Source organism: Miscanthus floridulus, chromosome 3, assembly GCF_019320115.1.
Source record: "Miscanthus floridulus cultivar M001 chromosome 3, ASM1932011v1, whole genome shotgun sequence".
Classification (NCBI taxonomy): Eukaryota; Viridiplantae; Streptophyta; class Magnoliopsida; order Poales; family Poaceae; genus Miscanthus; species Miscanthus floridulus.
Window position 1 is genome coordinate 102623748 of NC_089582.1, and position 71911 is coordinate 102695658.

General features: G+C 45.5%; 3 protein-coding genes across 5 annotated transcripts; all 3 read right to left on the minus strand.

Annotated features, from left to right (window-relative positions):
• Positions 1–11804: 11804 nt before the first annotated feature.
• Positions 11805–18798, minus strand: LOC136541976 (AT-rich interactive domain-containing protein 4-like). 2 transcript variants are annotated; one of them, XM_066534184.1, is made up of 17 exons: positions 18574–18798; positions 17821–18481; positions 17478–17733; positions 17200–17391; positions 16625–16678; positions 15946–16034; positions 15612–15864; positions 15470–15526; positions 14564–14595; positions 14064–14199; positions 13814–13984; positions 13079–13675; positions 12838–12975; positions 12645–12743; positions 12416–12516; positions 12241–12331; positions 11805–12159 (listed from the first exon to the last, which is right to left on the minus strand). In XM_066534184.1, the coding sequence occupies exons 3-17, from the start codon at positions 17643–17645 to the stop codon at positions 12031–12033; spliced, it is 2307 nt and encodes a 768-aa protein (XP_066390281.1). In that variant the 5' UTR covers positions 17646–17733; positions 17821–18481; positions 18574–18798; the 3' UTR covers positions 11805–12030. The 2 variants fall into 2 exon arrangements, with proteins under 2 accessions (XP_066390281.1, XP_066390282.1); XM_066534185.1 differs by having other exon boundaries at positions 17821–18484.
• Positions 18799–21599: 2801 nt separating this feature from the next.
• LOC136546290 (E3 ubiquitin-protein ligase AIP2-like) lies at positions 21600–25931 on the minus strand. 2 transcript variants are annotated; one of them, XM_066538263.1, is made up of 5 exons: positions 24779–25547; positions 23503–23716; positions 22883–23124; positions 22239–22448; positions 21600–22132 (listed from the first exon to the last, which is right to left on the minus strand). In XM_066538263.1, the coding sequence occupies exons 1-5, from the start codon at positions 24809–24811 to the stop codon at positions 21983–21985; spliced, it is 849 nt and encodes a 282-aa protein (XP_066394360.1). In that variant the 5' UTR covers positions 24812–25547; the 3' UTR covers positions 21600–21982. The 2 variants fall into 2 exon arrangements, with proteins under 2 accessions (XP_066394360.1, XP_066394359.1); XM_066538262.1 differs by lacking the exon at positions 24779–25547 and adding an exon at positions 25556–25931 and having other exon boundaries at positions 21603–22132.
• Positions 25932–42595: 16664 nt separating this feature from the next.
• Positions 42596–43734, minus strand: LOC136544135 (uncharacterized). The gene is made up of 2 exons (XM_066536396.1): positions 43675–43734; positions 42596–43072 (listed from the first exon to the last, which is right to left on the minus strand). Exons 1-2 carry the CDS (start codon positions 43732–43734, stop codon positions 42596–42598), a joined length of 537 nt encoding a protein of 178 aa, XP_066392493.1.
• Positions 43735–71911: the final 28177 nt, after the last annotated feature.

The window sequence follows — 71911 nt, forward strand, 5'->3', positions numbered from 1 at the left end:
ACCTGTTATAACAGTTATGCTCACGGATACGAGCGGTCTGGATCCTTCAAGATTAGTGGTCACTGTGGATGGTGGATGGCTGGGAATTGAGATAAACTTGACTATACTTTAATATCACTTGGGAATTGGGATTGTTCACTAAGGTAGTGATATAGGATGCTAAAACTTGACCAACTAAAATTGAGAACCGCAGTCAAACAGTGTCAAGCCTTTTGAGCCTCATAGATCCCTTTGATATACTTGCTAAGCATGGTGAGCTTACACTTGCTTTACATCCAATGAAAATCCTAGATGGGTACCAGATTGCCAATCTAAAGGAGTTAGGCTTGTGGTCAACTAGTCAGTCATCCCTGTAGATTTGGAGTCTCCGCCTGAAGATCGGAGTTGTCTTTCTGTTGTCTATACTCTGAGGTTATATTCCTTGTACTAATACGTTATGTAATAAGTATTGTCTTTTGATATTACCCTTATTTGTGGCTATATGTGAGATTTGACTTCCTGGGCTCGCATATAGTGTGTATCTAGTTTTGTCTTTAAAACTAGGTGTTACATAACATGATGAACCTTCTTGTACAACTGAGGACGCAGGTCGAGACCCTACAGCTATGTGTGCAAATCACCCATAACGCGAGCTTCCCCATGGATAATCTGTTCGCCGTAGAGGAGCCGTTCCGAGCTCTGCCGGCCTGCCTTTGGGCCATGGTGACTGAGGCCATTCATCAAGGGGCTACCATGGCGCTAGCTGCTGCCCAGCTTCAGATTGGCACAGTGGTTAACATCCGGGTGGCAGAGCAGGTTTTCTGTCGAAATCGAAGGACGATGACATTGTCGATCTGGTCGAGAGTTTCGAGCCGATCGCCAATGTCGTCAGTAAAGGTGGACATGGACGAGATACTACATGCCTGCCTCGACCCTTGATCTATGGAATGTACCAGTAGTACTAGTAGTCATGACTAGGTTTGATCTGTGGGATGCCCTTGCAAATATGTGAACTCTTATTTGCATGCATGTCTATGTGAACTTTTGCTGCACTTTGTATTAGGTGGGTTAAACTCTATTGAGCATGGTGTAGCTTAAGTCATTTGGTCATTTTGTAGCTGGTTTCTTTTCGCTGTAGATTTCTTTCTAGTTGTCTTTGATCTTAAACTTAATTTGCTAAACATTCATGAGTGCCTTTGATCATTATTAAAGCCAACCCGTGTCTTTGATAAAATTTGTTGAACTTGAAAGAACCATGTAGTGAGGAGTTCATCTGAACAAGTCTCGCCTCGATCTAATGCAGAATGGAAGAACCAAAGTTGTTGACTTTTACTGCGAACGCAAGAAAGTCCAGCCGCTGCGTATTTGATCTCGTAGGATAGAAAAGTGTCGTAGCAATCAGTCTACCCCTTGACTATCATGACTGCTTAGATTAGAGTGAAATAAGTACAGAAAAGACCTATCACAACCGCACCAGGCATTCAAGTCTCAAGCGTGACATGGTGGTCAAAAGCTCTTTTTCTCGATTCACTTCTTATGTCCAGCTTTCCTGCCGCATTCGCTTTATTATCATATTTTACTGCGCTTGCAAAAAAGTACGAATGCGGCACATTTGATCTCATTAGACACTATACAGTACAAAGCTATGAGTAAAAATATTGCATACAGAGTGCATTCAGTCACAACATTTGTATCAGTAGTAGTAGTCACGAGTGGCTTTCCCCTTTCGTCGATTGACACTAACCGAAATCATGCTTACAGATGGCAACTAGTTACCATACCACGGATGTGTACTCTACAACAAAGGATCACAACTTTTCCTCTGACCATGTCCCTCTAGTATATTCGATGAAATGATGTTTACCTGTTTCTTGTAAACCGTTTGCTCGCCAGATAGTTCGAGCAGCGAAAATTTGAACCGCTCGGAGATGTAACTAGTTTCAATTTTATTTGTTTTCTTTAGGGATTCAACAAATGTATTCATACGAAATAGGTTTCCCTGTATAACGTGAGATGTGTCCGGCCCGATCAGATTTATGATGCTCAAACTTTCTTACGTGTGTTGTAAAATTTGAATAGCTATGTGGCTCCTCCGTTAGGCATTACATCAACGCAAGACTTGATCAGATGAATTCTGTTATGCATGTTTACCACACTACAGATCAAAAAGAGTACCAAAAAGAAACCTCCGTTATGCATGTGTTCGGCCTATTAGGAATTTTTCTCCATGCCTTTCCCTTCATATCCATAGCAAGTATACGACAGTAAACCTCGCAGAACCCAATATAGTGCAAACAACCATTAAGAAACACAGTAGTTGATTTTGAAAATGTCCACTCAGCCTCTTTGCCCCATTAAATTCATTAAAGATCCATGTTGTAGTTTTAGATGAGTAGATGTCCACACCCATGCACTGACCATCCTCCTCCACATATTCAAACACATGGAAGTGCGAGGAGGCTATCGGATTGAACCTCAATCGAGCCTCACCAACAAAATGGATTCTAGGCGGTAGTACCTTCAACTTCTGGGTTGTTGAATTGCAGACGACATAGCGGTGTCCAGCTAGGATGAGGCCATTATAGTAATCTAAGATAGCTACATAGTAAGACATCATCCATGAGGCTAGCTAGTGTGTTCCTCTTGTTGTGGGCCTCCTCCATTTTGTTAGTGTGCCTGTAGTAGGATGAGAGCTTGCTTAGTAATGAGATCACAGAGGAGGAAAATAATCCAACAAAGATCCATTAGTGAAGTCCACAACTCAAACCAAAGTGCAACTTTAACAACCATTAACAATTTTTATGGTATGACCTCATCTAAATTTAGAGTAGCACCACATAGATATATATAACTCAAACTAGAGTAGCAGTTAATGGAGTTGTAACCATTACAATTCTAGATAAATCAACTCTAACCATCACACTTACAATCAGTACACGAGCTCAGAGCTTCTTCCATAGGAGACAGACAAAGATTAAGAGGGCTATAATTACAATAGTTTTGAAGGACAAAGAGGGTGGAGCAGCTGTTGGGTTTTGAAGATAGAAGTCATCATTATGAGCTAAGGCTAGATTTGAGTTGGTTCTTGACTTGAAGGCAGCAATTACTTCTTCATAGGAGTTGTACTTTTTATAACAAGCACCATGAAACCTATGAACTTGTTTATGGCAGTTAGGCCAGTTGTAGTAAACTCTTGGCTCATGGCCATTGAACACAACATAGCAGGGATGACTCATCTCAAATCTACACAACCCAAATAGGCTGCCTCAGTTTTCACAAGTAGAATGTCAGTGAACAAGTGGTAGTGATCATCATTGGCATCAGTAGCAACATGTGCAGGTTAGACATTAGTGGCCTCAGTTATGTGAATGATGGACACAAAGCATTGATTTGCTTTCGATGCCTTCATCTTGTTTGGAACCAAATGGATAACTTGGTTGTCAACAAGGAGAAGATATAGAAAGCAAACATATGAGCTGAATCCTAATACATCCAACAGCCATGTAGACATCATTGGCACAGAAATGTGGCCTCAGATATGTTACAAATTCAAAATACCATAAGGACTCACTGATGGCAATGGAGCATATGAAACAGAAATGTAGAATCAAGCAAGCACTAGATAGAAAAAAATAGTTTAAGGCAGAAGCGAAGGGCCTGTTTGTTTGCCTAGACAGATCTGCAAGTGACATGCACCTGCAGAAAACCAACCAGTGCCACCTCCTAGTTCTTTTCATCATCATTGGCCTAACCAAATCTGAAATGCTACAATGTTTCTTGTATTCCTCAAGTTCAAGCAAGGACCAAAATAGTAAAGCAAATAGGAAAATGCAAGAAAGGAGACATGCGGATCAGATCTGTCGCCTCTGCCATGGCACACGATGGACATGGACGCCAATGTCGCCGTGCTTCACCGGGAAGACCCACCGCCTAGCCTCCAAAAGGATGCCAGAGCCACCATAGCACACTGGAGATCCTCCGTTGTCGTCGTCGCTGCCGCTGCTGTAAGTCTAATGGGCACTGATTTGTTTCCACTTGTAGGGGATATACCCAATATATAAGTCAACCTGTCCACACAGAGAATATATACTACTCTAAAGACATGTCAACACAACCAGGCGTCTAGCGCAATGGTGAAGATGGTCTATTCCTTGCTCTAGGTCCTAGGTTCGACTCCCAAGTCTCATGTTTTTTTAGTTTGAATTTATTAAACTCTGGCGGTAACAAGTGACACGTAAGCCATCAGGTCCCATAGGTCGGATGGAGATGGAGAAAGGTCCCACAGGTACACGTGACATGTAAGTCGTCGAGTCCCACAGGTCGGATGGAGAAAGGGTCCACAAGTGACACGCAAGCCATCGGGTCCCACAAGTCAGATAGAGATAGAGAAGGGTCCTATAGGAACATGTGACACGCAAACCATCGGATCCCACAGGTCGGATGGAGATGGAGAAAGGTGTCGTCGGGTCCCACAAGTCAGATGGAGAAGGGTCCATAAGCACAAGTGACACGCAAGCCATCAGGTCCCATAGGTCGGATAGAGGTGGAGAAAGGCCCCACAGGTACATGCGACACGTAAGCCGTCAGGTCCTACAGGTTGGATGGAGAAGGACCCCACAGGCACACGTCGCATGGAGAAAGAATCAAGCAGAGACTTTTATGATGAATTGTAAGTGTCATGGATGAGTAACTGCAGGTCCCATAGGTACACATCGGATGGAGAAAGTACCATATGGAGATCTATGATGAAGTGTCATCGTTACAGATCGAATATTGTTCATCATAGATTAGTAATTAGTTGAATGACGAAGCCCTGTTCATCACAGTTCTAAATAAGATCGTCACAAATGAGCAGGAATAGTCGCGCTACTGATTTGTGATGAAACCCTATGCTGTTCTGTAACATTTTTATGTGACGACACTTGATTTTGTCATAGATAAGGGGGTTCGAGGATTGTCACTGATGATCTATGATGAAACCAAAATTTTCGTCATAAAAAGCAATTTTTTATGACGGTTTCGAATTCGTCATTAAGATTTTCGTCATAGAAGTAGATATTTCTAGTAGCGGTCGTCGCTCACGCGTCACTATGCTAGTTGGTTTTTGGGTGACCCGATTCGGGTCGTTTGTTAACAAACACTAAGGGCGTCACATTTTTCTTCGAGACCCGTGAAGTAACAGATCTCGAATTTTCATGGGCCTCATTAGTGGAAAAAACGAGGTCATTGTCTTGAAGCCCTGAGGCCAATACAACAGCATCCCGGGTCGGGAACTACTATGGGCGAGTAATGAACGTGTGAGCAGCTGTGGGCAGTTGTGCATATTACTCTTCAAGCTGGTAACGAGTAGAATGAGTGAACGTCCGTGTCCTAATAAATAGGGGTGGTAGGACAAAGCCTGACCAGCGGGGCACGTCATAAAACTCTTTTTTGGATTCTAGGAGCTCGTACTTTGGTTACAGCCATGGGCCAACCAGTTTTCCGGTTTCCCACAATGGGGCACACATCCACTGAAATAAGATACTTCAAGCTTGTTCGAGCATTGGGAGATTTACGTGACACCTAGTGTCAGAGGTTTTAGGATCAGACTGGTGACCCTCCTGAATACCCCCTGACTCTAGTAGGGGCAGGGTCGATAGTGAACGAGTCACTACCGCTTACACCTACTGGAGGGGTGAGTTGGGCCGAGTACTCGACCTGAGTTTTGGGTCACTCACCTGCACTGGCTCGGATGACAGTACATCGGGTTTTGGCCTAGTGGGCCCCATAGTTCCCACGGTTGTGCGGATGGATTCCTTCTCGGCGAAGCTGAGGCACTAGTTTTGGTGGCTTGTTTCCCCACGCATTTTTCTTGGAAGGTGTCCCTTCAAAGATCATGGAGACATGGCCTAGACTTAACTAGCACCAATGTTCGAAGAGATTGTGGGAATTCCATTAGCCATGTGTGTCCCCTGCCTATAAAAGCAGAGGAACTAGAGGAGAGTTAGTATATCTATATTGTAGCTTTTGCATACTCACCTTGCTTGTCGCGGAACGAGTATTCAAGCGGCCATTGCTGATGATATAAGCGAAGGCAGTGTGTCAATGTAGATGATGGTGGCGTGACAGACTCTTGGTAGCCCCCAAGGGAGAACCCGAGGGTCATTGCCGACGGAGTGCCTGGAGGCAGCATGTCGTCATAGCTGGTGGCAGCACGATGACGTAGCTAGAGGCGGCATAACTGACTCAAGGTAGCCCCCGAGGGAGTACCTAAGGGTCGTTGTCGAGTCGACTTGTCCTATGCATCTTAAAACATGAAGACAAGATCATTGAGTATTTATTCGGTAGTTGAATAAGATAAGCATGTAGTAATATAGGTGTTAATTTTCCTTTATGAGCCATATCCACTGTGTTATGCACTTTGTCAACTAGACCATAGCCCCCGTACTAACCATCGAGACACGGCCCGTGTAGCATTGGGTTTGCAGCATAGGTCGTCGATGTCAACAAAGCACATTACATAGAGGATGTGTCATAAAAGTACTTAAAGCGGTTTTAAGGGTTGTTGCCTTCTCTCTTTGATGTTGTTTTTCCTTTATGAATTGCTCAATGTGTTATGCACTTTGTTAACTAGACTGTAGCCCCTGTACGTAGGTTGTCAGTCACGTGATGGCGTGACCCATACAGAGTTGGGTTGTGGTGTAAATCATTGTCATGACAAAGCTTTATACATAGAACTTATCATACAGGTACTTAAATCACAGAGAAAAAAGCAAACATGCCCTAGAGTGTGATTGTTATGTGTAGTAGCCCCGACTTTCTGCTAAGTTTGAGGTAACTTAGTAGAAAGTAAGAGCAAAAATAACATAATAAAAATAATTATGGAAGCAGCTTAGCTGATCCAACAGGACGTTGGTGCCGTTATTGTTGATGCCGAGTGCTGTCGCGAGCATCACGACGATAGATGGCAGGAGGTCGAGAGCCACAACAAGAGGTCGAGGGTGGCCAACTAGAGGGATCCTGTTGATCGATGATGGGCACGAGTGGTAGTTGTCGATGACATGTTCGAAGACGGCGTGGCCGGCCTAAAGTAGCCCGCTGAGGGTGCGCCTGAATTGTCATTGCCGGTGACGTCGATGAGGCCCGTGCTGCCAAGAACGATGCCATCGGTGCAGAGTGACGCATGAAGGCGACGAGGGCAGCTGGTTCCTGCTGTGGACAATCATGGAAAAACACATAGATATCTAGGGATATATATAGGATATTGTAAAAAATATCACTTAGGCTGCATTTGGATGTACATATTCAGCCTTAGACATTGGGGCCTTGTTTAGATCACCTCCAAATTCTAAGTTTTTTCACTCTCTCTCCATCACATCAATTTTTAGCTGCTTGCATAGAGCATTAAATGTAGATAAAAAAATAACTAATTGCACAGTTTAGTTCGAAATCACGAGATGGATCTTTTGAGCTTAGTTGGTCCATGATTGGACAATATTTACCAAATAAGACGAAAGTGCTACTATTCATCAGGTTGAAATTATTTGCAATCTAAACATGGCCTGGAATTGGCATCGGGAGCTATAAATGTGGCTGTTTGGATGGCTTGGAATTGGGAATTGAAAATCAACTTCAATGCCAAAGGGTATTGGCCACACTTGCACCCACTCTCCGCCAATACAGAGTTGTGACCCTTCGTATTGGGGGGAATTGCCCTCCGCCCGAGAAAAAGAAAGGCGTGCTCCTCTCCTTCGCAGCCAGTGCTTATTCCTCGCAGCCGGGGTGACTCCACATGCTCGGGCGAGCTGTGGCTTGAGCTCACGCGCGAGGCGGACGGCCCCGAGCCCAACGGCGTGAGCTTGCTCGAGGCGAGCGGCGGTGCTAGGTCGTGCGAGGCAGATGGCTGCGAGCCTTAGCGACACAAGCTCGCACGAGGAGAGCGGCGGCGCTAGGTCGCATGAAGCAGATGGCCACGAGCCCGGCGACGTGAGCTCTTGCGAGGCTATCGGGCGGCGCGAGCGCGCGCGAGGCGGGCACCGGCGTGAGGTCGCGCGATGCAAGCAGCGGCGCGAGCTCACGTGAGGCTGGCGGGCGGCGTGAGCGCGCGCGAGGCGGACCCCTCCCTGTCTTCTTTGCGGCCGGTGCAGCCTTTCTTCCTCGTGGTCAATTCCTATTTCAATTTCCTCTGCATCCAAACATGATTTGGTATGTGCGATGTGACTGGATTCCAGCTAGCAATTTCATCTCCATCTAAACATATCATTTGGTATTTGTGAGGGGTCTGACCCCAGGTACCCACAGCGGACCACATGGGCCGCACCGCAAGGGACGGTCCAGCCCACAAGATGATAGCTTGTGGCTCACGGCACAGCTCGGCGCACGCCTTAAGGCACCTCGGCGATATCCTGAAGATCGCGTAGAGTCTGTTAGGATATGCCGAATGTATGATTCCATCTATATCTTATTTGTTACCCGATTAGTTGTAGACTTTCGGCATGTAACCCTACCCTCAGGCTATATAAGGTGGGTAGGGGATCCTCTCAAAACACATGCAATCATGTACGACAGCCAATACAAACCGACGGGACACAGAATTAGGGTATTACGTCAAGCTGACGGTCTGAACCTATCTAAATCTTGTGTCTTGTCACCATCTCGCTCCTGATCTCGCTCACCTCTACGACAAATCTACCATCATGGGTATACCCCTCGGTGGACTACCGAGCACATTTAGTCGATAGTATTGTAGCCTATTTCCAAAACCAGACTGATTTGGCATTGGCTCCCAGTTCAATTTCAGTCGTCCGATATCTACGTCCAAACATACCCTTAGCTTATTCCCATGCACGCTGACGTGTTGGCCTTGTTTCTCCCACATGTGCATGTGTGTCCTGTCCAGGTTCGGCTTCGCAACGGACTTTGGCACATGGATGTTGGATGTCTGTGCGGGTACTCCTCGATGCTGCGATCTGGGATCCGGTACACAACGCCGGGACGCAGCGTCGAGAAGCTACCTAGGGACGCCGATGAGTCGGTGACGTGAGCATACGACGTGGGACGCCGCAGATCGACGGCAAGTGGAGCGAGGGTTGTCGAGGAGGGACACCGAGGTCCACTTTGTCGAGGAAGGACGGAGGACGACGAGCGGACGACGCCAGCCGCGGTGTGTCGACGACAAGGGTCGCGGGGCGATGTCGGTGGTCGCAATGAGTTTTCTGCCCATAATAGTCATGCAGACACAAAAATATCCGAAGATGTATATCCGATAAAATATTTAATCGGGGCAAAAAGTATGGGGCATGCTGTCGCGTGCTGCCACGAGTTGTGTCAGGACACCGGGTCACGTAGCCGGCGGTTGATGGTCACCGTCGCGGGAAGCCGAATTGCCACGGACAACATTAGCGAAGAGAGTCGTGGTAGGCTGCCAACGAGGACCGGGCGGTCTGTCGACGAACTGGCACGAGACGACGACGAGTCGATGACGTAAGATGATGACGAGGGCCGCCACAGGATAGCGACGGTTTAATGACGTGCTGACGACGCAGGATGGCGGCGAGGGCCTCCGCGGGATGATGTCGAATCGACGGCGCGGGGGCGATGGCGAGAGTCGCATAAGCGTGGTATCCTAGCATGTGCGTCGATTAATCTCTTCCCGAGCACTTTATCAAATCTTGATGGTTGTGCTGGAGTAGATAGCTTTTTGGTACACCACGTTGGTCTGCACGGCCTTGTAGATTGGATCGCCCGCCCCTCTGGCCGGTTGGTCAACCTTGGAACTAGGCGGCGCATGAATTCCGAGCTGTCGATGAAGGCCGATGAGTCGACGACGCGAGCCACGACGTGCTGACCGTGAGCTGCCGCTGCCATATAATCGTGGAGACAGATAGAAACATCCGAGAATATACAGATATATAAAGATATTTAATCGAACAAAAAACCACGGCTTAGCTGTTTTGGTGTCCGAGCGTGGTGTCATCCTTGTTCTTGTATGAACGGAAATCTCCCATCATCGCTAAGGTCAAGTCACGGGAAAGTAGATTGGCAGCAAGGGAATATTTTTTCCCATGCGCACGATTACGTAGTATATGCATATATCCGTATAATCCAAAGATGATTATTTTAATCGACATGAACATGTGGATCGTAGGCTTTATCTGCTCGCTTGTTTGACGGTGGGGTAGGAAACCATCGACTGCGGTGCGTCATCTGATGCCCAGCGCCGCCCGCAATGTCCGATCAAAGGTCGCATGGATGGACCCCGTCACGTGACCGTGGCTGCACCGCTGAAGGCCAGTGGAGGCACCACTTGACGCCATGCCGCCGATCCCCCGGACGTCGGAGCCCCACGATATGGACAACATCGCCGCAGGACGCCAGAATCACCGCGAACGACGGTTGATGAAGAAAAATCTCATCTGAAAGATATTAGATCTGTACGCAAAAGGTCCTACCTAATGTGTCAACTGTCGGATTATTTTGCTCTGACAATATTCAGCAACATGATCGCGTAGGCAAAATCAGATGCTAGCACACGAAACATAAGGATTTATACTAGTTTAGGGTGCGGTGCGTGCTAAACCCTACGAGGTCCCTACCCTCCTTTATGTAGGCAGAAGAGGTAGAGTTACAGAGAGAACGATCGGACTAACAGATTGTGTTCATAGTTTACATGATATACGCAACAGATTGATCCTAACTATCGTCCAGATACACCCGCTCTGGTTTGCCTTTCTCTACGTTGGTCGATCGCGTCAGTCCTTGCGGGCCTCCTCCTTGACGACTGCCGATAGTCTGGTGATGGTCACATATACGAACGGTGCAGGTACCCTGCCCCATATATCAAACCTTGGATTTCACCCTGAAATCGTCTCCGCCAACGATGAAATCAAAGAACCAAACTCCTTCCATCGGCAGCAACGCAGACGAAAAAAACTAACCAAACCCTACCTAGATTACAAGAGTAGAAGGAAATATGTAGACCGGCCACCTCACTCCTGGACCTCCATGCCCGCCGGAGCAACGCAGGCGCCGGCGAAGATGCGGATGGAAGGAGATTGGCACCGGGAACAGGCGTAGCAACAATTTCTATCGATTATCAGAAAGTCAACGAAAGTGAGCCCACTCAAAAAATGGGATGCGGAATATGTGTTAGGCCCAGGTCTCTACCCTGATTTTTGTGGCTAGAAAAAATTATAGTGGTGTGATATCAAAGATAGATAGATATATATATATATATATATATATATATATATATATATATATATATGAATGTTCCTCAAAAATTATATATGAATATTATATATTAAAATATATATAGGACAAATAAAATAGGGGCTTAGATATAGGGACCCTTATTTTTGGATGAAAAGACCTTAATTGGAGTTGAGTGCTAAAAGTAAAGTTTCAGAAAATAGAAATCCCTACTCAAAAAATAGGAGAGGGACTCTACTTTAGGGGTCATTTGGTTCAAAAAATAGGAGAGGGGGTGCTGCTCCAACGCCACAGAACCCAGGGCAGAAGCACCCTTCAGCAGCTCCAGCCTCCTCCACGTCATCCAGAAGCGCTTCTCTCCCTTGCGGTCTCGGCAGAGCCGGAGGAGCACCCGAAGGGTCCATCCCAATTTGGTCTTAAGGTCCATGAGTTCCGAGGGTCCATTGCAATTTGGTCCAATTTTAAGGTCCATGAGTTCCGAGGATCAATTGCAATTTGGTCCAATTTTAAGGTCCATGAGTCACAGGAAAAAGAAAAGAATCATTGCGCCAGCAGCTTCAGGGCCTCACACTTGCATGCTGTTCTGTCAAGTGTTTCGGGGAACCAGACAATGGAAGCTAAAAACACATCGGAGATTAATATAAACAATAAGCTTACACCCGCATCTAACGTACTGTAGGAACTTGTCTGTGTTATCAGTTGTTACATGCTATATAAACCTCATAACCACTAAATTAACGAGATGATACATTCGAATACTACATACCCTGAAGGCCTTGCCCATCTTTCCATCAGCCTATTCTCTACTCTAATGACTCTTCTTCCCACAAACATGGGACCAAAGGGAAAGAAACAAGAAAATTAAACATTTCGTGGTACAGATGCTGTATTTGCAAAACCGTTAGCTGCTTTTGGTGGTGGTGGCTTCTTGTAGTTTGCTAAGCTACAGTGGGGGCAGATGTATTCCAAACCGTCTGTCTTAGCGTAATCCTGTAAGTAAAGCACCTCATGAGATCAAGCCATTGATTTCGGGCAAGGGTGAGATCAACAAACCATCATCTTCTTGTTTACCTTGAAAGTGCCTAGTCCTTGCCGTCTGTCGCAACCAAAGTGAGCCCATTCACCACATAAACCACAGTTCACCCAATCTCCAGGTGCGCTACTGGAATTACATAAAAGGTACTGTTAGATTTTAACATGATATTAATATTGAAGCAGAAAGATTTGAAGGAAGATGCCCTCAGACCTGTGACAAAGTAAGCAGCATTCGCCATCCACATCATCATGCGCTAACTCATATTCCAACAAGTATGTTTCGTAATGCCTTTTTAGTGTATTCCCTACACCCTAAATATATACAGAGAAGTGCATAGAATTAAAACATGGCATTTCATTAGGCATTCCTGTTCTTCAGCGAAAAGCTAAAAGGCAAGATCAGAAATCAAGTATCAGAGAACTGAACAATAAATGCATACAGTCATTCTGTTTGTTGCAGTATGGTTACGCATCTTTGAGAAGACTTGACCCTTCCAGTTTATGCCATTACCCACATAAAATCCACCTCTAGACACCACCTAAAAAATAAATAAAATATTTATCAGGGAACAGGCTGATAATACATGTCATTGGACCTCCAGTTCACATAAGTAAACTAGTGCAAAGAATTACCTCCTTGTACAAGTTATAAAGATCAAGGCGCTTGGCGTTAAGGATTGCATCAGGAAAATCAGCTAGTCCTTCGTGAGGTACAAGTCGATTGTGGCCCCTCTGGATTAAAAACCTCATGACATCCTTCAAGAAGTCCTCCTACAAAAAAATGTAAGGAACAGATCACTTTCTAGACTGAGTATTATGTATGGAAAACAGAACCATATCATCATCATGACTGATGAAGGTTAAAGACGTGTACCTCAGAGCATACTTGGATAGGCAACCTATCACACCCATGTTTCTTCATTGGCACAGGATTCAATTGAATGACTGAAGGAGTATGAGATGGCCCTGATGTTGATTTTCTGTGCGTGGTTGGGGCAGAAGAAACTGAATTGTGCTTAACAGTTGGCGCAACTGGCAAGCTTGGCTTCACAATACTAGTTTCATGAAGGGAAGTTTCAGGTAAACCCATAAAAGGATGCATTTGTTGTTTTCGAGAGTGAGGAATGGGCCTCATAGTTGCAGGCTTTAATTTAGCCTTGACGGCTGACAATGAGGAAGGCCCTTCCATCATATGCTTCTTGTCTTCCAAAACTCCATTTGCACCCAACAGATTTTGTTTTGATTCTGAACCCACCTTTGTTCTGTCCTTGGTAAGGGAGGCTGACCATCTTGGCAGATGAAAATATGGACCATTTTCATTAGCCAAATCTTTGCACTGACTTGTGCAAAAGAAAAGAAGACGGTCTGCATCTCGCCTCTCAAACGAAGCAACAGGAGTACCATTTATACAACCAATACCAAGTGCAACCAAGCTCCTGTATTGTATATCTGGCGCTAGATGCTTCAGGACCTATATAAATGAACAATACTGGTTCAATATGTAAAACTAGAATTGTATAAGTGAAAAAAAAAATTATACAAGATCGTATCAAAACAGCATAAAATTCCAGTAGGTGCATATTATAAGCAAACAATGTCAGAAACAAACCTGTGCTGCCCACTTAGGAAGTGACATCCAAACTTCAAAGGTAGAAGCCCCACAAGCCGTGGACATGGAAGTTAGAGGCTCGCTTGATGGTAACTTGTCCTCACTATTTGAGAGAGCATGGACTAACTGGCTCTTCTCAATAATTTCATTCTTGATGTGGCTCTCTAGAAGCTGCACAGACAGGTGAGCACCATGTGACTTTGCACGGCAGGACCAAAAAAAACCTATCCAAGTTCAAAGGAATATATACCTGATCATCAAAACAAGTCTGTGCGCTACCAGAAACGAGGAGTGCCACATGAGAAATGCTGCAAGTAGTGATATCACAGCGCATAGTAACCATCCCACGTGGTAGAGATGCAGCTTCGAGAGGTGGTGGAGAAGCACTGTCAGACAGGAGGAACAACAAATCAGTTTTCTGTTTACAAAGACAATGATAATCTATGGCAAAGCCACATTGGCAGTAAACAACAATCTCTGTACATAAGAAGGCTCCCTTAATAAATAAATGAAGGCTCACTTGTTCATTTTCTTTCCCTAAATTATCTCCGACAAGTATCGTTGACATTTTGTTTTCATGAATCGAGAAGAATGATACACTACAGAACTAAGCATGGTCAACCAACATAATCATGCATGACAGCATGTCAAAAGAATTTGGTTGGTAATTCATGGACTCATCACATGGTATAAAAGGTAAAACCATAGAAGGATGTAGAACTAAAGAAATTAGAAAGCAATCCAAGATACCTGATTCGATTCTGCAGTTTGCTCCCACGAATCTGTCAAAAAAAACATGAACTCTTTTATATAGGAAAATCGAAAGTCATAAGTTTCGTAATAACTTAAACAATCAAGCAGTAAATATTTGCACCGTTGCTTTATGTGTCAGCATCCTTTAAACAATACAAAGCGATAGCCAGCTCACAGGTTTAATCACACCCCATGGTAGAGAGCAGTGTTTGAGTGCACGTGGGCTGGGTTGGGGGGTTTGGATGTCTGGACCATCCATTTCTGTTGGTTAGATCAACCTAAGACTAAGACTAACGGGAACTAAAGTTCCAGTTGTTCAGTACACAACTTCCTACCTAATGTCAATACTTTTTGTGATGCAGAATAAAGTACTACTAGTGTCTACACTATAGCAGCATGATTTTTCACTTTCATGTACCATACGAGCATGAAGACTTCCATTAAAACAAATCATAACGATTGCAAGCAACAGCCTGGATGTCGAGGGCAACAGCCCCCGTGGGCGCCATAAAATCATCGCCCCATGATAATAAGGTATCTAGAAATGTGATCTGATTAATAGAAATAGACCAAGTGATGAAACAACGGATACTGCAAATGATGTCCTATGATTATAATTAAGGATATCAACATCGCTGCTTACCTAGTATTTCTCTATATGTAAGTGTGCCTTGGTGTTGCGCATCTAATTCGATTTTGTTCTATGATCCTTACAGAAAACATCCATGAATTAAGAGCATAAATGTAACAGTGCCATATGTCTGAATTACTATTACATACACTAAGAAACAAAATGTTTTTTATCATTTCTAGTGAGACAATAACTTTCAAAACCATGTGTTTATTATATAAAAAGTAGTTCACACAAAAAGGTATTGCATAGCTAGAATCTTTCGTTCATACTTCAATATTCAGAAGTGCATTCAGACCGTCTTCTAAAGAGCCCAATAAACAAGGATCCTGTGGGAGTAAAAAAGGGAAGCATTAGTTTGCATCGGAATAATATAACTAATCTTTAGACATAAATATTAATGCTTTTATTTACCAAGTTGCATGGCACTCCACATAGAAGTAATTTCATGTTGATTTCTTCATCGTATATTTTTATAGCCGGGGTCACTTCAGAAGAACCTTCTTCATCAACCATTTCAGTCTCAGGTGGGCTTATATTTATTTTTGGAGCATCCCCAAGGAGACGAGGACCAAGCTTAACACTTTGCACGTGATTGTTTCTTACACAATATAGACGGAAGGATGCATGAGCAAGCTGAAAAGCATCCCAAGTATGGCTCACCGAACTGAATCCAACCAGAAGCACATTTTATTATAAATAACACTTCCATTTAAATCGAACTGAAAGAGGGAGGGTGAATGAATACCTTTGAACTACTGACATCAACGCATGGCGAAAATGAGATGCGGCATAAGACAAGAATGAATTTCTCCAGTATATTACATATGGGATCCCCTGAAATAAATAAATATTAGCATTACCCAAATTTCCAATTCCAGAATAATAAAATTGGTTGCCTAACACTTTAAGAAATATAAATTAAGAACATATAACAATTTGTTTTGATATAGAGGAAACAAAGTTGAACAGATTTGTAGAAATACGCTAACACTTGGGGCCCTGTTTGGATCTCATTTTCATAGTGATTCTAGATAGTGATGTAGAATCTGGATTCTAAATTAAAAAAAATGAGGGGTGTTTGGATTCCGGATTATTGTTTTTTCATAGTGAGAATCTCCAAATAGCAGGGTTTGAGTAGATAGATCGATTCTAGGAATCTCATTCTAGAATCCGAGTGTTTGGATCTAATTCTCTTTTTTTTTAGGAGATCCAAACAGGGCCTAACAGCAGCATGACATTGTTGCCGAACTAAGAACAGACCAAAATGAACAATCCAAGGAAAATATGGCTACTTTGCTATGCAGCCATCTCCAAGAAAACATGATCTATGAGTAGTGGACAAATAGTAATACTCTAGCTGTTGACGGATAGTAATACTCTAGTTGTTTGAAGAGATGAGATTACTGTACAGGGAAACTATCTACCTTTGAGTGAACCGCTTGGGCAAGTTTTTCACCAATAGGAACTTCCAGATATACCTGTATACAGAGTATGGTTATCAGCAACTGTAAAAATGTTAGAAAGTTGAACCCATGTTGCAGTACAGCCAAGATTTGGAACATCACAAAAGTTACACAAAATAATTGTTCCATATGCATTCCTGTGAAGTAAATGAAGCAAAACTCTTTTGTAGGAACATTGCTTTCCGTATATATTTCCATGATCTGAATGAAACATTTTATGTATAGGATAGGATACTTGGGCCAGTCAGGTACTTTTTTTGTATTGAACTATTCAAACTGGATTCAGCTCTAGTACTTGACCTATTCAAATGTGTGTAGCATAAGACGAGACAATCCTTATTCAAGTTGTATAGCAATTGTTGTATAATACAACGACGAAACAAACACTGACACGGTGACTTCAGGTTCATACAATAGAATTTACCAAAACATCATAGGTTGTCGTACAAGTTATCCCAATGTTCATATCATGATGCAGCTAGAAACAGGTGCTGATATCACATCCTGGTATTCGCACACACTAGAGTAGAGCTTACTATTGTTGGGAATGGTGGGCTGATAAGAGTGCTAAACGCCTGCGGATCAGAGACATCGGCGTCCCCCCACACAAGTGAGCCAATCTCCTTCTCATCCTCAAGCTGCTGACCCTGGATGTATAAGAAGTTTGGCTGCACCACCCGCTGCGCCTCTAGGAACTGCTCTGGTGTAGGATTGAACAGGGTGTGGACCTGCATTCAGAAGCCCCCTCATTCAGCTGACAAACAAAGGAGGAAACTGCAATGAACGCAATCAAGCGAGGACACCAGCAACTGACCTCCAATCTCCCAGCCGAGCTGAGCTCCGGGAACGGGTACGACGGCCGCGGCCGCTTCGCCTCCAGCCCAGACCTTGCTGCTGGTGCGCGCTTCTCAGCATACTTGCCACACAGCACCGCGAGAAGCACACAGTTGTTCCGCGAGAAGCTTTGGATTTGATGAGACATGACTAGCCGGCCGGAGCCTCCCCGACGGAGGGGAAGCAGTAGAAAAGCCTCCCCTCCAAATCAACCCCGCTTCTTCATGGACCAAACCCTGCGACACAAAAACTGGATCAGGAATTCCCCCAAAATCCAACCAAATCCGCAGCGAAACCCCACGAATCTGAGCGGGCGGCCTTACCAAGACGCGATTTTGGGGCGTAATCGGCGGCGGCACGGCCTGAATCGACGGGAAGGAGGCGGATTCGGTGCAGGGAGAAGGGGGAAACGAAGGGTAAAGTGCGCGAGAACACCCGGAGCCCTAGAAGACGATTCGCGGAAATAGCTACTGCAACAACGTGAAAGCAAATCCCAGTGCGGAGCCAATAAAAAAGAGGAGCCGTGCTTGTGGTGGTGGCGAATCGGCCCACGCCCCCATCCCAATCCAGACAAACACACACAGCGCAATCCACGGAGAGAGAGAGCCGAAAAAAATCTCCTCTCCAAGAACCGGAACAAGAGCTAATGCGGGATTAACCGGCGGCGACAACCACGGGGATCAGGCGAGCGGGGCTCATTACCCAGCGGCAACCAACCAACTGACAACAACCCCGCATCACAGAGGCAGAAACTTTGGAACAGTCCGGCTCGACCAGGGAGGCGTCAAGATTGGATTTTTGACGGGCGTGGGGATTCCTCCTCGGATTTTCGCCCTGCCTGCTCACGCGCTCGCAATCACACGCATCGCCCAGCTTGATGAGTCGTAGATTAGAGGAGTTGATGTGTGCCTGGTCTCTGCTGGTGCTGGTGCGTTGTTTTCCCTGCGCCTTTTCGTTTCCTCCTTTTCCTCCTCCGCTTCATTACTGCTGCACAAGCCAGGGGGGCGGCCGGAGGAAAAACGCGGATTAAAAGATTAGGAATTTCGAGAGCAGGATTGGTGAGGGGGCGAAATAACCTCTTTCTGGGAGAATTGTGTTTGGTTGGTGCAGATCGATTCGGTGTGGCCTGTGGTGTGGCGTCTGGCGTAGGGTTGTGATCGAGGGATCCGGCTTGGCGCTCGAGCGGTCGAGCCTGCAGGGTGGGTGTGCATCGGAACTCGGATGCATGCAATGGGTAGGGTGGGGGCGCCTGTGTTCGTGGGATCGTGGGAGCAAATGGCCCGTTTGATCCGTTTCGGCGTGTTCCTAATCGCAGCGGTGGAGGCGACGAGGCGTGGAGCGAGAGCGACCGCCCACGCCCACGCCCAGCTTGAGTCAGCGACGCAGCAGAGCTAACACCTAACGCGCCGTCAGCGTCACAGGATGGCCATTGGTTTCTCTGGCTGGTGGGTCCTGATCTTGGTAAAATAAGCTATAGACGCCGTCCCATGTGCGAGTTGGTCGTGGCCCCGTGGGGCTGTATGGCGGCTGGTGTATATATATAAGTATCAAATAAACCCTGATCTAGAATATAAACATAGATAAACTGCGACATTCAAAATACTAGCACCCAGATCAACGAACATCATCGACCATTCCCATGGACTCAACAAAAAAATTAAGTACGTATGGCGGAGTACAAGAACAAGCAACGAATACTAGTAAATTAAACTTGTATTGCGTAACAGATCCCATCATAATCACCACTAGAAAAGGCAAGAAACAACTGGATATGAACAAAAACAACAATTTGCCCTTTGAGGAGGAGCAACTAGAGAGAGAGATTCATCACGTATCCTCAGTTTCAAACCGCAACGTCTCACCTACAAGCACCTAGGGAGGGTCGATGAGCTTCTCTGATGGGAACCCCAACAACAGCGAGTGAACGAGTGGTGAATGAGAGGTAACCCTAGCGAGTGGATGCAGAAGCGGGGTTTTGTTCGATGTACTGCGCAGGCCAATGAGGACCCCCACGCGCGGCCGAGCCAAGCGAGGCTCCGCGAAAATGAGCGCCCCCACTGTTTCGAGGAAACCTAGCTAACCCCCCTCCCCTCACCCCTCCTCGCTTGGGGTTATGGAAGCCTGGCTAGAAGGGTCTTACACAGACACAAGTTGTATTATGGAAGCTTGGTCAGGGAACCAAAAATACCCATAATCGTAAAAAAAAACATAACTATAGATTATTTATCCAAATTCTTTATTGTAGTATCTGGTTAATGGCAAATTATAAAGTGGTCACTTATATTAAGAGTTAAGCTTTATATTATTTTTTAGGACTTTTACTTTAACTTTTTCTAAAATTATATTTTAACATTATTATTAACTACCTAGATTTTTTTTCTTTCAAATAACTTTTTCGGTCGTGCTAAACCGTTTAACTCTTTCAAATAACGGTTTAGCGTATGTAGTGTTACTTTTAACTCTTATACGGTATCATGTTCCTTATATGTTTATTAGAATCGTGTAGCATATGCAGTGTTTGTAGGTGAAAGTTGGTACTTGAGTGACAACTAGTTGGTTAATGTTTTCAATGAGTTGTGACCGAGCTAGAGTCCTAAAAGTGCATTTTCACCCATCGTGGGTTTTGGTAAATTAATGACAAAATGCGTTGACAAGTGTTTGAGTAGGTTTAATTTAAATATAAGTGACGTGTTTGTGGAATGGTGAACCTCCAATTTTATTCAAGATGAGTTGTGACATTTGGAGCTTTATAGCAATTTAAATTCTTTTATTTTGCAGTTGAGTATAGAAAAATACCGCACTGTAAAGAGGGATTCAAAGTCATTTTTTGCCGATGTCTCAATGCTCAAGAGTGGACAACTAACCCTTTTTAGTTGCCCAAGCAACCCTGCAAAAAAGACTAAGAAAAAACGTTTTTTGCTTTTAAACCACCAAAACCAGATGCCCAGAAAAAATAATCGAATTTTTATTTTTCCGGTTCGATAGCACTTTCCAGATATACCGTTCCCCAAACTGGATGTTTGGGATTTATTCAAAAAAATATTTTTCTGAGTCCGACAGCCTAGACTGGATATCCGGTTCTGCACGGACTTTTTGCTCTAGATTTGGTTTTCCGGATATCCGGGAATTGGCGTTTCAGCACTCTAACAGTTAGATCTCAGAGGGGTGGTATTTATACTCCCCCCCCCCCCCCCCTCTCTCTCTCTCTCCGGCCATAACTCTTCACCTACCTCGAGCAAAACTCTTGTGCGCTATTACTCGCCCTCTCTCACACACACATAGCTTTCACTTTAAGCACTTGCTCTTGTGTGGATTTGAGAGAAGACTTGCTTGAGATTTGAGCCCTTGGCATTCACATCCATTCTCTTGAGCATTTGAGATGACTCCAAGGCTTGCTTTGAGTTTATTACTCTTGGATTCTTGAATCCTCGTTGGCAAGGAGTTACCCGGGAGCTTGCAACTTGTAGATCCACCTCGGAAAGTTTGTATCGCCTATTTGTTCTTAGTGGATTTTTCAAGTGAACTTTGTGGTCACTTGAGAGAGGCAAGGAGGTAAAATAGACTCCGATCTTTGTGGTCCCCTCAACAACAGGGACGTAGGCATTCCTTTGTTTGACCGAACCTCATATTAAATCGTGCCACTTGCGCTCTACTTGTTCTTATTGATTTGAGCTATTATTGTGAAATCCTTGCTAGTATATCTGGGTGTAGGAATCGTTGGACGTCAACTCTTCCATCTCTCTACAAGACTTGGTAACATTTTGCTGCTCATCTCGGTTGTAGTTCTTGTAGATTTAGTAAGGGTTCCGCTTAGACCGGACATCTGGTTTGCCTCGGATACCCAGTGTCAAAACCGGACATCCGGTCCATACTAATTTCCACTAAGTTTCTTTGAGAAATTCTAGATTAGGCCTATTCAACCCCCCCCCCCCCCCCCCCCCCCTATAGGCCCCAAGTGATCCTTTCAGGTCCACGTGAGGCATAAAGATGTTGGTGATGAAGATCAAGCCATATGAACCAAAGGCTCATCCATACAGAGGACAGAAAAAAGAAGCCCAAAGACTAAGGTATATGCTAGGGTTTTTCATTTCGCCAAAGTCTCTCTGTGTCCAAGACTCCACATAATCATAGCTGGACACATAATCATAGCTCCGATTATCGTACTAACCAATCCTCAGAAGTCACAACTTATGCTACTCCTCTCTGTTGATCAAAAGTGACATACTATGATTACATGTCGACTTTATGTTGATGACCTAGTCACCACGACTAGGATTCCAGCTATGCAGCCTAGAAACTAGATGATAAGATAAACGAACACAGACATCACATAGCTCAGATCCGAGGTTGATCACAAGATATGTAACTAGGTACATGTAGCACATGGTTATACCTAGTATTTGCGGAGAACAAGAGGTGTACGACAGTAATGCATCAGATAATCACGAAGTTCATCAAAGTGATTACATTCTGGTACTGTTGAGTTCAGATATACATGAATTCCCCACCCCTGACAGCATTTGCCGCACCCCTTCTATCTTCTTCCTCCTCCCTTTCACGCTCCTTCCTGCTCTCATACGCATGGTCATCCGTCCTCAGCTCATGCCGGCATATAGGGCAGGAGTTGTTCTCGTCCTAAATGAAACAAAAAATCACGGTTGGTTAGATACACTGATTGCAACAATGATGCTCCTCCACTCCAAATCTACCTACTTATTTGAAGGGTTCACAAGAAGTTTACCAGCCATGGCTTCAGACAAGGAGGATGGAAGAGATGCTTGCAAGGAAGCTCCTGCATCTTGTCATCCACAACCAAGTTTTCGCGGCAGACAGCACACTCCGTCTCACTACCCAATCTAGCGATGACTTCCTTGGTAACAGTAATGACAGGTAGATTGGCAACAACTTCCTTTGAAGCCGGGGGTGCTCTTGGTGGATGCTCAATGATTCCCTGGCATCAAAATGTAACTCGAGATCAGTATTTTCACATCCTATTACAGTTTCAGCTACCTGAAGCAGACTTACATGGCAGAGTTAGAAAGTTGTACTTGACTACAAATTGTATAGCTAGATCCTTCCCACTACATGCAAGGTCTCAATAACAATGATAATAATAAATTTAAAGAGAACTATTTCCCCATCCATCAGAACATGATGAGATTACCTCTGCCTTTGAGCAAATCAGTACTATCACTTGAGTGCAGTGCAAATTTGGTGTACAAGGGTAGTTTGTCATGAGATTGGACAAACTAAAGATCAGAAGCATATAATTGTGCACCCTTCTTTAGTTGGTTAAAAGACCTAGCAGTGTGCACTGACAAGAGACCTAGCAATGTACTAAAGAAGTGGATTCTCATGAAATGATTATTAAGTATTCATGCACACCTGCAGTGATTCTTCCAAAGCAGTTTCTAGATCCCTGTCGCCTGATATGGTTTCTAGGAGGTTCATTATAGCAGGTGTAATCTCCTCGGCTCTAGGCACTGTTACATTGTTGTTCCCATCTTGATCTCCAGAGGATTCAGTTAGTATGCTCAATTCCCGCGTTAAATTCTGGGCAACAAGCCATGCTGGAGGTGGAGGTTCCTGTCCCACAGTAAGGTGCCCTTCAAAAAGAAATCTGGTGTCTGCGAAAAGCAACATCTTATTAACAAATAGATATTGATAGGTAATTCTTTTGAGGAGATATAGCTATGTTAAGTGCATAACAAAAATAGACCCACATTTGTTTTGTTTTTACATATGCTCAACTTGATAAACCCAACAAATGTAAACCCAACATATGTCATCTAATTAAATGGTCGTAAATGGTCGGCATTTGATGTAGTTCTTACAACATTACCACGAGATCACTCATTTCATACAGGGTTCCACATGTATTTAACTATTTATAGACGCTTTTGGATGTTTCATTATAAATAACAATTCACCATAGTACACACATTCTAACTAAATATTTAGACTTTGTTTTAATCTAACAATAAGATTTTAAATATGTTATGTACCTGCTTCTCTGTTGCTTGGCATGGAATCCTCATTTTCTTTTTCATCAAGATGCTCACGGGCCCTTGAAATGCAGGTCTTCAGGTGCTCCTTTTCAGAAGGATTACTTACCAGCTTCTCTGTTCCCATGAAGAGGTTCAGACCAGCATGCCAGAATCCCGGAGCTGTATATCTGGTTTGGAGCACTGTTGCAACACGGCAAACCGTTGAATACATCTGCGGAAAGTAACAAATGCTCAAAATAAACACAAAGACAATAGATGACATTCATAAAAATATTCAACCAGAAAGGGAGGAGGGGGGGGGGGGGGGGGGGGGGGGGGGGGGGTGCGGACTGCCCCATGGCTTTGCAGTTTGCACTAAAAAAACCTCAGTGAAACTGGTCCAGAAAACCCTGAACCCCAGCCTCACCCTATAGGGCCATACAGTAACCAAGGTCGGTGACCACTGTCATTACCCCAGCTGGCTGGTACCACTACTCGGTGACCAACCACCACACTACTAGTGTGTTTGCTAGATGACACTTGTAACAGTCAAGAGTGAACATAAAGGACATTCAAGGCCATAGAAGTCCAAATAAATAAGAGATTATGTACTCCCTCTGTCCACAAAAGAATGCAATTCTCGCTTTTCGAGTCAAACAATTTAAACTTTGACCAAATTTATATAGGGCGTACCCAGTGCAGAGAGCTCCCGCTCTGTGCGGGGTCTGGGAAGGGTGTCAGTGGCAAGTCTTACCCTCGCCTGTGCAATGCGAGGAGACCGCGACTCGAACCCGGGACCTTCCGGTCACAGGCGGTAAGACTCTACCGCTTGCACCAGGCCCGCCCTTCTTTGACCAAATTTATATAAAAAGGTACAAACATTCATGATACAAAATAAGTACCATTAGATTAGTTATAGAATATACTTTCATATAGATTTATTTAGAGACATAATTGTTAATACTATTTAGTATAAACTTGGTCAAACTTGAGTTAGATTGACCGGCACGGATCCCATAATTGCATTCTTTTGTGAACGGAGGGAGTAAAATAGTACCAATATAGGCATATAGTTGTACTATAGGATGCAAATTGAATGACAAGATTGTTTCCGGTTAAAAGAATCGCCAAGCATACCTTTTTTATAACATTAATATAGATCAAAATGCCCACAAATGATGCTATACATTTTGCAGCTCCATGACAAATATCTCAATTTGTATATGTGTGTGCCATAGAGTAGCATATACATATCTTTCATGGACTCTTAGTTAAGCACATCAAGAGAAGTTACCTTGGCCTTATGGCTCCGTATGCCCCACATCATGTGTTACTACTTTCTGCAGATAAGTTTGTTCCTCAGATGGCGACCAATACTGGGGTTGTGATGCCACTTTTATATGACCTCAAACATGATGATCTTAGTTAGAGCATTCCTTAATTGATATAACAGGGGTAAGGCAAAGTGTCATGGATTGGGCTGCCAAATGGGCTAGTGTTGTGCTGCTATAAAGGTTCAGAGCATATGCCAGGAAAGGGGATCGAACAGAACAAGTATAGGCTCTGTCTTCTCCTACCTCTGAACTCTGCTCATGTACTAGCTCTTGCTACCTGCCTCTGATTCCTTGTTATTTCCTGTCTCAATCCCATTCTGATTCGCTTGTGCTGTATCCCAAACCACCAATCACTGCTATCGCTGAGATTTGTTGGTCTAGGACCGTGACACAAAGCCATGCCATTATTCAACAGGCACGTTACTATAAGAAGATCTAAGTTTTGACCAACACCATAGTAGCACAGCGAGTTAAGCCAGCCTTGATTTCATCATCTATTGACGAATAGGTGCGAATGTCCCTGGTTAATTGCTATGGAAACCCCATGACTAAAATTTAGCAGTTGCAATCGAAGCAAATACATGTCCACGCAGTGCTACGGCTCCATCAACATCGAATTTTGGTTTTTGGATAGCCAGCCGTGCGGCCGTGCCGGCCACCCGCATTCCATCATCTAGAAGGCAACGAGAATTTTTCCGTGGAGGCTGGAGAGGCATTTGAGGTGAGGTCTGCGTTACCGATTTGCGGAGGGTGGGTGAGGCGCCGGCGTAGCGGTCCCGTACGGCGGCGGCGAGTTCGTTTACGGCCTCCTCGAAGTGCTGCTTCTTCCCGAGCCTCTGCCGCAGCGCCTGGAGGCGAGCCTCCACCGCGGCCTCGTCCGTAGCGGTCGCCGACATGGCAGCAGGCTGGCAGGCCTCTGATTTGGATCCGTGTCCTGTGATTTCGAGAGTTTTTGGGCTTATAGATAGGATTAGGAATCGAAGGTTGGCGTGCATCGCCGCGGCGGAGGTATAAAAGGAGAGAAGGCCGGTGCCGGAGGTGGGCGCCGCGCGCTGGCTTGGAGGAGAGGAAAGAAACACCGCGGTAGGCGGGACGGTGGCCACTGGCCAGGGAGGCGGTCGGGCACGCGGTGGCGTGCTGCTGGAGATTTTTTTTTTAAATTTTAACCTTTTTTTCGAAACTAATTTTAAATCTAACACGTCCGATTTTTTTTTTAAACTAACACTTTTGGCCGCGTCCGCGCGGCCAAATGCCTGTGCCGCGCCATGCATGGTGGCGCGGCACAAGGCTGATGTGGTGGTGACCAGGAGCGATGACCGCTGATGGGGCAGGGCCTGCCGCGCCACTCATCTTGGCGCGGCAGCGCCGCGCCAGGGGTCATGGCGCGGCTGAGTCAAATAAAACCCCGCAGCCAGTCATGCCAGCCGGAGCAGCAAGCCTGCCCGCCGCGCCCGCCGCCAACCCGGCGGTACCTGGACGGTTTAATCGAAACGCGTCGCGCCGATGGTGGGAGTTATTGTAAGTATTGTTTGACGTAAAATGAATAGTGAATTTATTTCTATATTTTGTTAAATTTTTTCAAGGCTGGATAGAGAAATTGATAAGGCAATTGATATTTTTTCCGTCTTTCATAATACGGTTAAACACCATGTTAACTAATCGATTACGAAAAATTAGATCGGATTGAAACGGATATTTTTTAAAGCTGTTTTTTGAACTAGTTGCTACTTAATCTCGCAAGCAGTGATGTCGCGACGCATTGAAACGAATATGAAGCAAATAACATAAGTTGACAAGCTGCCACATAAGTTTGACTTAAGTTCGATATAACATAACCAAATAAGCCTGCAAGTTTCGGACTTCAATAATAGTTCGACCTAACAAACTAAGACCCAGGAGTGTAAGGATTCCTCGGACGCTTATGTCTCTTCGGATTTGTTGGCAACACATTGGGAGTGTAGCCAACGTCGGTGCGGTCGCGTCGCCGGTACGTATGGCTCGTACCCTGCAAGTATGTGATATGCACGATTACTTAGAATTCTTTGCGATCGTTAGTTCATGTAGCCTACGTATTTAAAGAAACTACCTTTGTTAGTACCTATGATGCTCCTTGGGTGCCAAGTGGGGCACCACCTAGCTGAGACAAGCCGATCTCGTCCTGCGGCCAATCTTCCCACTCGTCGTCGTCGTCCTCGATTGCAGGGTTCTTTCCAACGCTATAATGTGGTGGTGTACGCACTGCGGAAGTGGCACCTGTCACCGGCTGAGAAGAGTCGACTGGCGTCCTCAAAGAGGCTGAAGACGTACCACCCGACTGCGCTGGGAGTGGCGGTTCCTCATAAGGAGTGTCCATACAGCTCAACTTTTGAGCTAGCTTCCTGCAGCTCTTCTTCACCTTCTGCATAAATAGACGTTAAAGTTAGCGCATTTCACAAACGCATATACACTAAAAAAATAATTTCAGAACAGACTAGTTTATGTTTACCTCCACAAAAGCCTCAAGAACGCCTGGCCCCTGCCCTCTAGACTCGTGAAGCCGGTACGCTGCTTCGTTGGACAGTCTCGACAATTATGTCGTCTGGGTTTAGAAACGCGGTTGAATATTTTTAGTATACATAATTAATACCAAATGGATAACAAATTGTACCATTAAAGTATCTTACCACGTATCTTTGTAGCAGGGCTCTCTGTAGCTGTGTGTCCTCTCTAGTGGCAACGTCGTACACATCTTCGATCATATCTTCCTCCGAGTCCTCGTCAATCGTCTCCTCAGTGTGCGGGGGCTTGATATGTGTCCTCGTAGACCTGTGAAGCCAGCGTAGGTACTCGTCGAAGGTGTGCTGGTCGTGTGGAGGACCCGCATGGACCGACTGCCGTTCCCTGGTCTCCCACAAGTGGATGTACGCGCTGTGTGTCACGCGCCAATCCTTGGTCTTGTACCTCTTCCTACGGTCAAACCTGCAACAAAACGATGTTAGTTCTACCACACACACCTCTGGATTGTAGCTCTGTTATTAATAAGTAACGCACCCGTGCAATACTTGGTTGGTGGAGTAAAGCGGTGGTGGACAGCCTATCATTCTTCCAAACTATCTGTAGACCCTGACGGGATAGTGAATCCCGACCATGTGGAAGAAAATAAGAGGGACGTTGCAGCGATACTCCTCTGACTCGTCCCTAGTGACAGGACTGAGATAGTTCTGGAACTCCGGAGCATCCTAAGGACATCAATGCACCTAAACATTTCGTAATTGAGTTAGGCTGTGATATAGTGTAGATCGAACAAGACACAGGTATGATAGTAAAAAGAGCGTAACCTGGTGCTGTGTTAGGACGTTGAGACCGTCCGTGTACTTCCTGTACTTGCGCCTCGCATTCCCTCTAACTAACTCTGATTCCGTCTAGATAAACAGAGTTGTAGGGAGTGTATCCTGCCCGTTTCATTGCTGCATTGAATACGATAATGAATTAGCCATTAATAAACTCATCATATGTAACCATATCGAAGAATATAATAAACCCAAGTACTTACCAGTAAACCCATATTAAGGGGCCTCCCAACAGGCTATCGTTCCCAACACCAAACCTGGAGTAGGTACGAGCAACCCCTAAGGTTCGCATACCCTGAGGTGCGACGGCAAGCAACGCATAGCTGTCGATACGTCCATGCTAGGACAACGCTGCCCCAACTGTACACCGCTATGTTCTCCCACGCTGGCGTAGTATATCAAGGAAGATCCAGCTGATGGTGTTGCCCGAGGCGTCTAGAAAGAGGAAAGCACCAAAAAAGTACTAGAGCCACACTCGAGCGAACCTGTCGATCTGAGCCTCCTCAGTCTATGGGTCCAAGTAATCAAAGTGCTCCGTAATCTAGGACGACAAAACACCAGAAGTTTTTCTGAAATTTACCAAAGAAAATGAGACCGATGGCTGCAGGAAAGCGATGCAAATATTAAATAGGCTTGAATTTCTCACTTATTTTTTCTTGAAAACCTCGTCGTCCGGTGGAACAAAGCCAGTAAACTGAGCCACCAGCTCCCTCCAGTGATCGTTGTCAACTATCCCTATCACTGGAAGTCCCCCCAACCGAAGGCCTAAAATAGCCTTCACGTCGTGCAACGTCAAGGTCATCTTGCCACAAGGTAGGTGGAACGTGTAGGTCTCAGGCCTCCACCTGTTATAAGAATAGAACGACTGTTAGTTGCCTCAAATTTATTACAAGAAAGTTTACGTACAAAGAATGCACTCGCACCTGTCTACAGCTATGGTAAGTAGTGCTGGGTCAAGGGGCGAAAGACCGTGGTTGACAACACGGACAAGCTCGAGGAAGCCAGCACGCCGTATGTACGGCGCGTAACGCTCGTCCCACTGGTGCGCCCTGGTGTGCGTGCGGGGCATCAAAGGAGGCAAGGCCACCTCTGCGTCATTGTCACTCAAGATGTGTGCTCGGTGCTAGTCGTCGTACTCCACCTCAGAAATAGGGTACAACGGATGCTGCGTAGGATGGGCCATCCTGTTATAAATTGATAAACAAAGCGTTAGAGTACTCAAATTAATAAAATTCAAATTAACATTATATAGCATTGCAAAGTAAAATATTCACTCTAACTCAAAATAAATCGGCACAAGGATAGGATAAACAAGCGCGCAAAAGAGATAAAGCCCAATGGTCATGTGCTAGGGATGTGGATAGAGGCTAGAGATCGTAGTACGACAAAGCCAACCAAGAAGCAAGGGAGCCAGTTACGCTCAGCGTTACGGTCACGGCGGGATGAACCTACGATCGAAATGTTCGAATGGAATACGATCCCTCGACCGGCTCGCTACAATCCCTAACTAAATAACTAACTATAAACTAAATAATAACCGGATCTACTAGTGACAACCGCATCGCTACAATCCCTAAGTAAATCAATAACTACAAACTAAATAACAAATACCTAATCAATCACTAAACCCAAAATCCTAACCTAAAAACTAAAAACTACATACGTATATCACAAACTAATTATGCTAAAACAATAATAATCATAATAACATTAAACCGAGAGGGAGATACCTTAGGAGCGGACGGCCTCGACGCGCCGAGGTTCGTGGCGTGGCCGGTGCGGGTGCTGCGAGGGCAAGGGCCACCCGAGTGGTCGGGCGCGGCCGGCGAGGGTGCTGGAGGCGGGCGCGGCGTGGGCGTGGGCAGGCGCGGGCGCTGGAGGCGGGCGATGGCAGGCGGCGGGGTGCGTCGGCTGGCTGGCGACGCGGGTGGGCGGGGCAGCGGTGCGTGTGGCCGGAAGCTCGGCCGTGGGGTTTTATTTGGCCCAGACGCGCCATGATCCCTGGCGCGGCACTGCCGCGCCAAGATGGGTGGCACAGCAGGCCCTGCTCCCGTCAGCGGTCATTGTTCCTGGTCGCCGCCACGTCAGCCCTGTGCCGCACCACCATGCATGGCGCGGCACAGGCATTTGGTCGCGCCAGGGCAATAGGCGCGGCCAAAAGTGTTAGTTTTAAAAAAAATCGGACGTGTTAGATTTAGAATTAGTTTCGAAAAAAGGTTAAAATTAAAAAAAATCCTGCTGGACGGGACGGACGGGCGGAGCCTGACGGGGAGGCTTGCCTTGCCGTTAGCTTGAGACGGCGCGGTTTGATGGCAGATGGGGTAGCTGTACGACTCCGACCCGAGTCGGTATGGTGGATCAAAACCTGGAACCGAGCCGATACCGCAAGGGCGTGATTGGTTGATGTGGTGATGGAGAGCCGGGACAGACAGACGGTTCAGGATTGTGAGATGCATGTTTAAATTATGTACTCAGTCGTGTTTGGTTGTTTTTATTATTGATCCAGTATAAGATACGATCTTGTTTGGTTACATGTATAGATAAGAGTTTTGAGTGTGTGACATATTGGCCCTTATATCATGGGCGCATCATGTCGTCTTGTATCGCGAGGGAAGTGAAAATTGAGGAGACTGAGCCGTGCGGGATGGTGGAGGGTAGCGGAATGAAACGAAGCAGGCAAAGCGTGCAAGGCGGGGAACCAAACACGACAGAGGAATGAGTTGAAGCAGGCAAAGGGTGCAAGGATGGTATGGTCCGGACAACCAATCAGCTCCTAAATTTCTTGATATTGGAGATTTATCTCATCTTCCTCCTCCCCAGCGACGGTGAAGGAGAAGGATGGAATCGTTTTCTCTATGACAGCTCTGTTGAAGATGAGAGCGATAAATACGACGTCAGCAATTTCACCAGCATGACGACATCGAGACCTTTCTTTTCGAACGGCGATATCAAGGCAGAGATGATGCCCCCATGAAATAATTTTCTCATGTCTCTTCTCCGTTTTGCCATGGTTAGATTTGGCCACAATGAAGAACTATGAAGATTCAGATAAGTATTCTTCATTCTTCGGTGGCAGAAAGAAGAAGGAAGACATAAGAAAGAAGAAGTTTCTCAACTATGCCTGTAGCAATATTGGTCATCGTTCATTGGGTATATTTTCTCAAGCCTTTTTGTCGAGTGTTTGCCTATGTGGCCATCCATACGAAACGTCATATATGTTTGGTTTTGATATGTGGAGCTGTTCACAGCATCGATATAATTTAGATGAAAATATGTTTATATATATATATATATTGTATTTTAGAGTGCCGGTAATATGTTAATATACCCGTTATTATATAATATAATTATTCTTTCGACTTAAAAAAACCCTGGCCTTATGTATTTTCCACCGAAACTTGACTCGGGCACGGCTGAACGTGATTGCCCGTTTCACGCATCCAGGTGCGCTGAGGCGACGCCATCCTGCTGCTATGTCCATGCCAAGAGTAGCTCAGTGAGTAAAAAGAGCTATTTATCACGAAAAAAATCTAATTTACCTCTCTCATCGTCGTGGTCGTCTAATTTTCGTGATAACCTACAAAATCAGTTTTTTTAGCCCCTTCAACTTTTAAAAACAGTTTCATTTTGCACTCTGAACGGTTTTGACGGTGGTTTTTGCTGATGTCGTGCCACACCAAATGAGATAAATCGGACTAAGTTGAAAGTTAAAAGGAGGTAACCATAATCAAAATCACTAAAGGTGCAAAAGTGACCTGGGATTAATAGTTGAGGGAGGTTAAAAACTGAATTTTATAGATTAAAAGAAAAAACAGATTTTTTTAGAGGAAAAGAAACATTGGATGAGGCAGGTAACGACCGACCATAGTGGCCCATATACTTTCCGCCAAGCAAACATGACCACCTGGACCATCTTCTCCTGGGCCGTGGCCGAGGCTAGCCTGTACCGAGGCTAGTCACGCTCACACCCTGTGCACTGTGCAGCGTGGGCGTCCACAACCGCGCCGCTCCACGGCCCGCGCAGACACCAGCGGTACCGTGCGCCAGGCCCCCAAAACGTAGCCGGCGCGCGTGGCCCGGGAGCGGGTCGGATCGCCTCGGTAACGCAACCACCAACATCCGTGCGTGCGTGGCCGGCCAACCAAAACCACGTTCGCCCGCCGCGGTCCGCGAAGGCAGCAGCGTGTGGTGTCGCAGGCAGAACCGAACCCGCGCCTCCGGGGCGTCATCAGCGTCTCTCTCTCTCTCTCTCCGCGTCGTCGCGAAGAAACCGGCCGGCTCTCTCGGTCTCGGCACGTCGGCCGCGGCACGGACCGCCGTCCTGGCTGGAGTATCCTATCCTGTTGTGACGCTAGCTAATGATCACCATCACCTCTGCTGGCTCCGGGACGGCGACCCGCCGGCCTGTGATGGGCACACGCGCCCACACGCGGAGCTGTTTACTGCGCGACAGCAGGTCACCGGCCGGGACGGTTTGGCTGCTCCTGCTGCCTGCTGCCTGCCTGCCTGCGTGCCTGCTCGCTAGTAGGCGCACGTGTCTGAAAACCAGCCGCAAAATGAAACACACCCAAGCGGGAGGCCGCAACACGCACGTCGTCCATGCGCCGATCTCGCTAGTAGCACGCCCATCATCAACTTCGATCTGCCAAACCGCGCCATGGCTGCCCGCCCTTGTCCTTTGATGGTGCGTTAAGGATGAATGGAATATGGTCATTTATGGATTTCTTTTGTTGGGTGGATAGACGAGCTATTTTTCTGTTTGGTTGGATGTATAAGATGGGATAGGACGAGAATACTAGACTAATTATATCTATTATTTAAAAATAATAACAACTAATTATTACACTGATAAATATGCACCGACACTAATTTTATCATTATAATCACTAATTAAAAATAAAATATGTTAATTAACACTATACTACTCTAATTGTCACACAAAACATACACTAATCAACATATTAACACTTATGAAAACTTATTTTGTCATCATAATTACTAATTAATAATATAACATACTAATAATCCTTAATTTATTTGCTAATGACAAAGATTAGAAAGCATAGATAAGCTTATTCGTTAGAATTTTGAGGGCCACGATATCCAGTATCTACCCAGAATATTCCCTGTCGTGAATATGCAGATTTAGCTTAACCATCCAACCAAACGTCCTGCATCCAAGATATCCATGTTCCATGTATGAATATCCATGTAATCGCTAGGAGAAATTTGGAGGTACCTACCAGAATTTGTGAGAGCGTGAACAGTAAAACCCGCTGTAAACAGTAAATTTCGGCTGGTTTTCTTACGGCCGAACGGCGCCTAAACCGACCCATTTCGCCCACCCAATTGGATTCGTCTTTTTGAACGCAGGGAGTACGGAGTAGAAGATCCCAACGAGGCACAGAACCATATGCCTGGGTCTGGTCTCGTAGTTCCGATAAGACTAGACAAAGTACTACCGTCGTCTAAAAAAAATACACGTTTCTGTTTATTTTGTTAAAAAATCAGACTAAAAAATACTATTTACTAATTTACTGTAAGAAAAAAAAACTATACGACTGATAGGTCAGGCTAATAAGTTCAAGCGATATACCACCCGATCTAAAGGAAAATACGGTCTACCGGCCCATCCATCTGGGACGTACTATGAACGGATTTCCGGATGATTAGGTCTACCTCAAAAAATAGGATTTGCTAGCTTGAATTTTAATTTCCTTTCAAGCGATTATTATTGCATATATTTTATATTAAAATTGAAGATTTCATTTGTTGCAGTTTCTGTAAACACAATCTGCAATTTTTGAAACCAAGAATAAAAAACCCGTTACACAAAACCACGAACCCGTAAAATCTGTTTTATGTTGGCACAAAAACAATTAACAATTTATAATTATTTTCTATAGGAAGACAAGGACAAAATTTGATATGTCATGACACAAAGACAAGTAACAAATCACAAAAGTAACAAATACTTCTGCTAGTTAGAGGTACAAAAGTGTTGACTAAAATAATCTTAAAATTCAGGCACCTAAATTATAGAAAAAGTACAAAAAATACATACAAATTTTCTCTATCTCTAAAATAATAGTCATTCTCAACTCAAAAAGTCTACAACTTTTAACTTTAACCAAATATATTAAACAAAATATTAATATTTATTATATATAATTAGTATCATTAAATAGATTATTAAATATACTTTTATACTAAACTGATTTAGAGATATAAATAGAAAGCAAGTGGAATTCTGAACACGATGATCAGCCTGTTCGCTTGTTGATTTTAGCCAGCTTAAACCAGCTAGCCAACAGTATTTTTCTCTCACAATAAACCAGCACCAGCTAGTCCAAACCAGCCTAGAAACCAACTAGGCCGGATATCTGGTTTCTGTATGTAATCAATCAACGAATCATGTCAGTCAGGTCAAGCATATCACTTGGCCGGATATCTGGTTTCTGTATGTAATCAATCAACGAATCATGTCAGTCAGGTCAAGCATATCACTTCTCAACGTTAGTCCTCTAACATTAAATAAAACAGCAGAGGCTCGCTACGAAATTCATATGATCTGGTGGTCCTCCCTCCGTCCCGCTTACTCCAACATTTATTCCGTGTGAGGAAATATTTATACGGTGCAAGCTAAGCGCATATAGTCCGTTCGTTTGGATCATAAATTTTTAGTTAGAACAATATTTTTCTCCCACACTAAACCAATCAACAGTAATAATTCACGATTATATACGATCGTATCAGCATCGGCTGAACAGATTGACAGCCCAACATGAAGCATATATATATATATATATATATATATATATATATATATATATATATATATATGTCACGTACATGATTGGGATCTGACTGCATATATATAATTAAACAAGTAGTACAAATTTTATTTCTTTGGTGCTCCTGGACGCCATGGCATGCCGCATGTGTGCCAAAATCTAGCCCATTCGCTAGTTGGTTTTTAGGTTGATAAGCTCAGTTAGTGTTGATTTATTGTAAAAAAAAATATTATTCTATTATTGATAAGCCTTGGATGAAACCAATAAGCAAACAGACTCACCGAGGAAAAAAAAAACCGCAGAGGGTGACTCACGGATGCGGACACGGAGATTGTGCACCCAAGTTGGCAAACCGCTCGCGCGTCTCCTACCTTGCAAATTGATTTGAGAAAAAAAGCGCAAAATTGTGGTTGGGGCGTACCGTACGTGATGAACTGCAAAAGTTTGGTGACCAAGGCCGGCCATCGGTGATGTGGCCGAGTCCGTGTCCAAGGACCAAGGGATGGGCTAAAACTTCGCGCGATATTGAAGTTTATTATCATCATTATCGCCACCATGACACGACGGTGGGATGGGACTAGTATTGCAAGATGATGAGATAATTATATTTGGCTGCAACCACTGTTTGAATCCGTGCAAGTGCTAGCTGCGAAATCTTGGAGCTCATCCAAGTCAGATGTATGTATGGAATCAAAGTCAATTGCTTGGAGTGTAGTATATTCTTTCATGTGTACATGTGTCTATGCTTTATTACAGATTGGAAAACGACAAGCCTCTGCAGGAATCTTACGGTTTTTGATAGATACGCATGCAATTAGATGACCGCACCAAACAATTACCGATCTCGGCAGTATCTGTCCAGACCTTTAAATTAGGGGTGCCAACTGCCAACCGGAACAGTTTCATTAGTTTTCTTCGCGGTTTTTTTTTTTAGTTCGAACGCCTTGCTAGATCCTAGATGATCGCCTACTGGCGCCATGGCGGCGTACAATGAACGGGATGGACACTACATACATGCACGTAGGGATTACTACCGATTACGAGAAGGTTAATTAGACGACATAAACACGCGCTGTGCTGTACGTACGTACTCAGAGTCCATCATCAGGAAAGGAGAAGCAGGATCGTTTGTTGGTTCCAGGCTGATCATCCGACGATCGATCTCGCCTCTGGGCTACAGCGGCATTGGGTGGGGTTGGGGTTGGGGGTGGGGGGTGGGGGAGGGGGCGGGGGACAAGACATGAGCCACACCAGTAAAGATAGTCCATCCCATAAGATTAAGGCGTGCACCACAAGGCGTGCACCACAAGGCTATAAGAAAATGTGGTTTATTGTATAATATCAAATAGGCTATTTTTCTTGTAACCCTATCCCTCCATAGTATATAAGGAGAGGCAGGGGTCCCCTAGACGAGATATCGAATCTGATACACAATCAATACAAAATAACAGACCACATGATGTAGGGTATTACGTTAAGCTGACGGCATGAACCTATATAAATGTTGTGTCTTCTGTCTCTGTTACCATCTGGTCTGCATCACGCATATCTCCACCGATTCATCTACTACTGTGGGTATACCCCTCGGTAGACTATCGACTAGATTTCATCGACAATGGCGCGCCAGGTAGGGGGTGTGCGTGCTGATTCCATGGTGAGCCAGATGGTCCGCTTCCCGAGCTCCATGATCCTTCCCAAGCAGCTAAAAAGCGTCTCCGGACAGAAGAAAGGTATTACGGATCGGTGAGTTTGTTCTGCATTGCCGAATAGTCTTGATGTTGCTGTCGACCGTTATGTTTGTAGATCAAGATGCGGAGCTCGGCCGGTTGCGTTAGGTCATCGGTCAACTCCAAGAGGGAAAGGAGAAGGCGTCTGGGCGAGCGGAGAAACTGGCCGAGGATCTAGAAGGTGAGTAGTTCATGGTCGGAGTTGTTGCTGAAATGATTTCTTCGTTTGAGGAATCCCTTTGGTGTCCGTAGAATACCATCAAAGAACCAAGGCGTAGTTCGACGTGCTGGAGCTAGAGGCAAAAATCCAGAGGTAAAAATTTGATGCCTTGGTGGTTAGAGTCAAGCTGGTGCTCGACTGTATCTACATGGAGGTAGCTCCTCAGCCCAAAGACAGGCTGCCCCATCCGGACACCATCATTGATAGGTGCAAGACGGCTTGGGAGAACTTCAAAGGCTTTAACCGAGACGTCGCTGTCTTCATCGTGATGCATGCCCTGGCGGTGGTCTGGTCTCACTACCCTACCATCAATCTTCGAGCGATAGGGGCTGGATTTGCCAGAGGGACGGGTGCGACGAAGCAGGAGCAACTGAAAGATGAGGTGGAGGACACGGCGAAGAGGCTGGCCAGTGATGTCGATCTGTTCGGCAAGGTAGACGGTGAGGGCCAAGCTCAATAACCTGAGTAGAGAGGAACCTGTATGGGACAACTAGAGAGGAGAGTTAGATGCACGAGGGAATAAGCAAACATTTGTGTATTTGTATAAATGTTGTAAGTAGACGACATGTGCATGTTCAGACAGCTTGCTAGCGCTTGCGGTGAAAAAGAAATGTGTTGTTAACCCTAACGCATTTATACATGGTATAAGTAGCGTCCAAGCAGTTAGTTCGTAACTGGGCTCTTGGTCTTGGCTAGCCCATATTCTATAACGTCGAGTGCTAGAGCCCGTGCACGTGTAGGAGGAACAGACATGACTGAGGAACCACAGCTGACCACCCATAATGTAGAGTGTTGGAGCCCGTAGCACATGTAGGGAGAGATCGAAGACATGATTTTCTCCAAAGAACACAGAGTAGAGCGTTTACTGCTCGATGGTTGGCGGAATATCTTAAAGATATTTTAGTATGGAGAAACGGGACGGAGCAATTATGGAGATCGCATATAATTGTCAGAGTTTGTTAAGGAGTAGCTTGGAGCTGGTGATCATAAATGGAGAGTAAACTAAAGTGGAGAAATAATGGAGACAAATTATGGCGACAAAAACTTCATTCATTATGGAGTGGAGAGTACATATCTAGAGCGTTTCAAGGATAGAAACGTATAAGGTGCTTGATGTGCCACGAATTGGGGATATCGATTCCCTCCATGTCACATAACCGGTAAGACCCTGGTCGGGTAACCTCCTTGACCACATAAGGCCCTTCCCAGAGGGAGGAGAGCTTGTGCATCCCTTCGGTTTTCTACTTTCTACGGAGAACGAGGTCGCCGACTGCAAATGAATAACTTTTGATATTGTGATTGTAGTATCTTCACAGGCCTTATAGGTATTTGGCTTTGTGGATGCAAGTGATCAGGCACTCTTCTTCAGCTCTGTCGATGTCCTCTATCCGAACAGCTGCGGCTTCTCTTCATTATAATGTTCCACCCTCGGTGCTCGGAAGGCAAAGTCCACAGGAAGTATGGCTTCTGAGCCATAGACCAAAAAGTATGGAGACACACCGATGTTGCGACAAGCTTGAGTGCGCAATCCCTAGACCATAGCTAGGAGCTCTTTGAGCCATCTGCCCAGATGTTTTTCCTTATTCTGGTATAGCCTCTTTTTGAGGGCATCAAGGATCATGCCGTTCGCCCGTTCGACCCAGCCGTTGGCCCTAAGATGGGCAACAGAGACATATTTGATAGAGATGCATCGGTCTTCGTTGAAGTCCCAAAAATGATGACCAGTGAATGTAGTTCTGAGATCGGTGATAATGCTGTATGGGAGACTGAATCTATGGATGATATCTTCGAAGAGCTCGACTGCCTTCTTTGCAGTGGCCGAAACAAGTGGCTTGTATTCGATCCACTTGGAGAACTTGTCAATGGTGATGTATACATACCAAAAATAGCCTAGCGTTGGCTTAAAAGGCCCAATCATGTCGAGTCCCCAGCATGCAAAAGGCCAAGAAGCTGGGATGGTCTACAATTCCCGCACCAGCACGCGTATTTGCTTGGCAAAAAATTAACATCCTTCACAACATCGGACGAGGTCTTCTATGTCAGCGATGGCCATGGGCCAGTAAAAATTAGTTCGGAAAGCTTTGCTAACTAGGTTTCTGGAGGCCGCATGATTGCCATAGGAGCCAGAGTGAATTTCAAGAAGTAATTTCACTCCCTCTTCTTGGGCGATGCACTTCTATAGTATCCCTTCCTTGGCGCTTTTCCTCATCAACTTCCCGTACACCATTACGTAGTGCTTGCTATGATGGATGAGGCATTCAATTTCGGTCTTATCGGCGGGTATGTCGGTGCTGGTGAGGTACTTGATGAACTGTTCCCTCCAATCTACGGCCGGTGAAGGTACTGCAAGTACTAGCTGCTCGGCGGTGGGGATTTCTTAAACTTTCTTCTCTTCCTTAATAGACGGCATAAAGAGGTCTTGAACAAAAACCCCAGGCGAAATCATGGCGTGAGAAGAGCCTATCTTAGATAGGTGGTCGGTGAGCTGATTTTAGTCTCGTACCACGTGGTGGTACTCGATACCGTAGAACTTTCCTTTGAGTTTCCTAATCTCGGTGCAGTATGCGTCTATCTTCTCACTAGAATAGGACCAATCTTTGTTGACTTGGTTGATGACTAGCGTGGAGTCTCCGTATACCATGAGGCATTTGACGCTGAGCTCGACGGCTATATGAAGTCTATGGAGACATGCTTCATATTCCATGGCGTTGTTGGTGGCTGGAAAATGAATTTAGAGGACGTATCAGAGCTTGTCCTTAGTCGAAGTAATGAATAAAATTCTAGCACTAGCACCGTTGATGTTGAGGGCGTCGTCGAAATACATCACCTAGTGCTCGGGGAAAGCAGCGGGGATGGGCTCTTGGATCTCGGTCCACTCAGCGATGAAGTTAGCCAGCGCATGCGACTTAATGGTAGGCCTGCTTCTGAATTCTATGGAATAAGTGCCGAGCTCGACTGTCCACTTGATGATGCAGCCATTGGCCTCTTTGTTATAGAGGATGTCCCCTAGAGGGAACTCGGTGACCACAGCGATCTTATAGTACTCGAAGTAATGGTGGAGCTTGTGTGGCGTGACCAGAATGGCATATAACAGCTTCTGAATCTGAGGATGATGAGTTTTGAACTCATTAAGAACCTCGCTGATGAAGTAGACTTGGCGTTGTACCTTGTAGGCATGTCCAACTTCATCGCGCTCGACGACGATAGCTGTGCTAACAATGCGAGAAGTGGCGGCGATGTAGATCAATTGGGTTTCGTCTGGTTGAGGCACCGTCATGATCGGAGGCTTCGTTAAAAACAACTTGAGCTACTCGAAGGTCGTATCAGCCTCCTCCAACTAGGAGAAGCGCTCGGAAGCCTTGAGTAGTTTGAAGAACGGTAGTCCCTTTTCACCGAGGCATGATATAAAGCGGCTGAGAGTAGCCATGCACCCTGTGAACTTCTATATATTCTTTACGTAGGTTGGCCGTTTCATATTGGTAATGTCAGAGACTTTGTCAGGGTTGGGTTTGATATCGCGGGTGTTGATGATGTAGCCTAGGAGTATGCCAGATGGAACTCCAAATATGCACTTTGAAGGGTTCAACTTCCATCTGTATCTTTTCAGGTTGGCGAATGTTTCTTCGAGGTCGACGGTGAGACTATCGGCGGTTTTGGATTTGACAACCATATCGTCGATATAGGCTTTGACGTTGCGGCCTATCTGTTGGTCAAGTCACATCTGGATGGCCCTTTGGTAGGTCACCCTAGCATTTTTTAGTCCAAAAGACATGGTGGTATAGCAATACGCACTGAAAAGTGTGATGAACGATGTTTTGATCTGGTCGTCATCTTTGAGAGATATCTGATGATAACCGGAGTAACAGTCGAGGAAGGAGAGGAGTTCATAGCTGATGGTGGAGTCTAGAACCTCGTCTATCTAAGGCAGACCGAAGGGGTCTTTAGGGTAGTGTTTTTTGAACAAGAACTAGGTTTGCTAGCCACTTAGGATGATACACCTCTTTAATAAATCTAGCTGCTAGGAGCTATTTTATTTCTACCCTAATAGCCTCCTTCTTGTCTGGCGTGAATCATCGGAGCTTCTGCCTGATCGGCTTGGTGGTCGGCGAGACATTTAAGGAGTGCTCGATCTTCTCCCATGGTACCTAAAAGCATCTAGGCCCCTAGTTGGGTTTTGATGATTAATGACAATACGTGATTACTGTGACTAACGTGTGTTTTGTAGAGGCAATTAAGTTAGGTCACGATAATTAGAGATCGATTGGGCTATCATGGTGGTCATGCCCCTACAATGGAAATCATTTTGGTTTTTAAAGGATGGACGACAAGGTTAAGGATGGACTAGTTCTAAGGTCGATTGGAGTTGAAGAGACACTTAGAGTAATTTCAGACTTTGTTTTTCCTTTGGTCGTACTATTAAGGGGGGTATGGACGAGTAGTTTGACCTAGGTGAGTCTAGTGGGTTAGGTGTGGTGCACACTTGCTAAACCTAGCACTAGGTAGCTCCTAAAAAGCCCTTAGATCCATTGGAGCAAACTTCATTCACATATGATCGAGAGCTAGAAGTGAATGGAGGGTCAAATGCTAACTGGACGCTGGCTCTGGTGTGACTAGATGCTGGCTTAGAGTCTAGTCAGTTCATTTGATCAAGGTGAAATCATCTGGTGCGACCGGACGCTAAGCGGTAAAGTGACCGAACGCTGGGTCCCAGCGTCCGGTCGACTCTAGTAAGGTTCTAGAGAGGGAAAATCTCGACCGACATGTCCGGTCAATGCTGATCAAACACTGTCCAGCGTCTGGTCACCACTTAAACATTGAAGTTTGGGGAGAACTGACTGGAGTGTCCGGTCAACATGACTGGAGCATCCGGTCACCCCGTAGAGGCACATAACGGTTTGTTTTTCAGCCATGGTTATAAATACTTCCTCCATTTGTGTGTGGGGGTACTTTTGCTCATTCCAACAGCCGAGAAACACCTTTGAGAGTGCTAAGAAGAGCAAGGTCCTAGTGAGGTGATTGAGATTTGAGAATCCCAAAGAGAGCCCTCATTAGTGAGATCAAGAGTAGCAAAGTGTGCATCCACCCTTCTCATTAGGCTTGTCGTGGTCAAGTGAGAGTTCGTGCTTGTTACTCTTGGTGATCGCCATCACCTCGATAGCTTGGTGGTGATTGGGAGCTTTGTGATCATCCGGCGGAGCTTGAGGATGACCCAACTCAAGTTGTGAGCGGTTGTGGGTGATTCACCATGATGGAGTGTCAAAGAATCAACCCGTAGAGAGCACTTGATCCTTGCACGGATCAAGGGGGAGCTACACCCTTGCGTGGGTGCTCCAACGAGGACTAGTGGGGAGTGGCGACTCTTCGATGCCTTGGCAAAACATCACTGCGTTCCTCCTTCTCTCTTTACTTTGAGCATTTACTTTGAGCAATTTAATTTTTATCATTTACATTCATAGAATTGCCATGCTAGAGTAGGATTAGAACATAGGTTGCTAAACTTTTGTGTGATAGATCAATAGAAACACTTTCTAGGCACAAGGAGTTAATTGGGCTAACCGTAGGACTTAATTATTGAAAGAAATTTAGAATTAGCCCAATTCACCCCCCCTCTTGGGCATCTTAATCCTTTTAGTAGCCCCGGCATGTCTACTGGATTCCAAGCAAACACATCGGCGTTAGCACGTAGAAAGGAGATGAGCGCACTTTCCTATTTGGGGTCGAGATTAGCCCCAATCTTAGCAGTCTTGGTGGGGTCATCGAGGCCGAGGTTGACCTCCTTCGTTTCCTTAGACTTGGCAGAGGCGCGAGGAGGGTCCAGCGCTGGGATCTTTAGGTCATCGACGAGCACCATCTTGGCATCAGTGACCATGCTAGCCATCTGGATGGAGAGGTCGGTGGCTTCAACGAGAGCGAGACTCTCTATTTCATAGGCATAGACAATGGAGAGGTTAGCCCATAGGGCTAGAACTCTTGTAGGCGAGGGCATCTTCAATACCAAACAGGCATAGTGCGGTATGGCCATGAACTTGGCTAGAGCTGGCCGACCAAGTATGGCGTGGTTGGCAGTGTTGAAGTCAGCGACGTAGAAGTTGATGTGCTCGACGCGGAAGTTGCTAGCTGTGCCGAATTGTACTGGGAGGGTGATCTCACCAAGCGATCGTGATGCCCTGCCAGGTACCACACCCTAGAAGGAGGAGTCAGAGGGAGTGAGGTCTTCTATTCCAAGGCCCCGCTCCTTTAGGGCTCCGATGAAGAGCAGGTTTAGGGCACTTCCACCGTCGATGAGTACTTTCCTAAAGAGTACTTTCTTAATGATTGCATTGAGGATGAGGAGGAAATGCCCTATGTAAGAGATGTCCACCCACTGGTTAGCCCTGCTAAAGGTGATGGGGATCTCAGACTAGGGGCGATAGCTAGGGTCAACAATATGGTCTTCTGTGTTGACGATGAGCACCCGACGGGCGGTGAGTTTTTGATCTCTTCTGCTCTCGACGGTGGTGAGGTCCCCAAAGATAGTGGCGACCACTTTGTCATGATCTTGGAAGGCATTGTTGTTGTCCCTAGGTGGTCAGCGACCTCTGGCTCCATCGTCGTTGTCGTCATCCTTCTTTTTTGCCTGGAACTCCTTAGCTAAGCCAAGGCAGTCCTTCATCTTGTGCTTGCTATTCTTGTGGAGGGGGCATGGGCCTTCAAGGATTTTCTTATACTGCTCATCATAGTTACACTTGGCGTGAGGTTCATCAACGGTGGTGACGATGTTGTTTGGTTGGCATCGGCGATACTAACTAGCTTTAGACCCTTCTGGCCGATCACAACCACTATCCTAATGGTGGCCGCGGTCGTCATAGCGGCTGTCACTATGGCAAGTTGGGCGATAATTGCCCGCATCCTTGTTGAAGCTAACTTTGGCCTCTTTAGCGTCGATGTACTGATCGATGGTCGTGATCATCTCGCCAATCCCCTTTGGCGGCCTATGATTGAATTTGGAGCGGAGGTCACAGTGATGGAGTCCTCTAACAAAGGCAGTGATGACTTCTGCTTCCGTGATGTTGGGAATTGAATTCCTCATCTCAGAAAATCATCTGATATAACTACGAAGGAGCTTGGACGGTTTCTGATAGATGCGATTCAAATCGTGCTTGGTGCTTGGCCAAGTACACGTAGCCATGTAATTGTCGGTGAAGACCTTCTTCAACTATTCCCAAGATTCGATGGAATCTAGGGCGAGGCTCATGAGCCAGTTCATTGCGGTCGGCGTGAACATGACAGGAATATAGTTTGCCATGACACTGGTATCTCCTCCGATAGCACGCACATCGGTGGCATAAGCTTGTAGCCACTGTGTGGGGTTCATCCACCCCTCATAGGGCTCGACCCTAGTGATTTTGAAACCATGGGGCCACTAGAGTGTTCGGAGTGCTTTCGTGAATGCTCAGGGCCCTTCGGGATCATCACCGTCAGGATCTATAACACCCTCAGTGTTACACCTTAATCAAAACACTAAACCATGTCATGAGCATCATGTTTATGTATTATTGCATGTGGTAAAATGAGAAATTAAATTTTATTGCACTAGTTCTCAATTTGAGCTCTAATTTATTCCTTGTCCAAATACTCTCCAGCACAGCTCAACTCACTATTGTTATCCGGATCCAACTCCATTTCTCGCTATTCATCTTCTTCCTAATCCCCTGAGCACACACACAACACCCTCGCAGAGCCAGCCCATGAAGCACACTTGCAGTACACTTCGCTGGCAAGCCTTGACACTTTACCGTAGTGCCAATACTTTGTCGTATCGTGCATGGCAGGTTGGGCAGCAACTTCTAGCGTGACTCACGCAGGGACTACATGCGACGGTAATTAATTACTACACCTCGGCCGGCACGCTCGCTGCAAGTACGGTGATTTAGGGTCGTCGTCATGGTGCTGTAGCTACTTAATTGGCATTGGTCTTGGAAATGACTACCAAGAAAGGCTGATGTCTAAAGATGCTGCCAAGCTGAACGAAGTCTGTTAGCGACCACGGTCCACGGTAGGACAAAAACATAGTGACACAACAGACTTTAGTGTCATGTTCTCCTCACGTAATACTTCTTAAGCTACTCCTAGTAGATTAGTACCAGGTTCAACTAGCTTGCACGGCCAGGCTAAGCAATACAGTATGCAACAAAATAATCTTTATAGTTTGATAAATGTATTTTAGTTGAATTGTAGTACGTAATTCTAAGCAGACCCTGCAATTTATTTATAGTTCTCACAAACAGGAATAAAAACTCACAGGAATGGCCCATTCCTTGGTCTTAACCCAAAGACTTGGACTATACTCATACACTATAGCTGAGCCGTGTCATTTGTTTATCAGAAGCCTAAAGGCACTGGCTCTACTTTGACTTGTTAGGTGAGAGAGTTGACCATGTATTACCTACCTAGTAGGCGACCTTCAATCCATCCCCAGTCGGCTCCATCAGATACGCACTCATCACAGGCCCTGAACCCACCCATTCTCTCGTTCAAAACTCACCGCATCCATGATCCATCCCACACGCATGGATAATCATAATGAGGTGAGGTGACAAAACACTGTTCACCCATCCCACACGCATCCATTGTCAGCACGGTAGTAGTACGAGCATGACCTGACCGTGACCGTGTGCAACGAGCCAGCCTCTCCCTCCCCATGTCTCCTGCCTTTAAAAGGACACGCCGAGCCACCGAGTTGTTCATCTCACATCCAATTCATCGCTTTGTGTTCTACCATTTCCAAGAACACGCAAAGGTGCAAATAGATCAGTTGGTTAATCAAGATAATTGGCCTCCGCTAATAATATCATTTTCTTCATCTCTAGAGCTCATTTAAATTTATTTATTTATTGTGTAATAAATTTTGTTAGATTCCTAAATTCATGATCTATCTATAAGTGTATTTAGTTCATACAGTTCAGTGATACCTTTAGGCTTACTTTATTATTTTAAAATGCTTATTATTATTATGGTTATTTAGAGAATGAATTTTTGTGATGCATTGGTAGAAGTGCTAGTCCTAAAAATTTACAGTAGGCTTATGATAATATTAGATGCTCTCTGTAATTTTTGTAGCCTTAGAATAGGTTGATAAATGTGGAAACTAGTGCTCCTTGTTTTATCATATATATAGTAAATTGATATTAACAATAAGGATACCTTTATTTGCTAAGATAATATATGAAATGTTTCATACCTGTTTAGTGGGAATAATATGTAACTTAGCGTATTAGTCATTAGAGTTAGCTTAGTAGCTTGGTAGATGTATTCTTATTTTAAGAGTTGTTGTTGCCAAAATAGTAGTAATAATTGCATCATCATCACTACATGCATATAGAGAACGAGCCGGTGGAGATCGTGACCTTCGGCGAGCAGGAGTACGATGAAGTCGTCGAAGAGTATGAGGAGGAGATCCTCGTGTAGGAGGACATTCCAAAGCCGCCCATCACTGACTTTGCTGACACCACGCCTGCCCAAGGCAAGCCTCGATGCATAACCCTTATTTTAAATGATCACTGATATATATATGATGTGCATTTACGTTACATGCATTTTATGGAAACTACATGCATAAATATATCTACTTATGAGTCCTACTAGTACAGGCCGAGTAGCTGCTATGCTCAGGATATCGATAGCGTGATTAACCTACCGTTACTCACAAGTAGGTGATAAACATGATAACTCATGATAAAATGGTAAAGGTAAATGGTGACTGGGCAGGGATAGGGTTTGGGTACTGGTGGGTGTAAAGGGTTGTGTCCTACAGCCAACAAGGCATAGCTCGGTTACACTTTTTCCTTGTCTGTGTCGATTAAGGACCGTTCGTTGCATGACTCTAGGCAAGTCACAGATTTATTGTCCTAAGCGCATACTTGGGTATGGGCGTAGGGAAGGCTTGTAGCTCTCTTGTCGCGGATCCGGCTCTTTCCAGACCGACTGATGGGAAGAGGAGGTGGTGGAGGTCCTTGCACCACACTGAGTCCAGGACTCAAGATGTGAGGGCTTGGAGTCCAAGTTTGGACGGGGACTTGGACACCCAGGACAGGAGAGTGATGGGTTAGTCCTGCTTGTGCCTGGGGTAAAACCGGGGCATGTGTTTTTAGGGCACCCAGCTGGGCACATTGATTCGTGAATCACCGAGAAATCCGGTACGGCTTGTCTACGGTTTAGCACCATAGTAAGAACTGAAAGTGGAAAAGGAGAAAAAATAGAACTGATTGCTCAACTCTTGCTTGAAAGTAGAACATATGCTTATATAGACTGGCTAGATGATAACTTAATATGGCTGATAATAATAATACATAAATAAGGACGCACTATTAGTATTGCTTTCTGCTAAAGAAAACCAACAAGCCATAAAGCCTATCATATTCTTTGGAGTCTGGAAATTATTCCCACTAGTCGGATAAGTCTCGCGAGTACATTGTGTACTCAGGGTTTATTTACCCCTGTTGCAGGTGATGCTTGAAGTGTACATTTGTGTGGAGGATCCTTCTGGTGGGCTCAGACAGAATCCTCGCTCCTTACCGCTAGATGTTATTTTTAAATTCCGCTATTATCATTCCGCACTCTTGTATTTGGTATTGTAATAATGTACTTTTTAAGAAACTCTAATATATGAAATGGACTTGTGTTGTAACTCGTTCTCATTATTAGATCCTTGAGAAAAATGTGGATCTTTCGGGTTCTCCCTTGGGGTGTGCCCGACGGATACCGCCTGCTGTAGCTTGCTTTTGAGGTGCTTAGTGTCTGGTGGAAGACGAGCGCCTCCACAAGTATGCTATTTCGAGCGGTTCTACCACAGTTGGTATCAGAGCCAATAATGGTTACGAGTTTCATCACTCTTTTTCAAAACTTAAAAATTTAACCAATAAAAGTTTTGCGAAAAGTAGGATGTGATTTTATTAGGTAAATAAATATAAGCCCTAGCAATATGGTATATCTAGGATAGCAGCACTGGTTTTATCTAATCAGTTTTCTACAGGTACACTGACTTACGTTGCATAAGAAATCACTTAGTATACGGAAAGTGAGTGTGCGATGTGCCAAAAAGTTTTATGAATGCCGCTATATTCGTGCCTAAGTGAACGTATAGGCCGAAGCATGCATCATGATAATAGCATCTTACTTCAACTGAAATCCCCCTTCATGTATAATTGAATTAGTAAATTTATAGGACTAACTAACGGAATGCTTTAATAAATGTGCTGTCATTTCTCTATCCCCTGCTTCTGATCGAGAAGGGTGTTCTAATGGATGGTTCATATCTCTTATAGATGAATCTAAGGTCCGAACATAGGAGCACTAGTGTGGGGGTAGCTCACAGTCTTGGCGAGGGCCAAGGCGAGAGTGGCTAGGCCCATGAGCCCAATGGGGAGAGCCATGGGGCTCCACTTCTGGCTCCTCCTCTACCACCGCCTCCACCGATGACTCCCATAGAGATAATGGCTGAGTTGTTGGCTGCTCACCAGGAGTCAGCTGCTGCTCGCCAAGAAACAGCTCATGCCATGGACATTATGGCATAGGCTGTCGCGGGCCTTGCCCGCGGAGGCCATAGGGGCAACGGTGGGAATGGGGGTAGTGCCCACCACCTTGAGGGACAATCCTCTTACTAGGACTTCCTCAAGACTCACCCACCCATGTTCATGTCGTCTGATGAGCCCCTAGAGGTGGAGCACTGGCTTTGCACTCTAGAGCAGAAATTTTGGCTGCTCAGAGTGACCGACGAGCAGAAGGTGTACTTTGTGGTGCAATAGCTTTTGGGGTCCATAGGTGCATGGTGGGAAACCTTCTAGGCCATGGAGCAGCTAGATCTAAGGATGGCAATGGGGATGTACCCATCGAGTATCGTCGGAACGTTCTCTTCCCCGCTACGGAGAATTCATCCTATCCCCGTCCCCATTAACTATCTCGGGTATAGATTCTTGCCCATCCCCATACCTGTCGGGCATCGGTTGGGTAACAGATACCCAATAGGTACTGCATACTCGATAAACAAGGACACTTGGGGTCGTAGCTTTGCAATCGGAGACGTTTCTTCTTCACCCGGGTATAAGTGTCAGAGTCTCGGAGATGCCGAGGAGAAGGAGTGAGGTTGTGAGGAGGACGAGTAAAGGTGGTAGAGAGACCGAACTGAGGAAGCGAGAGGCATGAGCGCTCGTGAGATAAGCATGCTTGTACTGCTGGCGAAGATGGTAAGGAAAAATTGAACTAGGGTTCCTAGAACACACAAATTATATATATAATTGTTCAGATTTGGGCCAAAATACCTATGTTGAGCTTCTTTGGGCCTAATACTTGCATGATAGCTCAAATAATCGGGTTCCCCAATAGGTAACAGGGACGAGTAAACAGGGAATGTTCCCGTACCCGCTATACCCATCGGAGATGGATTCTTGCCCATTTAGATGCCCGTGGGTAAAGATATGATCCTATCCCCATCTCCTAATGGATCAAATACCCATCGGGTATCGGGTATCAGGGCCCTGTTGCCATCTTTAGCCAGATCATCCGGCAACATGGCGGGAGTTCTCCACCGCTTTCTGAGTGTTTTTTATCCCTGCTGGTGTCATCAACCAGAAGGTGATCGAGTTCCTGAAGCTGCGTCAGGGGAATAGGACAGTGATGGAATATGTGAATAAGTTCAATCACTTGGCTCAGTATGCTAGCAGTCAAGTGGATACTGATGACAAGAAGAGGGAACGCTTCTTTCATGGTCTCGCTCCACTCCTTTAGGAGAAACTGTATATGGGGAACTATCAGGTGTTCGGGGCGCTGATGAACGCCGCTATTGCCATGGAGGGTTTTTAGCAGGAGTCCCAGGCTGATTGGAAGAGGAAGTGGGTGGCAGCTAGATCCTCTAGCCACCCTCACACATAGAAGATTTAGGTTGTCTGGCGGGGGCCCTATCAACCATCTAGCGGGCCTTCATTCTAGCAACCCTAGCAGACTTCCTCTACTCAGTACCGTGCACCTCCACAGCAGGTGCAGCCATAGTAGTCTCAAGGACAGTAGGTCCCACCTCGTCAAGGGTTTGGGAATAGGCCAGGAGCTTGCTTCAAGTGTGGCAAAGATGGCCACTATGCCTGGGCCTATCCCCAGAACTAGCCAGCTTAGTCAACTCAACTGTCCACAAATTCTAGGCTTGTTAAGAGGACCATCATTAAGAAGAAAGTGCCCAGCAGGTCTAGCTAGGTGCACTTCACTGATGCTACGTAGGTTTTGCAGTAGGAGCCGGTGATGGATGGTATGTTTACCATCGACTTTCATCCAGCTTTGGTTTTGTTCGATTCTGGTGTATCACATTCATTTATGAGCATGGGGTTTGTAGAGAGGCACAACTTACCACTTATGGCTATACCGTATGCCTATAAGATCCATACTGCGGGTTCACAATTGTTCATCAATACCCGCATGGATATAGTAAGTTTGGTATTAGCCACCCACACTTACCGTCTATAGTTCATGGTAATGCCTAGGCAAGGCATTGATGCTATTCTTGGAATGAACTGGTTGTGGGTGTATGGGGTAGTATTGGATATGAAGAGGAGAAGTGTGGAGTTATGGCTTCCTTCTTCTAAGGATAGGATGTCTCTTATTGTACCCTCAGATCCAGTCTTGCCTGTTGCTGCCCATGCTGAAGCCTCTCCTGATCGTACCTCTATTCCGGTAGTATGTGAGTTCCTAGATGTTTTCCTTGAAGATCTTCCTAGGCTACCATCGGATAGAGAGGTAGAATTCTCCATTGAGCTAGAGCCTGGTACTGCCCCTATCTCTAGATGCCCGTACCGCATGGCTCTAAGGGAACTAGTAGAAATGAAGAAGCAGCTGGAAGAGTTGATGGACAAAGGTTTCATCTGTCCTAGTTCTTCACCATGGGGTTGCTCAGCTATTTTCATGAAAAAGGATGGTACCTTGTGGATGTGTGTGGATTACCGCCCCCTTAATGCGGTAATAGTTAAGAACAAGTATCCTTTGCCCCGTATAGATACTTTGTTCGACCAATTAGCTAGTGCCAAGGTGTTCTCAAAGATAGATCTCCGATCAGGCTATCATCAGATCTAGATCAGGCCACATGATATACCAAAGATAGCTTTCTCTACTAGGTATGGGTTGTATGAGTACCTAGTGATGTCCGTTGGTCTCACCAATGCTCCCGCCTTCTTCATGTACCTGATGAATTTAGTTTTCATGCTAGAGCTAGATAAGTTTGTGGTAGTTTTCATTGATGACATCCTAATCTATTCCAAGAATGATGAAGAGCATGCCCAACACCTTTGGATAGTACTAACTTGACTAAGGGAGCACAAGCTGTATGCTAAATTCAGCAAGTGCGAATTTTGGTTAGATCAAGTGCAGTTTTTGGGGCATTTGTTGACACCTAAAGGTGTTTCTGTAGATCCTAGCAAGGTGCAAGATGTATTGGATTAGAAGTCTCCCAAGTCTGTGCATCAGATTCGTCAGTTCCTTGGTCTAGCTAGATACTATCGGTGTTTCATTCCTAATTTCTCCAAGATAGCCTAGCCCATAACCAAGCTGCTCTAGAAAGAAGCTAAGTTTGATTGGAGCCCAGCTTGCGAAGAAGCTTTTCAATCTCTGAAGACTTTTCTGACCACTGCTCCTATGTTGGCCCAACCGGATATTGATAGGCTCTTTGATGTATACTGTGATGCCTCAAAGATGGGGTTGGGGTGTGTGTTTATGCAAGATGGACGTGTGATAGCTTATGCTTCACGCTAACTGAAGAAGCACGAGGTGAACTACCCCACTCATGACTTAGAGCTAGCTGCTGTGGTCCATGCTCTGAAGATTTGGAGGCATTATCTGTTGGGCAACAAAGTGTATATCTTTACAAACCACAAGAGCCTCAAATATATTTTCACTCAGTGTGAGCTGAACATGAGGCAAAGGAGATGGTTAGAGTTGATAAAGGATTATAATTTGAAAGTCCATTATCACCTAGGAAAGGCCAATGTTGTAGCAGATGCTTTGAGCCGTAAGTCATATTAGGTTGAGGAAATACCTTTGTCTCTCAACCACATAGAGGTGTTAGCTCATATTGCATTGACCTTAGAATTGCTGGAGCAGATTATTCAGGAGCAAAAGGAAGACCCTGAAGAGATTCCTCACATCAGGAAGTTGATGGCTAAAGGGCGTGGCCCTCACTTTAGTGTTGATGAACATGGAGTGGTGAGATATAAGGATAGACGGTGGTTCCATCCAATGAAGAGCTAAAAAGAAAGATTTTGAATGAAGCTAACCATTCAAAACCGTCTATTCATCATGGTAGTAACAAGATGTATCATGATCTGCTCCACTTGTACTGGTGGTCTAACATGAAGTAGGACATCACCTGACACGTCACGAAGTGTGACACTTGTGGTAGGGTTAAAGCAGATCATATGTGTACCCCAGGATATTTGCAGCCCTTGCCCATTCCTGTTTGGAAATGGGAGGATATTTCCATGGATTTCATTGTGGGTTTACCCCGCACCTCCACGGGCTTCGATTCTATTTGGGTCATTATGGACCATCTCACCAAGTCTACTCACTTTATCCCATTGGACACAAGATATATAGCCAAGAAGTATGCAGAAATATATTTTGATCAGATTGTGACCCTATATGGAGTTCCCCTTATTATCATTTTCGATAGAGGGTTAGTCTTTGTCTCTCGCTTCTAGGAGCAACTACTACAATGTCTAGGTACTCATCTTCTTTGAAGCTCAGCATACCACCCACAAACTGATGGTCAAACTGAAAGGGTGAACTAGGTGCTCGAGGATATGTTAAGGGCATGTACCATTTCTTTTTCTGAGAAGTGGGATAAGTGTTTGAAGCTAGCTGAATTTTCATATAATAACAACTACCAAGAGAGCATCCGCATGGCACCATTTGAAGCTTTATATGGGTAGAAGTGTAGAACACCACTGAACTGGGTTGAAGTGAGAGACCATGGGTACTTTGGGCCTAATTTCATAAAAGAGGCTTGAGAGAAAGTAAACATTATTTGAAGCCACTTGAAGGTAGCTCAAAGCCGACAAAAGTCTTACGTAGACAAGCAAAGGAGGCCTTTGGAGTTTGTAGCTGGGGATTAAGTGTATCTCAAAGTGTCTCCTATGAGAGGGGTGCATCGGTTTGGTGTCCATGGCAAGCTAGCCCCTCGGTACTTGGGCCCATACCAGGTGTTGCAACAGTGTGGCCCCGCTGCTTATCGCCTCTAGCTTCCTAATATTTTATCTGCGGTACACAATGTGTTTCATGTATCACAATTGAAGAAATGTCTGCATGCTCCTGATGAAGCTGTGGAAATCAAAGAGCTTCCCCTCCAGCCAGATTTGACTTATGTGGAGCACCCTATCAAAATCTTGGATGAGAAGGAGAGAGTGACCAGGAACAGAGTAGTAAAGTTCTACAAGGTGTAGTGGCAAAACCACTCAGAGGATGAGGCCACGTGGGAACAAGAGAGTTACCTATTGAAGCGTTACCCCCACCTCCTTTCTAGTTCTGATAGTTAGTTGCTGCGTCGAAATGTATTTCCCTATCTCTTTCTCACACTAGGCACATGAAATCTCGGATCGAGATTTTGTTTTAGGGGGGTAGATTTGTAACACCCTCGATGTTACGCCTTAATCAAAACACTAAACCATGTCATGAGCATCATGTTTATGTATTATTGCATGTGGTAAAATGAGAAATTGAATTTTATTGCACTAATTACCAATTTGAGCTCTAATTTATTCCTTGTCCAAATACTTTCCAGCACAGCTCGACTCACTATTGTTATCTGGATCCAACTCCATTTCTCACTATTCATCTTCTTCCTAATCCCCTGAGCACGCACACAACACCCTCGTAGAGCTAGCCCGCGAAGCACACTTGTAGTACACTTTGCTGGCAAGCCTTGACACTTTGCCATAGTGCCAATACTTCATCGTATCATGCATGGCGGGTTGGGCAGCAACTTCTAGCATGACTCACGCAGGGACTACATGCGATGGTAATTAATTACTACACCCTGGCCGGCACGCTCGCTGCAAGTCCGGTAATTTAGGGTCGTCATCGTGGTGCTGTAGCTACTTAATTGGTGTTGGTCTTGGAAATGACTGCCAAGAAAGGCCGATGTCTAAAGATGCTGCCAAGCTGGACGAAGTCTGCTAGCGACCACGGTCCATGGTAGGATAAAAACATAGTGACACAACAGACTTTAGTGTCATCTTCTCCTCACGTAATACTTCTTAAGCTACTCCTAGTAGATTAGTACCAGGTTTAACTAGCTTGCACGGCCAGGCTAAGCAATACAGTATGCAACAAAATAATCTATATAGTTTGATAAATGTATTTTAGTTGAATTGTAGTACGTAATTCTAAGTAGACCCTGCAATTTATTTACAGTTCTCACAAACAGGAATAAAAACTCATAGGAATGGCCCATTCCTTGGTCTTGGCCCAAAGACTTGGACTATACTCGTACACTATAGCTGAGCCGTGTCACGCATTTGTCAGAAGCCCGAAGGCACTGGCTCTACTTTGACTTGTTAGGTGAGAGAGTTTTGACCATGTATTACCTACCTGGTAGGCGACCTTCAATCCGTCCCCAGTCGTCTCCATCAGATACGCACTCGTTAGAGGCCCTAAACCCACCCATTCTCTCGTTCAAAACTCACCGCATCCATGATCCATCCCACACACATGGATAATCATAATGAGGTGAGGTGACGAAACACTGTTCACCCATCCCACACGCATCCATCGACAGCATGGTAGCGGTACGAGCATGACCTGAACGTGACCGCATGCAACGAGCTGGCCTCTCCCTCCCCGTGTCTCCTCCCTTTAAAAGGACACGCCGAGCCGCCGAGCTGTTCCGCTCCACTGATCATTCACTTCTCTCAAATCAAGTAACCAGCATCTCACATCCAATTCACCGCTTCATGTTCTACCATTTCCAAGAACACACAAAGGTGCGAATAGATCAATTAGTTAATCAAGCTAATTGGCCTCCTCTAATAATATCATTTTCTTCATCTCTAGAGCTCATTTAAATTTATTTATTTATTGTGTAATAAATTTTGTTATATTCCTAAATTCATGATCTATCTGTAAGTGTATTTAGTTCATATAGTTCAGTGATACCTTTAGGCTTACTTTATTATTTTGAAATGCTTATTATTATTATGGTTATTTAGAGAATGATTTTTTGTGATGCACTGGTAGAAGTGCTAGCCCTAAAAATTTACAGTAGGCTCATGATAATATTAGATGCTCTCTGTAATTTTTGTAGCCTTAGAATAGGTTGATAAATGTGGAAACTAGTGCTCCTTGTTTTATCATATATGTAGTAAATTGATATTAACAATAAGGATGCCTTTAGTTGCTAAGATAATATATGAAATGTTTCATACCTGTTTAGTGGGAATAATACGTAACTTAGCGTATTAGTCATTAGAGTTAGCTTAGTAGCTTGGTAGATGTATTCTTATTTTAAGAGTTGTTGTTGCCAAAATAGTAGTAATAATTGCATCATCATCACTGCATGCATATAGAGAACGAGCTAGTGGAGATTGTGACCTTTGGCGAGCGGGAGTACGACAAAGTCGTCGAAGAGTATGAGGAGGAGATCCTCGTGTAGGAGGACATTCCAAAGCCGCCCGTCACTGACTTTGCTGACACCGCGCCTGCCCAAGGCAAGCCCCGGTGCATAATCCTTATTTTAAATGATCACTGATATATATGATGTGCATTTACGTTACAGGCATTTTATGGAAACTACATGTATAAATATATCTACCTATGATTCCTACTAGTATAGGTCGAGTAGCTGCTATGCTTAGGATATCGGTAGCGTGAGTAACCTACTGTTACTCACAAGTAGGTGATAAACATGATAACTCATGATAAAATGGTAAACGTAAATGGTGACCGGGCAGGGATAGGGTTTGGGTACTGGTGGGTGTAAAGAGTTGTGTCCTGTGGCCAATAGGGCATAGCTCGGTTACAATTTTCCATGTCTGTGTCGATTAAGGACCGTTCGTTGCATATAACTCTAGGCAAGTCACGGATTTATTGCCCCGAGCGCATACTTGGGTATGGGCACAGGGAAGGCTTGTTGCTCTCTTATCGCGGATCCAGCTCTTTCTGGACCGACTGATGGGAAGAGGAGGTGGTGGAGGTCCTTGCACCACACTGAGTCCAGGACTCAGGATGTGGGGGCTTGGAGTCTAAGTTTGGACGAGGACCTGGACACCCGGGATAGGAGAGTGATGGGTTAGTCCTGCTTGTGCCTAGGGTACAAGCAGGGTATGTGTTTTTGAGGCACCCAGCTGGGCACATTGATTCGTGAATCACCAGGAAATCCGGTACGGCTTGTCTACGGTTTAGCACCGTAGTAAGAACTGAAAGTGGAAAAGGAGAAGAAATAGAACTGATTGCTCAACTCTTGCTTGAAAATAGAACAGGTGCTTATATAGACTGGCTAGATAATAACTTAATATGGCTGATAATAATAATACATAAATAAGGACACACTATTAGTATTGCTTTTTGCTAAAGAAAACCAGCAAGCCGTAAAGCCTATCATATTCTTTGGAGTCGGAAAATTATTCCCACTAGTCAGATAAGTCTCGCGAGTACATTGTGTACTCAGGGTTTATTTACCCCTATTGCAGGTGATGCTTGAAGAGTACATTTGTGTGGAGGATCCTTCTGGTGGGCTCAGACAGAATCCTCGCCCCTTACCGCTAGATGTTATTTTTAAATTCCGCTGTTATCATTCCGCACTCTGGTATTTGGTATTGTAATAATGTACTTTTTAAGAAACTCTAATGTATGAAATGGACTTGTGTTGTAACTCATTCTCATTATTGGATCCTTAGGAAAAATGTGGATCTTTCGGGTTCTCTCTCGAGGTGTGCCCAATGGATACCACCCGTTGTAGCTTGCTTTCGGGGTGCTTAGTGTCTGGTGGAAGACGAGCGCCTCTGTAAGTATGCTATTTTGGGTGGTTTTGCCATAGGATCTACAACATTGCTAGCGTTAAGTGGCTAGAGGGTTACATCCAGATTACCAAACTCTTGCTCGTATTCTTGACGCCAGCGTACTTCCTCTTCATGCCGAGAGAAATGGCGCCCGTCGATATGATGTCTGTGTCCTAGAGATTGTTGATGTGTGCTCGGACATCTTGATCCACTTCTTGGTCGTGTTGGCGAGGGTAGTTGATATGGTTCCCCTAGCTTCCTCATAGAGGGGTTGTCCATCATCATGATGTTGATTGGTGAAACGGCTTCTATCAGGGCGGCGATTGGATCTTGGCGCGGTGGATCGGCAATTCAAGCTTGTCGAGTAGGAGGGTCCCTGATCTTGGTGGATCTCGTTGACCTGGCAGTGCGTAGCTTTAAGCATTGCGGTGACCTTGGTGACCTCTGGCGTTTGCTCGAGCCGAGCGAGCTCATTAGCTGCCACGGCCAAATTGGCGCTTGGGGTCTAGTAGACATTGTGGCCATCGACATGGACAAATTCTTCATCGAGGTTGTGGTGGAGTGGGTATGGCCTCCCTTACGAGTTGAGCTGTTCTCTGTTGTGAGCAGCCTTGGCTAGCACAATGGCAGCCTCATTCGCTCAGCGCTGCGCACAGTTGGCATTTTTGTTGATACGAGCTACGTGGTCCTCATCGGTTTCTCCATCCCTTGGAGGGTTGTCGACGCTGACATTAAAAATCCTGCCTCCTTGGAAGGGTGGGAAAGGAGGTTGGACGGTGGTGGTTTCAGCGATAGTCTCCATAGAGCCCTAGGACTCAGAGTCTGGATTTTCCTCCAAGATGGTGTGGAGGGATGCTTCAGGATGTCAGCCGATTTGCAGCATATTGACAGTTGGCGATAGCTGGTCGGTGATCAGGTCAGTGAGAGGATATATGTCTCCCACCTGGTTAGCGAATTTGCGCCTTAGGGCATCCTGATGGATGGCGGCCGTAACCCTATTAGTGAAACAACTTCTGCCAAGGTAGTAATTGGATCTTGGCATGGCAGATTGGCAATTCAAGCTTGTCAAGTAGGAGGCTCCCTGATCCTAGCGGATCTCATTGACCCAGTAGTGCGCAGCTTTAAGCATTGTGGTGACCTTGGTGACCTCTGGCGTTTGCTCGAGCCGAGCGAGCTCATTAGTAGCCATGACCAAATTGGTGCTTGGGGTCTAGTAGACATCGTGGCCATCGACAAGGATGAATTCTTCATCGAGGTTGTGGCAGAGTGGGTATGGCCTCCCTTGTGAGTCAAGCTATTCTTTGTTGTGAGCAGCCTCGGCTAGCACAATGGTGGCCTCATTCGCTCTGCGCTGCGCACGGTTGGCATTTCTGTTGATACGAGCTACGTAGTCCTCATCGGTTTCTCCATCCCATGGAGGGTTGTCAACGCTGACATTAAAAATCCTGCCTCCTCGGAAGGGTGGGAAAGGAGGTTGGATGGTGGTGGTTTCGGCGATAGTCTCCATAGAGCCCTAGGACTCAAAGTCTAGATTTTCCTCTAGGATGGTGTGGAGGGATGCTTCGGGACATTGACCGATTTGCAGCATATTGACAGTTGCCGATAGCTAGTCGGTGATCGGGTCGATGAGAGGATAGATGTCTCCCACCTAGTCAGTGAATTTGCGCCTTAGGGCATCCTGATGGATGGCAGCCATAACCCCTAGAGTTTCCTCATTAGCCTCTGATAGATTGGAATCAGAGGGTGGTCAGTGCTGAACCAGAGTGGTCAGAGACGATTCCATGATGGAGAGGCAGTCAACGAGCTTCTGGCCAACTTGATCAATGGATGCGATCAGATCATCATTGTTGATCTGCTTCCTCAGGTAGTGGGGGAGTGGCGGTGAGTTATTGGTGAAGACGACCTCGAGGGTGATTCCAAGATCAGATCTACCGTTGCAGGTGTTGGTGTGGTTGGTGTAGAATCGATCTGCACCGGCTCGATGATCTCTCTGTCTCCATCAACATTGATGAGCTAGGAGATCAATCCGACCATGAAGATCTGGTCGGGCTTTGGGGGGATGAAGAGCCTACAAAATGTACCATGTTGTTCATCATGGAAACAGCACAGACACCCTTACCTGGCGTGCCAACTGTCGATAGTATATCATTGGCAGTCCTCTGAGGGGTATCCCACGAAGGTAGATTGATGGCAGTGGTGCACATAATCAAGAACAAGAAGGCAATAGAGACACAAGAGTTAGACAGGTTTGGGCCGTCTGCACAACATAATACCCTACTCCTGTGGTCTGTTAGTTTGTATTGGCTATCGTATGATATTGCATGTGTTTTGAGGAGGTCCCCTACCTGTCTTATATAGCTAGGGGTAGGGTTACAAGTCGGTTAGATCTAGGAGATAACCGGTAAGTAATAACATATTATAGAAATTATGGGATCAAACATATCCTTACAGATGTCGTAGCATCTTTAGGATATCACCCTTGATGTCTTGCGGTACACACCGAGCAGTACCATGCACCGTATGTCTTCATCTTATGGGCTGGACCGCCCTAGGGAGCGCAACCCATGTAGTGTGCCATGGGTATCCGGGTTCGTACCCCCCACTCTGCTACAAGATGTTTCTCTATCTTATAGCAGGCTCGGGGACTAAGTGTGTATACTTTACATTACGGTGAATGTACTGTTTTTTTCTTTTTACTATTTTTTAGCTAAGCTAGGGACTAGCTACGTGCTTAGCTAAGCTAGAAATTAGTTGTTTTGACTAATTGATAGTTGAAATTCTTTGATCCCAACACCAAGTCTCTTCTTCACCTACTGTTAGTGTGGGGGTATTAACCCCTATACCCTTATGGCTAGGTTAGGGCCAGCCTGGACCAAGGGGTCTGACCCACTAGAAGACGACGCGCGGCCCAGCCGATCTGCTCGGAGTCTCATGCAAGGAATCAAGGCAGACTTGGAGATCAAGCAAGATCCTGGTCAGTTAGAATAGGAATCCTTATCCGGCCACCTATGGCAATTGTAACTGGTTAGGATTAGTTTCTAGATTTGTAACCCTGCCCCTAGACTATATAAGGCGGGCAGGGGACCCCTCTCAAAAATCATCTCAATTACACACAACAATACAATCAGATGCAGGACTTAGGTATTACGCCTTCAAGGCGGCTAAACCTGGATAAAACCTCATGTCTGTCTTACGTCACCATCTCGTTCGTAGCTTGTGCACCTGTCTACCAATAATCTACTACCTTGAGCATACCCCTAGGTAGACTACTGACCATATTTCATCGACAGTGGCATGCCAGGTAGGGTGTGTGTGTACTGCTCCCCCAAATGAACAAGATGGTCATCATCCTCGGTTCCATGGCTACGCCGAACGGCCTCACGTTCACCATCGGCCAGATCACCTGGACCATTGGCTCTGACAACTTCATCGCCATGACCACGGAGGAGGCGTAGATCCAATATGCATCAACCCCTACTTCACCAGCATCAGTATGGCTCTGACCACATTGGATCTGGCTCTGGCCACACCAGCATCATCTTCAGCTATGCCGACAACCTGTCGTTCGCTTCCTCGCTATAAAGGGAGGCAGATCGACAACACCGACCTGCTCGATTCCATCAATCAAGTCAGCACCAAGCTTGCTGAAACCCTAGCTCTGGTAGATTCGATTCAAAATCAACCTACCAAGCAGGTAACCACTACCCAGTACAGATCTACCCAACCAGCTTGGGCCAGTCCTGCACGACTCGGTACAGATCTTGTGGTCACATCTACTCCTAAATGGCATTCCGTTCGTCGCTGACCAGCCCCCGCAACGAGTCTCCAGCTCTCCGAGTGTGAAGCCTTGATAGAGAATTACTAAGCTTAGCCCTATGGCCTATGAAACACTGCTTCCAATTATGCATACAATGTACAACGCTGCTCAGATCTGTGTTTTATACATCGACCTTGGCCAAAGCCATGCAACTTTGTCAACATGGTTTGGATTGAGGAGTATCAAGAAGGATCGGTCCACACAGTTCAAGAGGGCGGTTCAAGCTCCCCGTCCAGCATCACATCTATTAGCTCCATCCACACTGAGCTTTAGCATCGTGACAATGAAAAAGTTGAATACGATCTAGATATCCCAGACCACTCCCCGGGGTTCCCACGATTCCCATCCTTCCCACCAAGGTGAGGAGACTTGATCAATGTTGTCAGTAATGATGAACCACTGGCAGTTGGTGAAACAGAACAAGAAAGGCTAGCACGCGAAGCATGCAATATTGACCGGTTTAATCGTAGACAAGTCGAAGCCAAGGCAGAAGAGGAGGCACGACGCATAAGGTTCCAGCCACGTGATCTCAACAATGCCTTTGATAGGGTAGGGGAAAAGTAGGTCTTCAGGACTCCAAGCGCCAACATAGCTATTGCTATGGCGATAATGCAACGACTACCCAATACCTCGGAAATCTAGGCAATTCATGATGATGTACAAGCCTACCTGACGGCTGCTATAGCCCAGACCGTAGAGATTACAAACCAAGCCCGGGCTCCATCCGTCTTAGTTGAATCAAGCCACAGTCGCTAGTACTTAAGTCACCCACAGCCACCCAACCAATGTGGCTCATGCAACAACGACCCACTAGACAACCGTCAAGGTGGAAATGGTGGTCATGATGGTGGCCGGGACGACAACCACCGCAACAACCGGGACGATAATCGACGAGACAACCACGACAATCGTTGTGATAACCACGGTCGCAAGGTCAACCAGTGTGGCAATCAGGATCGCCGTGATGGTAATAACGATCTCCACCATTCCCTCGGAGAACGCGATCTGCGCGATCGCATTAACCAAAGAGCCAACGATCGTGCATCCCACGAAAGCTATCGCCATATGGAATATGATACTACCCACAACCCTCCAGGTTTGAAGCAATTTACTCCTCACCTTCGCCAAGTCGTATGGCCAAAAAACTTCAAGCTCAAAAAACTCCAGAAGTACAATGGCAAGGAGAACCCCAAGTTATAGGTCATGCTCTATGAAACCGCATGTAGATCAGCCATGGCTGACGAGCACGTCATGTCTAATTACTTCCTAGTCACCATCGGCCATGCAGGCCACCAATGGCTGGTCAGCTTACTGGCAAACTACTTTGATTCTTAGCAAGAGCACAAGCAAGCATTCATCGACAACTTCATTGCTACTTGTGAACAACTCGGCAACAAATATGATCTGTAGTGGATTCGAGATCGCAAAGATGAGCCACTACGTGAGTACGTCCGATGCTTCTCAGAGATGTGCATCAAGGTCCCATCAATCTCCGGCAATGAGGCAATCAAAGCTTTCATCACTGGTCTCCGCTTCCACGATGCCCAAAGGGACAAGCTCCTCCGCAAAAGACCTAAATCGATCATAGCGCTCCTAGCTACTGCTAAAAAATATGCTGACGCCGATGATGCTAAAAAGATAATCATCGAAGAAGCAGCAAGGGTTCCATGCTCCGACCACCCCCACACCGCGATGACTAATGTGGCAACCATGGTTAGAACGACAATTTTAATCATCGCAACCAGCGCAATGATTTTTGCGACCACCATGACCAGTGTAATCACCATGACGATTACAGGGGCAAGCGTTCTCGGGAAGATGACGGCGAAGTCAACATCGTTAAAAAAGGTGGTGGACGTCGCAACTATGAAGAAGACTACACCAAAGCATTGAAAGGACCCTGCCAGCTCCATCCCAAGTCAAACCATACCATGGAGAATTGCTGTGTTCTCAAATCCATCTACACGTGCCAATAGGCTCAAGATAAATCCGACAAGCCTAACGACATAGGGGAGCAGCGTAACGAGGACAATGATGATGAAAACATAGATCCCCGTCACAAGTACATCAAGCCAACCGACCGCGTCCACACCATCATTGGGGGCAGAGTGTCCATCGAGACCAAACGAGAGCGCAAGCTACTCGCCTGCGCTTGCTTGAACATGGCCAATGCTGACAACCTCATCGCCAATCCATGGCTCCCTCCTTGGTCTCACCACAAGATCTCCTTCGGCAAAAAGGACCAATGGGCTACAATACCTGAGTCAGGGCGTTTTCCTCTAGTTCTCGATCCTTGTATCAATAAGGTTCAATTCGATAGAGTGCTGATTGATGGCGACAGTTCCATCGATATACTATTCAAGAACAGTTTGCTAGCCCTAAAGATAACCCAGGCTGATCTCAAGCCATACGAGGCACAGTTCTAGGGTGTTCTCCCCGGACATAGCTCCACACCTCTCGGGTAGATCACGCTACCTATGCAATTTGGTACCCTAGACCACTTCTGCACCGACTACGTCAACTTCGTGGTCGTCGACTTCAAAGGCACCTACCATGCTATCCTTGGCCGACCAGTGCTCACCAAGTTCATGGCCATACCTCACTATAGGTATTTGGTGCTCAAGATGCCTACTGAGAAGGGGGTTCTAATTCTCAGGGGCAATGTATACATAGCTTACACCTATGAGGATGATAGCTTCAAAATAGCAAAGGCTCATGACCTCTCTATTCGCATGGCTGAGACCACGCTCGATGCCAAGTAGACCCCAGCTGACCACCTAGAGATCTCAGAGCTCGAGGCCCCACGCAAGAACATCAAGTCCAAAGAGCATAAAGAGATCCAGCTGGTCGACGATGACCCCAGCAAAATGGCCCTTATTGGGGCCAACCTGGATCCTAAATAGGAAGATGCGCTCGTCAGGTTCTTGAGGAGCAACATGAGTGTGTTTGCATGGAAACCCGCTGACATGCATGGTGTACCTCGGAACTTGATCGAGCACTCCTTAAATGTCGATGGCAAGGCCAAACCCATCAAGCAGAAGCTACGAGGGTTCGCTCGTGACAAAAAGGAGGCTATTAGGGTAGAAGTTACATGGCTTTTAGCAGCCGGATTTATCAAAGAAGTGTATCTTTCTTAGTGGTTAGCCATCCTAGTTCTTGTACATAAAAAAGAATAAGGAATGGAGAATGTGCATTGATTACACTAATCTCAACAAACACTGCCCTAAAGACCCCTTCGGCTTACCTCGCATAGACGAGGTCATAGATTCAACTACTGGTTGCGAGCTGCTTTCCTTTCTCGATTGCTACTCTGGTTATCACCAGATCGCTCTCAAAAAGGATGACTAGATCAAGACATCCTTCATCACGCCCTTCGGTGCCTACTGCTACACGACCATGTTGTTCGAGCTCAAGAACGCTAGGGCTACCTACCAACACGCCATACAAGCCTGCCTCAAAGACGAGATAAAAGATGACCTCGTCGAGGCTTATGTTGATGATGTAGTTGTTAAAACCAAGGAAGCATACACCCTTGTCGACAACCTAGAACGTACCTTTGCAACCCTTAACACATTCCAATGGAAATTAAACCCAAAGAAGTGCATCTTTGGTGTTCCATCTGGTATACTGCTCGGCAACATCGTCAGTCACGATGGCATACGCCCTAACCCAGAGAAAGTAAAAGATGTCTTGGACATGAAGCCGCCCAAAAAGGTGAAGGATGTTCAGAAGCTTACCGGATGCATGGCTACCCTCAGTTGTTTCATATCTAGATTAGGCGAAAAAGGACTACCATTTTTCTAGTTGCTCAAAGCATCAAAGAAGTTTGAGTGGTCGGAGGAAGCAGACGTTGCCTTTACACAGCTGAAACAATTCCTGACATCACCTCTGGTCCTCACTACTCCTAGAGAAGATGAAACCCTCCTGCTTTACATTGCGGCAACTAATCGAGTGGTCTCCACTGCCATGGTGGTCGAGCACGATGAGCCCGACCATGTCTACAAGGTATAGTGACCAATTTATTTCATCAGTGAGGTGCTCAGTGAATCCAAGACCAGGTACCCATAGATTCAAAAACTGATCTACACCATACTATTTACATCCCGAAAGTTGAAAAGCTACTTCGATGGATATCGTGTGGTGGTCATGACCGAGTACCCTTTGGGAGACATCATTCGCAACAAGGATGCAAATGGGCGCATCGTCAAATGGGCAATGGAGCTATGCCCTTTCTCCTTGGAATTTGTGAGCCATACTACAATCAAGTCTTAGGCACTTGTCGATTTCATCGTCGAGTGGATAGACTTAAGCACACCTGCCTCTTAGGGGCCCGCCAAGTTTTGGAAGATGTACTTCGATGGCTCTCTCAACATCGACGGTGTAGGAGTAGGAGTCCTTTTCATATCACCATCCAAGGAGCAGCTCTGATATGTCCTTAGGATTTATTTCTCAACGCCTAATAATGCCGCAGAGTACGAAGCATGCCTACACGGTCTGCGCATTGCGGTCGAGCTTGGTGTCAAGCATCTCTATGTCTATAGAGACTTGGCTCTGGTCATTAACCAACTCAACAAGGACTAGGATACGACCAGCGAAAAGATGGACACATATTGCAAAGCGAACAGAAAGCTAGAAGGCAAGTTCCATGGCATCGAGTACACACATGTGGTTTAGGACAAAAATCAAGCAACAGATGCACTATCAAAGTTAGGATCATCCAAAGCCAAAGTCCCACATGGCGTATTTATTCAAGACCTACTCATGCCCTCCATCAAAGAAGAAGATTCCACGGTCGACAAGCCTCCAGACCAGCCATTGGTGGCTACGGTTCCGACGTCAAACACCACCAAACCACCTCCGACCACTAAGAAGCCCAACTAGAGAGTACCTGTAACACCCCGGTGTTATGCCAGCATTTAGGCACTGTAAATCATGCATCATAAAGTATCCTAATCATACATGCCTAATCATGTAAATAACAACTGAAACACTGCTTCGAAACATATGAAACATGTTCGTGAAACGTCAATGTTGCATACACCTGTTTAAGAGTTATTTTGCCCTGATTATGTTTGCTAGGCTAGTAAAACATGTTTGGCTATCATGGTAAATCATCTAGAACTGTTTAGCACAATTTTTGGAGCAAGGTTTGTATTTGAATTATTGCCAAATTTTGCTTTTAAAAATAATTCTTCCAAAATTAGGGTTTTGAGTTAAAATTGACTTTAATTTTAGAATTCAAAATCTATCAAGAATTTGGCATTGGTCATAAAAGCAAAGTTGTAGAGAATTACATTCTAATCAATTTTCATTTTTGGTACATTTTCAAAAGATGTCATTTTCTTGCTCAAAATGATATTTGAAAGCTGGTATTTAAAAATTTCTTGAAAATATAAATTGAAAAAGGCTTCCCTCATTTCGCGGGCCGCCGCCTCGTTTCCGGCCCAAGGCCGAAACCGGCCCGTCCTACAGCAGCGAGCCTCCTGCCACGCCGCATGCCTCGCCTTGGCCTAGCCCAGCCCAGCACCGCGCCTGGCCTGCCTCCGCGCTTGCCCGCTCGCTGACGCGCCACGCCGTGTCCCGACCATGGCAGATTAAGCCCGCCGTGTGGCGGCCATGCGCCGTCGATGCCGCCGCGCATCGCAGCCGACCTGCGCTCGCTCCCACATGTCCGCCTACTTCTGCTGAAGCCGCCGTGCTCGCCTTTGCTCTCCCGCGCTGCCTCTCTTCTCCGCCCGCGCCGAGCTCGCTCTCTCCCCCTCGCCGCGGCCACCGCAGCCTACCGGGCAAATTCGCCACCTCTCCTCCACCCTGGCCAGCAATCGAGCGCCAGCAGCTCTGCCTCGCTCTCCGGCACTTGGGGCTTGTGCTTGTGCCGACTGTTGAGCCCAGGTAGCGCCTTCTCGTGCCTCGCCACCGTCGGCCATGGCGCCGCCGTGCTCGGCCACAGTGGAAGGCACTCTTCCTCCCTTTCTCCTCCCTGCCTAGCTACCTGCCCGCATTCGCCAGCTTCTCGTGAACCACATGCGCTTGCTCGCTTGCTCTGGCATGGCCAGTAATGGCCGTCGGCCTCGTGGCTGAGCCGTGCCGCCGTGACGTCATGACGCCGGCGTGGCCTTCGCCTCGGCCGAGCTAGGTCGAGAGGCCATGGGCCGACGCCCGGCCAGGCCGCCTCCCTTTCTCGTCGCACGAGCCACGCAGGCCAAGTGTGGCTGTGGGCCGGCTGATTCCCACGGGCCGGCCCAGTAGCAATAGGGTGTTTGTTTTCAATTTTTCTTTATTATTTGAAAAGAGAAATGGTTTGGAAAATGTTTAGATACTCAAATTTGCTCTAAATCTATTGAAATAAATTTTTCTAGGTTCCTTATCACCAGATCTACTTGTGAAAATTATTGTATGTCATTTTTGAGATACTTTTCTGTAGAACTTTATTTAATCATGGATATTGCTGATAACTTGAAAAATATGTAGAAAAACCTATAGGCTTCAGAAAAATATGATTCCAAGTTTGTTGATCTTCTTATGTAATGTACTTCCTAGGAAAAATATGTGTCATGCATGTGCTAAAGAAAAATTTTGAGGTGTAGTTCAAGTGCCTTTAATGGCTGATTTTTGTTATTTTTGCTAGAGAACAAACTTTGTATAAAACATGCATGTGATAATTTTTGTACAGTGATTGTATGCTATGAAGATTATAGGAAAAATGCTAACTCTGTTGTTTGACACTTTTCACAGTACAAAGTATTTTCATGTTCATAATCATGCCATAGCTTGTTATTTTTCTGTAGGCTGATCCACCCATTCAAATACCATGAAAATCAGATAGTAGACTACTTAGGGTAGTAATGTGCTATGGTAATTTTCTAAGATTTTTCTAAGCAATAAAAATAGATGTTACTATTCAAACCTATTATTAATTAGGGTTTAATCAAGTGTTGCTTTTTGTGTGATTAAGAAATTAGTGAAGCTTTGGTGTATCTTTGAAGCATTGAATAAGATGTGTTGATTTAGCATATTAGTAGTAGAAGAGAATGCAGTAGATGACATGTGCTTGTAGTATATGTTCTTGGATGATGTTGACTACCTTGCATTCAAACATATCCATTGTATTCATCTCATTCGATGCACTGATTGCATAAGCGCTTATGCACATTGCATCATACAGGATCGCAAACCAAGAACCCAGTCGTCATACCCGAGGAGCCTGAGGAGCAATTCGAGGTGCAGCCGCAGGAAGTGCCCGAAGCCAACGAGGAGGATGTTGAGGAACTTCCAGAGTGCCCCGATCACCGCCCGAGCTCCTTCGAGAGAGGCAAGCCCCGGAGCATTTTCTCCCGATTTGCAATTATTAATTAAATGCTTTACTTTAATTGATGCATTACATTCAGGAGTTGTTTGCAACCATTGCTGCATTATACCTTGTTTACCTTTGTTATACTATATCCTTGTTACCCTGGTATCCGCAGTCGAGTCAATGCTTAGCTGGCTTAGACCGGTAGAAGTCGGGTGATTTCCTGTCACCTGCGAGCTATAGGTGGTTATCTAGATCTGCTTGGATGACTATGAAGTCATGGTATAACTAAGTGTTAAATGAAGTTGAGATCAGACGGAGACTTGCAGAGTTTTGGACTGTAGTGCTTTCCATCTGTGTCGATTAAGGACCGACCGTTGTTGGGCCTCGAGTCATGTTGAACGCATGCCTTACATTTAGCTGGCCGGATAAAGTACCTTCCGACCATGAAGCTGGGAGATTATTCGGGCCGAGTAGATTGCCCGCAACGCACTGTGCCGGAGCAGGTGTGGTAGGACACGGGGGCGAGATGATAAGACCAAAGTGCAGTCGGTCAGCCCCCGGGTACATGTGGTTCCTAGCAAACTCGAGATTCCTGGATAGTTGACTCGGTGATCAATATCTCACTTTAGCGGGTGAGTGAGGTTTGTGTAAGGAATAAATCACCAGCTGGTTAGGAATCGATTCGAATCACCATCGCTCCTAGATAGTGAGCACTTTACTTGAGTGACTTCATCGTAGTAATGTTGATGGAACCCTTAGACAGTTATAATGAATATGACAATATGAAAGTTGTTTAATGATCATTGGTTATCATTATCTGCTTAATCACATGTTTGCTCTAGTATAGGTGCAAATCTAGTCGACAGGTTAATAACAATTAACTTGACAATAATACTTTTAAAAAGGGTCTTGAAATGCTAAAAATGCTTCTTTTTGCAAATGAGTCAGCTACCCTACTATAAAGCCCTTCATAATCCTTGGTGTCACTTATTTTTGGTTATGTCGGGTAAGTCTAGCTGAGTACCTTCTCGTACTCAGGGTTTTATTCCCACTTGTTGCAGATGGGCAGATGCATTACGGCTACTGTATCAACTGCCTTTATCCTGCAATGGGAGATGCTTAGGACCATGGGCATGGTCATTCCTTATGTCTCGTCTGATGCTTTTGTTGGAGATGATCATTCGCTGGCACTGTATTTGAACTCCGTGTGAGTGTGTGTGTGGTTTGAACAAATGGCTTTCGCTACTTTTATTCGAACTTGTTTTGTAATAACTATGTTAAACTCTGATGTATCTAAGATGCAAACTTTTATGTAATATGTGATGGTGACCGCTAAACTTATTACGATCTTAGCTAGAATGGAAGTTGGTTTGAAATCCTTCGTGATTTCATGGACTACCGGGTTATACAGGCTTAAGTTTGCTAAATCGTCTGCTCTAGCGGATGATTTTCTTACTTAATTTTGTATAATTGGTCGGTTCTGTTACAGCTAGTATTAGAGCATGGTTTAGCGTGTTACTATTCACAAGTGTATTTAAAACAAAAAGGCATTTGGAAAACATGATTTTCAAACTATAAAGTGTGCCAGTGGTCATATCCTTTATGCCCAGTTAAGGACTTTAGGTGGCTTACTTAAGTACTGACTTGGGGTTCTTGCATCATATTTCTCTTTCGTCGCTCATACGGCATGCTATTGTATGAGTGCCACTTGTTTGAGTGGTAATGTATGGATCAATTGCTTCTACGCCTCGGTAAGTGTGAGTTGTGAGAGCATGATCAGATACATCGCCGATCTAGGGTGAATGCTTATATGATGCTGGAGTAATTACATGTTCTATGCATGTTTTACAAAGGTATCTCATGTGTGGGTATTCCGTCTGTTGAGGCGATGCTATCAATAGGACGATGGTTCGGGTAGTTACTACTGTTGTACACATATCTGGGGAGTCGTGTAGAGCGTGCAGATAAAATTTACTGCTTCTATGCATTCATTGGGGATTGGGCTGAAATGAATCTTCTACAGGTACATAACAACGCTATCGTGTAGAACGTATTAGCTACGTATTTGAGAGATCATTTGTATGCCACCGAATTTGTCGTTAGAAATTATTCATTTCATAAGTTTGTGAGAACGTACGGCACGTACATACATCATATTACTTGTGCATTTCATTCATGTCATGCATTCCTCCCCTTATAAATTGATTATCTCATTTTGATAAAAGTTGTATCACCTAAAATATGTTTCCCTGGGGTAATAAAAGAACTTTTGCTACAGATGGCCTGCACGAAGCAGACCACCCGTAAGTCCACCAGAGGAAGAGCACCTCGACGTCCATTGGCCCTGAGGGAGCACTGCACCACAGACACCTTCTTGAGCGAGTTTGGCATGCCAACTTTGCTTTGGAGAGTGCTCCATGATGTGGGGTACCCAGAGGGTCAGGAGCCGGTGTACTCCTGGAATGAGAGCCAGTTAGCAGAGGATGGACTTGCAGTGGTGGAGATCACGGTTCCTGCTCTTGGTGATGCTCCAGATTGGGATGGTTGGCACTTGGAGTTTGAGGGTCGCACTACTACTGAGGGTGCAGAGGGAGCAGCCTTCCGTGTCATCAGGGATATTATGAGCAGATTTCCCAGCGAGCTTGCAACAGCTCTAGCTGGCACTTTTCCTAGGGATGATCCTCGTGATGCCATTTGGGTTCAGCCTCAGGGAAGCGCCTTGGTCAAAGGTCTAGCTGAGGGACAGGCTAGCGACAACCATTCTATGAGTGCTATGTTCACCGCCATTAGAGCGTATGAGGGTCTCGAGAGTACCTACTGGACTTTGACTGGCTTGCATGGTCAGGATAAGCTCAAGGGGAGAAAGTAGAAGAAGAGATAGGCACGTGCTATAGCTAGTTTGCAGGAGCAGTTGGCTAATATGAACTTATAGCGAGACCAGGCAGTTGAGAGAGGTGATAGAGCTATGCAGCGGGTGCATATGTTGACTCAAGCCAACAACAATGTAGACCGCATGATTGGACAGTTGGTTTAGGAAAGGAATGAAGCCTAGGACAAGAGGGACCTTCTGCTATAGAGGGTTGATGAGCTAGAGGAATACAACGGCAACCTGCACAAGGAGTTTCACGTGCTCTACAATGGGGTTGGCCCATATGCTCCACCAGACGCCGCTGGCATGGACATCGATGACGACAACGAGGATGAGCCTATAGTTTCACCTGGGGGCGATGGTAACGTCTCCGATCCTGACGATGGCCCTGAGGAGTAGGCTAGTTGCCTTGCACTAGTATCTAGGTCCTATCGCGATGACCTTTCTTTTGTTGGCATGTAACCTAATGTGTTTTGCTTCAAACTTATGAGACTTGGCATGTGGTTGGAACTTGATTAAGAATGCGATATCTGAACGCATAAAAGTCCAGTGTATGTATGCTGGCAATTTGGTTGTATGGACACGATGTTTGCTGTTGAAGTAATTTGATTAAGTGATGTTGTTTTAATTGGGATGCGATTGTTGTGCCTCTATTTTATTGTATGAATTTATTCTCTCCAGTAAATTCAGTATGGCATAATTTTTCCTTCACTCACAATTATTACAGCTTCAATCAATCATTACTTGTTGCTAAAATATGCAGATGACAAACACTCACTGAACCACATATGAGGCCGCTGAGACCGGTGCTAATGGTGCGGGGACCGGTGGTGGTGGTGGAAACCACGGCAACAACAATGAGCCTCCCCATGAACCGCATTTGCCACCTCCTCCCTCGTTTACCCCTGAGATGTTCCTCGCACAGTTGCTCAGGAGTCAGCGCAACACGGAACAATCCTAGAAGAACATGGAGGATTTTCTACGTACCATCGCCAACAACGTTCAACGTGGTAACAATCAAGGTGGTGGCATGGGAGTGA

Coding starts and splice junctions, on each gene's coding strand:
- LOC136546290 (XM_066538262.1), bottom strand. CDS start 25,813: ATGCACGCCAACCTTCGATTCCTAATCCTATCTATAAGCCCAAAAACT. Junction 23,717..25,555: donor CACCCACCCTCCGCAAATCG/GTAACGCAGACC, acceptor TACTTTCCGCAG/ATGTATTCAACGGTTTGCCG. Junction 22,133..22,238: donor CTTGTCTGAAGCCATGGCTG/GTAAACTTCTTG, acceptor TGTTTCATTTAG/GACGAGAACAACTCCTGCCC.
- LOC136541976 (XM_066534184.1), bottom strand. CDS start 17,645: ATGTCTCATCAAATCCAAAGCTTCTCGCGGAACAACTGTGTGCTTCTC. Junction 14,200..14,563: donor AAACTGCAGAATCGAATCAG/GTATCTTGGATT, acceptor CCTGTCTGACAG/TGCTTCTCCACCACCTCTCG. Junction 12,976..13,078: donor CTATCCAAGTATGCTCTGAG/GTACACGTCTTT, acceptor ATTTTTTTGTAG/GAGGACTTCTTGAAGGATGT.
- LOC136544135 (XM_066536396.1), bottom strand. CDS start 43,734: ATGACGACCGCGGCCACCATTAGGATAGTGGTTGTGATCGGCCAGAAG. Junction 43,073..43,674: donor GCCAGAAGGGTCTAAAGCTA/GTTAGTATCGCC, acceptor TCCTCCTTCTAG/GGTGTGGTACCTGGCAGGGC.